Genomic DNA, 72089 nt, shown 5'->3' on the forward strand with positions numbered 1-72089 from the left:
TGCTCTCTTCTGGTACGATTGGTGTAATAACCTCGCTGAAGGTCTTGTCCAGAAAGATCTCGTTCTCTCGGATGAGCCGAAGGTCCTCGAGTTCTTTCATCAGTGCTGCAATATGCTCTGTCAGTAGCTGAACGTGCACACACTTTCCCCCCTTATACGAACCAGACACACCAGAGCCGTTGACCTCCCACATCAAGCACGTAGCACACTGAACCAGCTTGGCAGTCATGTCTTCACCCTCTTCAACTTTGGCGTAATCACTTCACTCAACCTCCTTGTCAAGGACTCCTGAGCTAAAGCCTCACTCTTCAATCCACAGGAATTTGGTGCAACAACTTACCAACCTTCGATGATATCAGTTTTTCAAGTAATTGCTCTTAAATAATTCTAATTTCCTGCACTTCCTCATCTTCATCAGTCACCCTGTTCCCTAATATTTCTGGAAGATTTTCTGTTCCTTCATTGGAATCTCTTTTGGGGTAGAAGTGACGTGTACAAGAAGGACGGATTGCACCTAAATTGGAAGGGGACCAATATACTGGCAGGGAAATTTGCTAGAACTGCTTGGGAGGATTTAAACTGATAAGGTGTGGGGGTGGGACCCAGGGAGATAGTGAGGAAAGAGATCGATCGGAGACGGGTACAGCTGAGAACAGAAGTGAGTCAAACAGTCAGGGCAAGCAGGGACAAGGTAAGACTAACAAATTAAACTGCATTTATTTCAATGCAAGTGGCCTAACAGGGAAGGCAGATGAACTCAGGGCATGGTTCGGAACATGGGACTGGGATATCACAGCAGTTACGGAAACATGGCTCAGGGATGGGCAGGACTGGCAGCTGAATGTTCCAGGATACAAATGCTACAGGAAGGATAGAAAGGGAGGCAAAAGAGGAGGGAGAATGGCATTTTTGATAAGGGATAGCATTACAGCTGTGCTAAGGGAGGATATTCCTGGAAATACATCCAGGGAAGTTATTTGGGTGGAACTGAGAAATAAGAAAGGGATGATCACCTTATTGGGATTGTATTATAGACCCCCCAATAGTCAGAGGGAAATTGAGAAACAAACTTGTAAGGAGATCTCAGCTATCTGTAAGAATAATAGGGTGGTTATGGTAGGGGATTTTAACTTTCCAAACATCAACTGGGACTGCCATAGTGTTAAGGGTTTAGATGGAGAGGAATTTCTTAAGTGTGTACAAGACAATTTTCTGATTCAGTATGTGGATGTACCTACTAGAGAAGGTGCAAAACTTGACCTATTCTTGGGAAAGAGGGCAGGGCAGGTGTCAGTGGGGGAGCACTTTGGGGCCAGCGATCATAATTCTATTCGTTTTAAAATAGTGATGGAAAAGGATAGACTGGATGTAAAGGTTGAAGTTCTAAATTGGAGAAAGGCCAATTTTGACGGTATTAGGCAAGAACTTTCAAAAGCTGATTGGAGGCAGATGTTTGCAGGTTATGGCACAGCTGGAAAATGGGAAGCCTTCAGAAATGAGATAACAAGAATGCAGAGAAAGTATATTCCTGCCAGGGTGAAAGGGAAGGCTGGTAGGTAAAGGGAATGCTGGATGACTAAAGAAATTCAGGGTTTGGTTAAGAAAAAGATGGAAGCTTTTGTCAGATATAGACAGGATAGATTGAGTGAATCCTTAGAAGAGTATAAAGAAAGTAAGAGTATACTTAAGAGGGAAATCAGGAGGGCACAACGGGGACATGAGATAGCTTTGACAAATAGAATTAAGGAGAATCCAAAGGGTTTTTACAAACATAATAAGGACAAAAGGGTAACTAGGGAGAGAATAGGGCCCCTCCAAGATCAGCAAGGTGGCCTTTGTGTGGAGAAAATGGGGCAGATACTAAATGAGTATTTTGCATCAGTATTTACTGTGGAAAAGGATATGGAAGATACAGACTGTAGGGAAAAAGATGGTGACATCTTGCAAAATGTCCATATTACAGAGGAGGAAGTGCTGGATGTCTTGAAACGGTTAAAAGTGGATAAATCCCCAGGACCTGATCAGGTGTACCCGAGAACTCTGTGGGAAGCTAGAGAAGTGATTGCTGGGCCTCTTGCTGAGATATTTGTATCATCGATAGTCACAGGTGAGGTGCCGGAAGACTGGAGGTTGGCAAACGTGTGCCACTGTTTAAGAAGGGCGGTAAAGACAAGCGAGGGAACTATAGACCAGTGAGCCTGACCTCGGTGGTGGGCAAGTTGTTGGAGGGAATCCTGAGGGACAGGATGTACATGTATTTGGAAAGGCAAGGACTGATTAGGGATAGTCAACATGGCTTTGTGCGTGGGAAATCATGTCACACAAACTTGATTGAGTTTTTTGAAGAAGTAACAAAGAAGATTGATGAGGGCAGAGCAGTAGATGTGATCTATGTGGACTTCAGTAAGGCATTCGACAAGGTTCCCCATGGGAGACTAATTAGCAAGGTTAGATCTCATGGAATACAGGGAGAACAACCATTTGGATACATAACTGGCTCAAATGTAGAAGACAGAGGATGGAGGTGGTGGGTTATTTATCAGACTGGAGGCCTCTGACCAGTGGAGTGCCACAAGGATCGGTGCTGGGCCCTCTACTTTTTGTCATTTACATAAATGAATTGGATGCGAGCATAAGAGGTACAGTTAGTAAGTTTGCAGATGACACCAAAATTGGAGGTATAGTGGACAGCGAAGAGGGTTACCTCAGATTACAACAGGATCTGGACCAGATGGGCCAATGGGCTGAGAAGTGGCAGATGGAGTTTAATTCAGATAAATGTGAGGTGCTGTATTTTGCGAAAGCAAATTTTAGCAGGACTTATACACTTAATGGTAAGGTCCTAGGGAGTGTTGCTGAACAAAGAGACCTTGGAGTGCATGTTCATAGCTCCTTGAAAGTGGAGTTGCAGGTAGATAGGATAGTGAAGAAGGTTTCCTTTATTGGTCAGAGTATTAAGTACAGGAGTTGGGAGGTCATGTTGCGGCTGTACAGGACATTGGTTAGGCCACTGTTGGAATATTGCATGCAATTCTGGTCTTCTTCCTATCGGAAAGATGTTGTGTAACTTGAAAGGGTTCAGAAAAGATTTACAAGGATGTTGCCAGGGTTGGAGGGTCTGAGCTACAGGGAGAGGCTGAACAGGCTGGGGCTGTTTTCCCTGGAGCGTCGGAGGCTGAGGGGTGACCTTATAGAGGTTTACAAAATTATGAGAGGCATGGATAGGATAAATAGGCAAAGTCTTCTCCCTGGGATCGGGGAGTCCAGAACTAGAAGGCATAGTTTTAGGTTGAGAGGGGAAATATATAAAAGAGACCAAATGGGCAACTTTTTCACGCAGAGGGTGGTACATGTATGGAATGAGCTGCCAGACGAAGTGGTACAATTGCAACACTTAAAAGGCATCTGGATGGGTATATGAATAGGAAGGGTTTGGAGGAATATGGGCTGGGTGCTGGCAGGTGGGACTAGATTGGATTGGGATATCTGGTCGGCATGGACGGGTTGGACCAAAGGGTCTGTTTCCATGCTGTACATCTCTATGATCTGTGGAGACAGAACCAACATATTCACCTCACGGGACATAGATACCGTATGTCACATCGTGAATACCTCAGAAATGGTACGATGGCACCTGAGGGATATGACACCTATTCTTTTAGAATTAGAGTCCCTACACTGTGGAAACAGGCCCTTCGGCCCAACAAGTCCACACAGACTCTCCAAAGAGTTACCCACCCAGAACCATTCAGCTATCCTATATTTACCCCTCACTAATAACCAATTCAATGGGCAATTTAGCAAGGCCAATTCACCTATGTTGCACATTTTTGGATTGAAACTTCCAGAATCAAACCAACTTCATGGTCAGTATCTGCACAGACCTCTCCCTGGTGTGAGACCACAGGTTCTGCTGAAGCAAGCAACACAGCTCTGTGACCTCCTCATTGTCTAATCAAATTGGCTTCACACATTGCACCTGGAACAGGTACAATATCGGAAAATATTCCTGGAAATCCCAGAGAGGAGATTGTAGTGCCCTGCTCCCCACTGTTTACAGAGCTTCCCTTCTATGCAGTCTCTGCTCCATTTGTTAGCCGTGTTGAAGACCCCAATACACTGTGAATGCCCTGCCCACACCTTGTTCAGAGTGGGGTCACCAGACCCTCAGCTCTCCCTGAATGAATGCAGCTGATACACAAACCTGAGGAAACCATTTACAGAACCTTCACTGATGTTCCAGTGATAGGAGCAGGTCAAATCCATGTATACATGGTACACCCACACTGTGCTGAAAATGCCTTCGTTTTCAGATTTTTGTCAGTTGCTGATGCACTGTTACATCTCTGCTCAATCCCAGTGTCCTTAAATATTAGCAGTTCCACTCTCAGTATAAGTATTTGAGAATTGCTGTCACAATGACAACACCACTATTGCATGGGGAGGTGATTAGAGAAAACGGGGAGGCGAAGGTCCAGCCTGAGGTCTCTTCATTGAGGGATCCAGGTAATAACCGAGACCCTGGATTTGATCCCACCATTTCCAGATGGTGGAATGTGAATTCAATCAAACATCAGGAATTATGAATCAAATGAAACTATGAAACCATCGTTTGTTGTCAGGAAAACCCACCCAGCTCCCGAATGTCCTTCAGGGAAGGAATCTTACTACCTACACCTGGTCTGGCCTACGTGTGACTCCAGACTCTCAGCAATAGGGTTTACTCCCAGCTGCCCTTTGAAATGACCAAGTCAGTCACTCAGCTGGATCAATCACTACAAAGTCTCAGAGAAATGAAACTGAATGGGCCGAGGCACCTGCAGTTGGTCAAGAAGGCAGCTCAGCAGCATCTTCTCAAGGGCAATTGGCAGGGGAAATAAATGCTGGCCCAGTCAGTGATACCCATGTCCCATTAGTGAATATAAGGAGATGAGCACACTCTGGGAAGAGAGGCGGAGGGGACATAACTCAGTTTAAACAGCCACTTGGAATGATTTTCAGGAGTATGGGAAAAGGCGAAAAATAAATCAGATTAATGCCACATTTTATTTCCATCCCAGCCAATCAACAATCCCTTTGTTTGCTTCTTTTTCTCTCCCTCTCCCTTTCTCTTTCTCCTTCTGTTCAACTCACTTCTTCTCCTCTTCATAACAAACAATTCTGTCACTAAAATAATCACAATATTTCCCAGCTGCTTTCAGTTCTCACGTATGGTCAGTGGACTCGAAATGTGAACTCTGTTTTTCTCGCGACAGAGGCGGGCAAACATCTTCATTTTCCCCAACACTTTTTTTTGTTTCAAAACGGCAGCATCTTCCTTTGTTTGTTTTAACCCTTAATGTTTTTGATTCCATGGGAATGTCAGGATCACTGGTAAGGACAGCATTTGATGACCAAGACTGATTGACCTTGACCTGAGAGGCCATTCCACAAGGCAGATTGGAGCCAAGCACATTACATAGCAGCACAGAAGCAGACCCTTCAGTCCAACCAGTCCATGCTGAACATAATCCCAAACTAAACTTTTCCTCCCTCCCTGCTCCTTGCTCAAAACCCTCCAAATCTTCCCTATTCATGTACTTATCCAAATCTCTTTGGAATGTTGTAATTGTACCCACTTCCACCACTTCCTCAGGAAATTCATTCCACATGTGAACCACCTTCCGTTAAAAGCTTTGCTCCTCATGTGTTTAACATCTCTCTCCATTCACCAGAAAATGGTGCCCCCCAGTCTTGAAATCCCCCATCGTAGAGAAAAAACGATCTATACCTCTCATCCTTTTATAAACTCCTGTAAAGTTGCCTCTCCACCTCCTGCACTCCTGTGAAAAAGGTCCCAGTCTATCTTCTACTATTTGGCCTCAGATTATAAGTTTAATGACATGTTTTGGATCTGAAGTCACACTTAACCCAAACCAGATACGAATGTTAGATTTCTTTCCCAAACAACATCAGTGAAACAGCTCGGATTTCAGACAAAATCGTGAGGGTCTTATGGTTGTTATTAGTGAAACTCACTTTTATTTCAATTCTTGTCATTTGAACTTACGGTCTGTTTTCAGTTGTGATAGGATATGAAACAGTGTCTTTAGCATATTAGCTTGTGTCTCTGAATTATCCTTCCAGTGACATTAATACTCTGACACGGTGTTTCTGTCACGGAATTACTTTCGAGCCAAGAACAAGTTTGTAATTGAAGTATTTACAACTGAAAGTGTGACCAGGAGAAAGTTGGAAAAGTCTGAATGTTGTCAAGGTTTAGATAATTGTTTATTCAGCAACAGTACTGAAATGTAGGTGGAATCTGGTGGTATTATGGAGGCGGCAATGGACAGATTTGATGATGGACACAATACCGAGACATAAATCGGTTCAGGGCAAAAAGGGGCCTCAACATTGTGAGCAGTCTGAGTATCAGATGCTTGTGGGGGAGGGGTCTGAAATTTGTGGATAATGAATGGAGTGTTTAATTGAAACTGAAGTAAATAGTTTCTGTCCTTGTCAAATACAGACAACAGAAATAGCAATGGAGTTCAACATGGTTTAGGGAAACAAATGAATGGAGAAAGACATAAAGAGACTTACCAGGAACACCAACAATAGCGAGGATGGGATAGTAACCTGCCTGAATAATCAGCAGTACACCTCGTATCCGATAAGATAATAAAGACCAGGAAAGGAAGTTAAGACCCAAAGATAAACTCCTGTCCATTGTTGGAACATTCCAGTCCATTGTCCTCAGATTCTGATCTCTCCTTTCCCTGTCTCTGCAGCTGCCGTAAGTGGTGGATGTGATACAGTTGCAGAAACAATGGGATGATGCATTGAAATGCACCCTTACTAATAGGAGAGGGAAAGCCTCCAGTGACACAATTAGATTCCATGGAGATCGACGTTAATCACAGTCACTGAATAAACATTTCTAGTTAACCCCTTTTCAATACAACATTTTCAGTACACATTGATAACGGGACTGGACTGGATGTTGATATCACTGACTATTGTTCTTATCTCCCATTGCCAATTGTTCAAGTGAAGTCAGTGGGGAGGGAGAATGATGGATGTTTCTTTTTCGCAGGCTAGATGATCCTGTTGTGTTTTCCATGCACAAAGCTGCATCCAACAGCCCTCCTCAAATAAAACAGTCAAGAGGTTGTTACTGTGCCGTTCACTTGATCAACCACCAACCAACAGATTGTCACCATAATTACTCTGACCATATGCAGGGAGTATGGATATGACTGAAGGTTCCTTTCACTGCTCTAATAAGGCAACTTTGTAACTTCACCACAAAGTGCTCTTCAGCAATTTTTTAAAAAATAGCAAATAGCAAATATCTTATTGCAGTTTATTTGGTTTAAATCAGCAATATTTATATTCTTTGACTTTAGACCAAAGCTAAATGTGACATGTACAATAATTTTGTTTATTAAAACATTCCTTATTAAGGGATCAGGGACAGAATGAATTTGACATTGCCTCGGAGATACAGGGGAATGGGGCCTTTGACTGTGGAGATTGGAGGGGAATACAATGATATCCTCCAGTAACTAGTGTTCAAACATCACTCTTTCTGACAGATGGAATGAAATATAATGCAGAGCAAGGAGACAGATTACCTTTGGGAGATGTAATGTCAATCGATAATCTGAATAGAACAGGAAAATTATAAATGTAATTCAGGCAATGTATTTTACAGACACACTTTTTCATCTCAGGGGAACAGGTTGATTATTCACATCTGCACAGGATATTCAGAATTAAAACAGGCAGAGACAACAAAATGTGCAGGGGTGCAGGGAGATTCCAGGATAATAACAGGAGATATATAACTCAGTCTGTGTCAGTGCAGAGATGGTGGGTTGAAGGACCAATGTGCTTTGCTGTAATTAGTCTCTGATATGTATTAAAATCTTTCGGAGTCTGAGGAGACAAATTTGTTCAATGAAGGCCACAGAGTGTGGCATCATCAATCCTGTTGTTTCATGAAATGCAGCTTCCGCAAAATGCCTTTTCAAATAAAACCGATTTCCTGAGATTTGCATATTTGGATGGATATGAACAAAAAGAGTTTTTTTGGAACATGAAGAAGAAACAAACTCCGATGTCACACAAGTGTCACTGGCACAGCAGCTCAAGTAATGGACCATATTGGGCAAATATAACCAAGTTCAACCTCGAGACCCGTCAGAAAAAGCAATGGAAACCTGAAATACAAACAGAAAACGGTAGAGACATGCAGCAGATGAGATTATATCTGAATAGAGAAACAGAGTAAACATATTGACTCTGACATAAAGGTGTTGTGAGTAAGTTGTATTGGCCTCAAAATGTTAATTCTGTTTCTGTCTTTTCACCTGCTGAGTTTCTCTCCAGCAGTTCAATTTTTGTGTCTTCTTTCTGAACTGTGACAAATTGTCTGATGTGAACAGGAACAGCAAAGCTACCAGGTCAGAGGACTCACGAGTATAAAATGAGAAATTACGAAGTTTCCATAATAAATGTCGCTATATCAATGAGGTGGTGCATTTTTATAACTTGTCATGAAAATGTTGATCTCAATGGCATTGACCTCACACGATCAATCCTCTGACTGTTTGAAAACGAAGGGAATTGTTACCTCAATGTCATGTCGTGCTCCTGACGTTATTGGTGTCGCACTCATACAGCAAGGTCTTCCCTTTCTGAGACTTCAGAACAAACTGTGAAAACATAAAATATCTTGGTATTTTAAAACATCGGTTCATGGGTTTTGGAAGGCACTAGCAAGGACAGAGTTTATTTGTTATTCCCAACAGCTCTGGAGAAGATAACAGGGAGCTGTCTTCCAGAACCTCTTCTATCCAAGTGGTGCAGTCGTACACACAGAGCTGTTTGGAAGGGGATTCCAAAATTTTTAAAAAACGATAGTGAAGGACCAGTAAATTAATCCCTAGTCAGGATTTTAAGTGACTTGGAAGACAACTGACAGAGATTGGATTTCCCGTTTTCAGTCGAGGACATTGCCAGTGCAGAATTTTCTCCAATTCCCTTTGATCACAGTTTTGCTCAAGGTCCTTGATGTCACACTCAGTCAACTCAGATGAGGAGGAGGCATGATGGACACTTGACAGTGCTCAAGGGTGCCCTCATAAGAACAGGATACAATGCTCAACTCATCGACTGCCAGTTCTGTTGTGCCATGGTGAGAAAGTGTAGTGACCTCCTCAGGAGACAGCCACAGTCTACAACAGACAGTGTACACTTCATTGTACAGTCCTTCCTGGGAGCCAAATGACTACGGCACGTTCTTTGCAGCCTGCAACACATTATCGATGAGGATGAGCACCTCGCCAACACCTTTCCTGTGTCTCCACTTGGAAAATAAACCTCCCTTATCAAACATTCCAGAACAGGTATGCACATGTTTAATTACAATGTACATCTCTCTCTACACTAGGCCCTTTCAAATCCCCAGGCTGTGTTCAACATGGAATTAGATATTCATTAAATCACACCACATACTGTCTCCTGTTGAAGGGCTTATGCCCAAAACATTGATTCTCCTGTCCCTTGGATGCTGCCTGACCTGCTGTGCTTTTCCAACAGCACACTCTCGACTCTGATCTCCAGTATCTGCAGTCCTCACTTTCTCCACATACTGTCTTCATCAGACACCTTGGAATAGGTTTGGCACAGGGTAGATAGAAATTAAATCCGACTCTAGTCTTTTACAATGAAAGTTCAGCTGCCTCATCATTGTCATTAAACAGTCCAACGACAGAGACAACAACGGCTTCGACTCAATGTGGGGTTCCCTCTACTGCTTTGAACCGAAAGTAAAATTAAAAGTCTCACCTTATTGGGTCCATCGAAAATATCCCCATGACAGGGACATACAGTCACAGAGTCATAGAGTCCGACAGGCTCTTTGGGCCAAACTGGTCCATGCCCTTCAAAATGTCAACCTCTGCTAACACCGTTTCCCTGCGCTTAACCCATATCCTTCTTAACCTTTCCAATCCATATATTTGTCCAAATGCCTTTTTAATGACGTTAATGTACCTGCCTCAACAATCACTGCCAGCAACTCATTCCATATGCGTACCACTCTTTGTGTAAAAATGTTGCCCCTCAGGTCCCCTATTATTCTTTCCCCTTTCATCTGAAACTGGTGTCCTTGTGTCGTTGAGTCCCCACCCCTGGAAAAACACTGAGTGTCTTCACCCTATCCCTGCCTCTCATCCACTTATACGCTTCCATAAATTCCCCGCTCTGTCTCCTGTGCTGTAAAGGAAACTATCCTAGCTTGTCCTACCCCTCTCCCTATCACTCAGACTGTTGAGTCCTGGCAATATCCTTGTAACTTCTTCTACACTCTTTCTTGTTTAATCAGGAAGGTGATTAGGAAGGTGACCAAAACTGAATACGGCCTCTAAGTGCGGCCTCACCAAAATCCTGTACAACTGCAACATAACTTCCTAACTTCTGTACTCAGTGCCCTGACTGATGACGGCCAGTGAGCCAAATGCCTTCTTCACTGCCCTGTCCACTGTGACTCCACTTTCAGAGAACTGAAATCTCCAATGTCTGTCTATTCCACTGCAATCCTTAAGGTGCTCCCATTCACCATGAACCTCCTAACTTGATTTGACTTTCCAAAATGCAAGACTTCACACTTATCTATATTAAACTCTATTTGCCATTTCTCAGCCCACTTGCCCAGCTGATCAAGGGCCTGCTGTAATTTCTGATAACCTTTCCCACTGTCCAGAATGCCATCTATTTTAGTGTCATCTGAAAACTTACGAATCATGTCTCGTACATTCTCATTCAAATCATTGATATGGATAATAAACAGCAATGGGTCCAGCACCGACTCTTCAGGCCGTCCACGAACCACAGGACTCCCAGCCCTCCAGTTTTTTGTGATTCACGCACAAAGACTCTATCATCATTCCTTTACCATCTTTTCTGCTAATCTGCATTCTCAGTCCACACCAGCCAACTCTTTGTTTATCACTGTCTAGTTAGCCTGATCTAAGTTTAGCACAATTGTTCCTAAAGTAAGTTTCGCATTCTCAAACTGAATCTTAATTCTACCTTCTTATGGGCACTATTTCCTAGGGAATCTTTTATCTGAGATCTTTAAATCAACCAGATCCAAAATATCCTGATTCCTAGTTGGATCCACGTACACACTTCATGGCTACCTCTGCCAGTTTGATTTCTTCAATATACGTGAAGATTAAAATCACTCAGGACTGATGTAATGTCTCATTTACATGCCCTTGTTATCTTCTAAGTTATTCTGTAGTGTACAGAATAGCTACTATTATGGGGCCTGTAGTCTACGCCGACCAATAAATTCTTCCCTTGTTATTTTTTAGTTCCACTCATTTTGGATCTGCTAATTCAGATAATTTCTTATGATTGTATTTAAACAAAGCTACCCCACCTCTTCCAGCTTGTAGTTTTGAAATAAACCTGCATTTTTAGATCCTCGATTTGATTTCCTTGAAACTGTCTTTGTAATTGCAGCAAGAACATACCCATTACTTGATACTTGTGTCGTTAATTCATTTATATATTCTTTAGAATGTAATGCACATTTAAGAGCAATCAATTTTGCTGCCTCACCATATTCCCCCTTGACCCTATTTACTGCTTTCTTAAAAGCTTGTACACTCTATCCCTTCCTGTTGCACTCTGGGTGTTGTTATCTTAGTTATTCTGCAATGCCACCATATCTTTATGCTTTGTAAGCTGGGGATGTCCCTTCTCAAACACACAATACCCCCTCTAATTAGTGTGAACACCTCTACTTTGTCCCTAAAGCATTCCAGTCACCTGTTGTTAACTGTATTCTAAGGTGCCAGACTCCAGGCCAAAATAATAAAAATAACCAGTGATTAAGGAAGTGTGAAAACACAACATTTGTGGCTCATGGAAGAGAGAACTCTTCCAGTAGAGTCACCGGACTCGAAACATTAACTCTGCTTTCTCTCTACAGATACTGCCAGATCTGCTGAGTTTCTCTAGCAGTTTCTGTTTTTTCTTCAGATCTCCAGCATCTACAATTCTCTGTTTTTGTTTCTTTCAAACTTCCTATTTGCTAGTTTGTTAAATGATAAACGTTCCAGTTATAGAGTCACAAAGTTGTACAGCACTGAAATAACGTGTCCATGTTAAATTTTAAATTAATCTAGTCCCATTTGCCAGTATCTGGCCCTTTCTATCCAGGTGCCTACCTAGATGCCCCCCAAACGTTGTAATTGTACAGGCGTCTGTCAGCTCGGTCCACACATGCACCACCCTCCGCATGAGAAAAGTCCCCCCAAATACTTCTCCTGTCTCCCCAAACCCGTGCCCCCACCCCAGGGAAAAAAACACTGTCCACCCATCCCATCCATACCCCTCATGATTCTACAAACCTCTGCAAGGTCACCCCCTAGCCCCCGACATCCCAGGGAAAAAAACCCCAGCCTATTCAGCCTCCCCTATAGCTCAAACCCTCCAACCTGGCAACATCCTGTAAACCCTTTCTGAATCTTTTCAAGTTTAGCAACATCTGTCCAACAGCAGCGAGACCAGAATTGGACGCAGTTTTACAAAAGTAGCCTTACCTAGTTCCCACTTGTTAGATTTTACAAAGGTCATTCAAGCTGGAACAGGTTGGATGATTCAGTAAGCCTGTTCTGCATTCAGTTAGATCATGGCTGATCACAGATTATATATAAACTCCACACTTTCTTATTTTATCCCCAAATTCCTCCATGCTTGTCGTCTCCAATAAAGGATCCTTTAGATACAACCAGCGAAACTAACATCATTTACAAAGTAGCATAACCTCACAGCTCTTTAATTTGATCCCCCGGTGAATGAAAGCCAACACACCATATGCATTCTTAACAACCTATCAGCGTGGGTAGAAACTTTAAGGGATGTATGGACCTGGACACCAGCATCCCTCTGTTCCTCCACACTGTCAAGAGTCCTGCCTTTAACCCTGTGTTCTGCATTCAAATTAGACCTTCTAGGCCAAAAACTCACTCGTGATTCTTTATTAATCGTCCTGAACCCCTCAATTAGATTGCAGTCAGTGCTTCACTCTTGTGTATCTGGTATTCTGTATCTTAAACCACTGCAGTTCGCCTCTGACTCGAGTCTCGAACTCCCTCTGGAATATCTGTAATTCTACTTAAAAGCCACCCCTCATCCTGTAGATTAAATTCTAGTTTGTAACTCACAACCAGTATCTATTATTCCACCTGTCAACCACGCTGAACTGCCTCAATTAGGTTCCAATCTGTAACTCACTCCTGGCTATCTGTGACTCCAGCCATAAATCCCCCAAACCGCTCGATGAGATTCTGTGCATTAACTAACTCTTGATGGTCTGTTCTGAAATCAAGAAATGCTGGAAATCAGGCAGCATCCATAAAGAGATAGAAAGCTAACATTTCGAGTCGAGATGACTCTTGATCAGAGATAATGTGAAGAGTGGATCATGCAGGTTTTATACAGTAGTGTGGGGCTGGGGTGCTGTGGGAGGAAGGGTGTTAAAAATGCAGATTAAGTGATCAGAATCTGAGAATGGTGGAACAATGGTGTGTCTAACTTCCAAACTTGAAAGAACAAATGATCCCGGGGTGGAAGAGAGGGCACAGTGACAGAGAATGTAACAACTAAAGCTAAAAGGAAGGTCAGGAATGGGAGTGGGTTCACACTGAGGGTGTTGAACTCAGTATTAAATCCAGATGGTTGTAAAATGCCTAATCTGTAGGTGAAATGTTGTTCCTCCAGATTGAGCTGTAGTTTGCTGGAGCATTACACCCACTATCACATGTATGCTGCCCCCTCTCTACTTCGCGTTAGCTTGCTCTCTCTCCATGCAGGCTGCCTGACCAACTGTGATCTCCAGCTGCTTTTTGTTTCCTGTTCCTGTGGAACATGAACAGTGTGACCAGGGAAGCTGAACGCAGCGTCAGTGACACTGAGTCTCAGCAGATCCCAGAGTCTGAGTCAGAGCTGTCTGCACCAGGGAGGGAGAGACAAGCAGCTAGAGGCCCCGGGGGGGAGCACGATCAATTATTGAAGACCGTGGGTCAGTGAGCTGGAATTTGCTCTCTCTCTATCTCCAGAGATACTTTTTGTGATGCTGAGAGTTTATAGCATTTTCACTTTCAGATTTCCCAGTGCCACACATTTTTTGTCACTGTTGTTGGGATTGCTCCCAGAACCCAGTCTCGAATTATTGGCGACCATTTGAAAAGCTGCTTTCCATCCAGGTGTTGGATGTGGAAGCCTGTCCCTGGCCTCCTGCACAGGTCAGTTTTTTTTAGATTCGATTCCCTACAGTGCAGAAACAGGCCCTTTGGCCCAACAAGACCAAAACGACCCTCCAAAGAGCAACCCACCCCCTACATTTACCACTGACTAATCCACCTAACACTACGGGCAATTTAGCATGGCCAGTTCACTTAAACTGCACATCTTTGACTGTGGGAGGAAACCGGAGCACCCGGAAGAAACCCACGCAGATACGGGGAGAATGTGCAAACTGCCCACGAACAGTTGCCAGAGGCAGGAATTGAACACGGGTCTCTGGCACTGTGAGGCAGCAGTGCTAACCACTGAGCCCCCATCTTGTTGTTTTTTTTTATCTCCATGGAGTGGAGAGTGAGGGGAAGCTGCTGGGTTTAACCCCCAATACTGCTGAGACTGACTGGCTCCAATAACTTCCAATGGGAGGCTGTCATGAGATGTATTCCCTGGGGTTAGTTGTGAAACTGAAAGGGTCTATTCAAAGTTCAGGAATTTGTTTCAGGAGGAGACTAACATAGACTGTGTTTGCAAGGACTGCATATGTAAAACTCTGGATGGGGAGGGGGAGTGCATGAAGAATTTCCACAAAGTTCCCCTCATCCTGATGGCCACATTTGTGTATGGCTGCATCGAGCTGTGTGTACACCCTCAGTACCCTAACACACCAAGTGTCATGTGGACTGAGGCTCTATCTGGAGGAGAAAGTGAGGACTGCAGATGCTGGAGATCAGAGCTGAAAATGGGTTGCTGGAAAAACACAGCAGGTCAGGCAGCATCCAAGGAACAGGAGAATCGACGTTTCAGGCATCAGCCCTTCTTCAGGAATGAGGCAAGTGTGTCCAGCAGGCTAAGATAAAAGGTAGGGAGGAGGGACTTGGGGGCGGGGCATTGGAAATGCAATAGGTGGAAGGAGGTCAAGGCTGGAGTGGGGTGGGGGCGAAGAGGTCAAGAAGAAGATTGCAGGTTAGGAAAGCGGTGCTGAGTTCGAGGGATTTGACTGAGACAAGGTGGGGTGAGGGGAAATGAGGAAACTGGAGAAATCTGAGTTCATCCCTTGTGGTTGGAGGGTTCCCAGGTGGAAGGTGAGACGCTCTTCCTCCAACCGTCGTGTTGCCATGGTCTGGCAATGGAGGAGTCCAAGGACCTGCATGTCCTTGGTGGAGTGGGAGGGGGAGTTGAAGTGTTGGGCTACGGGGTGGTTGGGTTGGTTGGTCCGGGTGTCCCAGAGGTGTTCTCTGAAACGTTCCGTAAGTAGGCAGCCTGTCTCCCCAATATAGAGGAGGCCACATCGGGTGCAGCGGATGCTATAGAAAATGTGTGTGGAGGTGCAGGTGAATTTGTGGAAAATATGGAAGTGTCCCTTGGGTCCTTGGAGGAAGGTAAGGGGGGAGGTGTGGGCACAAGTTTTGCATTTCTTGCGGTTGCAGGGGAAGGTGCCGGGAGTGGAGGTTGGGTTGGTGGGGGGTGCGGACCTGATGAGGGAGTCACGGAGGGAGTGGTCTTTTCGGAACGCTGATAGGGGAGGGGAGGGAAACATGTCCCTGGTGATGCGATCCGTTTGGAGGTGGCGGAAATGATGGCGGATGATACGTTGGACATGGAGGTTGGTGGGGTGGTAGGTGAGGACCAGTGGGGTTCTGTCCTGGTGGCGGTTGGAGGGGCGGGGCTCAAGGGCGGAGGAGTGGGAAGTGGAAGAGATGCGGTGGAGAGCATCGTCAACTATGTCTGGGGGGAAATTGCGGTCCTTGAAGAAGGAGGCCATCTGGGTGGTACGGTTTTGGAACTGGTCCTCCTGGGAGCAGATGCGGCGGAGACGAAGGAATTGGGAATATAGGATGGCGTTTTTACAGGGGATAGGGTGGGAGGAGGTGTAGTCTAGGTAGCTCTGGGAGTCGGTTGGTTTATAATAAATGTCCATGTCGATTCGGTCACCCGAGATGGAAATGGAAAGGTCTAGGAAGGGGAGGGAGGAGTCTGAGACGGTCCAGGTGAATTTGAGGTCGGGGTGGAAAGTGTTGGTAAAGTGGATGAACTGTTCAACCTCCTCGTGGGAGCACGAGGCAGTGCCGATACAGTCATCGATGTAGCGGAGGGAAAGGTGGTGGTGGGGGGGGGGGGGGGGGGGGTGGTGCCAGTGTAGCTGCGGAAGATGGACTGTTCCACATATCCTACGAAGAGGCAGGCATAGCTGGGGCCCATGCGGGTGCCCATGGCTACTCCTTTGGTTTGGAGGAAGTGGGAGGATTGGAAAGAGAAGTTGTTCAGGGTGTGGATCCTGTCACATGGTTTTTGAGCAGGCTGTCAAAGCAATTTGACAGAATGTCTCATCACCAAACCTTTCTGAAAAGCAGGAGAAAATGAGGACTGCAGATGCTGGAGATCAGAGTCGAGAGTATGGTGCTGGAAAAGCACAGTGGGTCAGGCAGCATCCGAGGGGCAGGAGAGTCAAGATTATGCCTGATCTGCTGTGTTTTTCCAGCACCACACTCTTTTTCTAACAGGCACCAAGCCATCGTTTTGGCTGGTGGTGTGAAGGACACTATCTGTGAGATTCTTTATATCTGCCTGGTCAGTCTGTGTTACCACAAGCTGCTCTTGAAGTGACCTCAGGAGGATGAGACTGTCACACATCTCCCTCTGAGATGTGCTTTCGCAAAGGAAATCTGAAGAGAGATGTCATGGATTTGTCGACATTTGTCCTGAGCAGCTCCGTGACACAGGACTCTGTGCTCTGTGGTGTGTTCCCTCAGATACATGTAAACAGGCCCCAGTACCCAACATTGTTCAGAAATGCAGTTATAGATTCATTGTAACTACCAAGAGGTCAAGCCCCAGTGTCATTTTCTTCTTTGTCTGCAAAACCTGTTGAGATCTGAACTTCTTTCGTAACTTATGTCCGTAAAGATTTGCTTTTTTTGTACAAAGTATATTTTTGCAAAATAGAAATTCTCAACAACAGTTCTAAATCAATTTACATTTAATTTTATTACTGGGACATGAGCAAGGTGAGAGAGAGCAGCATTCACAGCTGTGCTGCTGTGAGAGTTCTCCCACAGCACTGTTCATTGAGGATTGACAGGATTGTCAGACAGCAGCTGTCAAGAAACAGCAACATGTGTCCACAAGAGGGCAGTGTGTGTCTGGGAGGGGATTCTACACGTGATTTCCCCCCAAACTCAGTGATCTTGACCTTCTTGGGAGAGGATCTGTCACTGTTATTCCTGTGATGTGGAGAGAGGAAGCAGTCTCATTGAGTATTCCACTGCTCTCACTGTCTTTTCCCATTGAGGGCCCAGGTTCCCCTGCCCTGACGGACATTCGTGAGCTAGTTGAGTTTTTATGACAGTCCAATCAGTTTTCATGATCACTATTTCTGAGAGTCTTTCACACAAATTACCAAATTCAATTAACTCCATTTCACGACCTCCTTTACCCTTAAATAGTTCTCTTTCTCATACTCACCTTTTCTTTATTTAAATTTGATTTCCAGAGAATGAGAGAGGTATGTTTATCAACAAGGATTCCAAACAGACACCCCATCAAGATCTGAGAGTGAGACAATTCATCAGGATTTCAACGTTTGCCTATTTTGGGGTTGGAAAGGAATTCAAACATCAGTGTGACTGGAAATGCACCGAGACACAGACACCCAATGAGTGTCCCAGTGAACTGACTGTGGACAGGTCTTAGAACATAGAACATAGAAAAATACAGCGCAGTACAGGCCCTTCGGCCCTCGATGTTGCGCCGACCGAAGCCTACCTAACCTACACTAGCCCAATAACCTCCATATGCTTGTCCAATGCCCGCTTAAATGACCATAAAGAGGGAGAGTCCACCACTGCTACTGGCAGGGCATTCCATGAACTCAGAACCCGCTGAGTAAAGAATCTACCCCTAACATCTGTCCTATACCTACCACCCCTTAATTTAAAGCTGTGTCCCCTAGTAACAGCTGACTTCATTAGCGGAAAAAGGTTCTCACTGTCAACCCTATCTAAACCCCTAATCATCTTGTACACCTCTATCAAATCTCCCCTAAACCTTCTTTTCTCCTCTGAGAAAAGCCCCAAGTGCCTCAGCCTTTCCTCATACGATCTTCCTACCATACCAGGCAACATCCTGGTAAACTTCCTCTGTACCCGTTCCAATGCCTCCACATCCTTCCTATAGTATGGCGACCAAAACTGCACACAATATTCCAGATAAGGCCGCACCAGAGTCTTATACAACTGCAGCATGACCTCAGGACTCCGGAACTCAATTCCTCTACCAATAAAGCCCAGTACACCATATGCCTTCTTCACCGCACTATTTACCTGGGTGGCAACTTTCAAAGATCTGTGTACATGGACACCAAGATCCCTCTGCTCATCCACACTACCAAGTAGTCTACCATTAGCCTAGTAATCCATCTTCTTGTTACTCCTACCAAAGTGAATGACTTCACACTTAGCTACATTGAATTCCATTTGCCACCTTACTGCCCAGCTCTGCAACTTATCTATATCTCGCTGTAGCCTGCCACATCCTTCTTCGCTATCCACAACTCCACCGACTTTCGTGTCATCCGCAAACTTGCTCACCCAGCCTTCAAGCCCCTCCTCCAGGTCATTTATAAAAATGACAAACAGCAATGGTCCCAAAACAGATCCTTGTGGAAAACCGCTAGTAACTGCGCTCCAAGATGAACCTATACCATCAACTACTACGCTCTGTCTCCTTCCAGCCAGCCAATTCCTAATCCAAACCTCTAATGCACCCTCAATGCCATACCTCCGTAGTTTTTGCATTAGCCTGCCATGGGGTACCTTATCAAACGCCTTGCTAAAATCCATATACACCACATCTACTGCTTTACCCTCGTCCATTTCCTTGGTCACCTGCTCAAAGAATTCAATAAGGTTTGTGAGGCACGACCTGCCCTTCACAAAACCATGCTGACTATCCTTGATCACATTATTCCTATCCAGATGTTCATAAATCCTATCCCTTACAATTCTCTCTAAGACTTTGCCCACAACAGAAGTGAGACTCACTGGCCTATAGTTACTCGGGCTATCCCTGCTCCCCTTCTTGAACAAGGGGACCACATTCGCTATCCTCCAGTCTTCTGGCACTATTCCCGTAGACAACGACGACATAAAAATCAAGGCCAATGGCTCTGCAATCTCCTCCCTTGCTTCCCAGAGGATCCTAGGATAAATGCCATCAGGCCCAGGGGACTTATCTATTTTCATCCTTTCCAGAATTTCCAACACCGCTTCCCTACATACCTCAAAGCCGTCCATTCTAATTAATTGTGACTCAGTATTCACATCGGCAACAATGTCCTGTTCCTGAGCGAATACTGACGAAAAGTATTGATTTAGTGTCTCACCAATCTCCTCCTCTTGACCCAGTTCCACAGCCTGACTAACATCACAACATTCACGGTGGGCAGAAACTGTATCCTTGTCCTGTGTGTGGCTGAGGAGTCAGCTGGTCCTCCCATATGGAGAGGTATGAGGACCCCTGCTCCATGGAGTAACAATAGAAATGTAGGGACTGCTAAGTCTTTCAAATACCCATACCTACTGGAAATTCATCAACACAGTCACACTGGAGAGAGGATGTACACTGGCTCTGTGTGTGGTAAGGGATTTACTCACTCATCTGACTATCTGAGACATGAACTCACTCACACCGGGGAGAGTGCCCTGATTGTGAAAAAGGATTCAGTGACTCATTCAGTGGCACACCAGCAAGTTCACACTGGGGAGAAACCATTTTGCTGCTCTGAGTGAGGCAGGGCATTCTCCCAGTTTTCCTGCCTCAGGGCACACCAACGAGTTCACACTAATGAGAGAGCTTTCAAATGTTCCCACTCTGTGAACAGCTGCAAAAGCAGATGTGCAGTGCTCATGTGCCAATGCATTCACACTGGGGGAGAGGTCATTCCCCTGCTCTGCTTGTAGGAAACGATTTGTTCCTTTAAAAACCCCGTGAGACACCAGCCAATACGCACTGGGGCGAAAGGATTGGAACAGTGATTGAAACAGATTCTACTTCTGTTCTGAGGTAGCTTTTTAAAAGGTCAGCATTTTTTCCCTGATGTTCTCCCCGATATCTCGACATATGAATTTCAAGGTTCCATCTGTTTTGCTCACTGCTGTCTTATTGTATCCTGCCATCTGTATGGGTCCCTCTGTCTCAGCCAGAAGATCTGGTTTCGAATCCCACCTGCTATGGAGCTGTGCCAGAGGTGTGTGAATTTTTTGTTAGTTCTTAATCGATGATTGAACCATATCCATTGGGGTCTGTTTCCACTGAAGATAATGAACTCCAGCTCAGTTAAAGGGACCATCGAGGGAAAGGGGTGTGTGTTGGGGAATGGAATACTAAACTCATTAATTTATATACTAAGTCTGTACAATCACCATTCGTGTAAAATTGATTGATTCATTTACAGAATTCTCAAACACATAAAAAGTAAGTTTGCTGACTTGTTCGTTTCAGTTCCACGCATACCTTGTGATGATCTTTGTGAAAATCCTGTGGTCTCTCCTGAAATAAATTTGTGTCAATTAGTTGTGAAGCCTGTGTTCCGTTGTCTAAATGAATGTGTGTTATGGCTGCTGCTGGTTTGAAACTGCAGCTCAGTCTCTGTGTGGATATTAAGTCTGGGCCAGTGTGTGAGGTGAGGAAGTGGAGAAGGAGAGAGACAGGCAGAAGCAGGTTAAAGTAGTAAGCTGCTATTTTCTTGCATATCAAATATGCCTCTTGGATTGCTCCATATATGGAGGAACTGTGCTCCAGGTACAGAGCTAGGAGCTGACTGGAAAAGCTGGGATTTGGACAGAAAATGGTCTTGGTGACGGACCTGATTTTTTTTTGAAGTAGGTTCTGGCAGCCACAGTTTGTTCTGCTACTCACCGAGTGCTGCAGACCACTAGGTGAGTAGCAGAGAGCTTATCTCTGTCTCTGTGTGTGAGAAAGAGAGTGGGTACTATTGGAGTCTTTTGTTCTTTTAACCTCCACCCATTGCATCCCCCGCCCAATTCTTGAATCATTCAGACTGACACAAACTCCAGGTACAGAGTCTGTCCCTCATGAGAGCAAAGGAGTGTGAAAAACTATCAAGGAAGTTCGGACCACTGGAATGGTAAGTATCCCCTCCTCAGTCTCTCCATGACTCTCAATAACTTCTGTTTGTCTCTTTCTTCTTTTTCCCTTTCCTCACTCTGTTTCTGCCTGACCCTCTTTCTCCACCCCTCTGTCTCCCTTTCAGGATACGTCTCTCTGTCAACCCCTCTCTTGGACTCTGTGTCTCTCTCTAGATCTCTCTGCTTTTCTGTCTCTCTCTCTCTCTCTCTCTCTTTCTTTCTCTCTAACTGTCCTTCATTCTACCTCTTACATTCTGTCTCTTTCTCTCTGTTTCTTTCCTTTTTTTGTATTTCTGACTTACCTCTTTTTACATTTTTTCTTTTGCTGTCTCTTTTGACTTCCATCTTTTCTGCCCCTCCTCCCCAGTCTCTCTGACTCATTTTTTGCCCCATCTCTATTTTTTGCCTGGTGTCTATTCAGACCCCCCCCCCCCAGGTTTTGCAGCCCCTCCACAACTTACACACCTTGAACATTTTTCTGATCTTCCTCTCAAGTTTTGTGCTCCTACCAAATTTTGCAACATTCCCAACATTGCTCCTTCGCTCAAAATGTGTGCCCCAAATTTTTTCCACAGCTCTAAGTTTGGTGCCTCCCCCAGTTTCTGTGGCCCCTTTCAATTTGCTTGCCCCTCCCAATAATGTAGACTCCCCACATTTTGCATCCCCCATTATCCATCCCAGTAAAATTATGCTCCCCCCTCAGATATTTCATTCCCCAATGTTTTGAAGTGCAGCCCCCAAACTTTCTCCTCCCCAAGTGTTGTGCTCAACCCAGCATGTTTTCAACTGTCCACAACTGAACAACCCCTGATGTTGCAGTGTCCTGAGTCCAATTTTGCATCCCCCAATTTTTCTGTGTCACTCAAATTGAGCACCCTTCCCTAAGTTTTGCACACCCAAAGTTTTGTGCCCCCTACCAAATATTGCACCTCCAAATGTTCCTCCTCCAAGCTCTTTCACTCCCTGATTTGCAGCATCCCCCAAAAATCATACAGCCCTCCACAACATCCTTGCACCAATTTTCTGCCTTCCATTCATGACTCACCCTCGGTTTTGTGGCTCTTCCTCAAATTAACATCGCAAATGTTGCATCTGCCCCAATTTTGCACCCTTCAATAATTTTCTGCCTTATACAATTTGTAGTCCCCTCAAAACTCTGCAAGTCCTGAAGTTCTTCCTATTTTTATGCCTACAAAAGTTGCACCTCCACAAATATTTCTCCCCCACCTCAGACCTTTTTAGCCCAAAATTCTTACAACACCACTCTTAGAAATACGGCACTCACCCTTCCAATTTTTTTTAGAATTCCTACAGTGTGGAAACAAGCCCTTCAGCCCAACAAGTCCACACCAACCCTCTGAAGAGTAACAGACTCATTCTCCCAAACCTATATTTACTCCTCACTAATACATCTAACACACACATCCCTGAACACGATGGGCAATTTAGTGTGGCCAGTGTACCTAACCTGCACATCTTTGGATTGTGGAAGCACCTGGAAGAAACCCACTCAAACACGGGGAGAATGTGCAAACTCCATACAGGCAGTCGCCCGAGGCCTGAGTCAAACCCAGGTCCCTGGCGCACTGAGGCAGTAGTGCTAACCACTGAGTCACTGTGCTGCTCCAATTTTTGAACTCTGTAAATTGTTCCTTCTCCATTTTCATGCCTGTTCCCAATGTACACCCACTCTCCCATTTTGAACAGCCACTCTCCCATTTTGAACAGCCACTCTCCCATTTTGAACAGCCACTCTCCCATTTTGAACAGCCACTCTCCCATTTTGAGCACACACTATTTTTGCCCCCCACCAATTACATGCCCCCAAATTTTGCAATTCTCTACCCCAGAGTCTGGAGTAGTTTTGTCATTGAGTATGTGGAAAGTGGTCATTGAAAAGTTTCTAAATTCCAATGATAGTGATCTGGAGACCATCTGGGAGAAGCCATTACAGTGGAGGAACAGTGATTGTATCAAATGGGACAGCAGGCCCGCTGGGCCGAGTGGCTACTGCCTGAGCTGAATACAATGTTTAAGATTTGATCGGATCATGAGATGGTGATTTCTTTTTAAGCAATATCCCAACTTCAAGTTGGGAATCTCCGTAATGAACATGGATTTCTGCCTGACCTAACTCGTTATGAGGGCATTTTTCTCATTTACTGATGACATACTGTAGAAAACATCTGAAGGCTGTAAAAAAGATCAGAATCGGGAAGCAAATGCGAGAGCTTCCTCTGAGAATAAATGTGGAAACCTTTCTGGCAAAATGTGATAACTACTGAGGCAGTGAAACTGTTGATGGGTTGTCAATACAGATTGTTCATACTAAAATTTGTGAATGGATTTTAAAGATTGTCCTGCTGTCTGCTCAACTGCATCCATCTCATGGATGTGTTCCAGCTTACTCTGGACCTCACACAATTAATTTTCTCTTCTTGTCCTTCTGTGTAAAGCCTATTGATGATGTATTTGTAATCCCCATTTCAGTCTTCTCCAATCCCTGGCCTCCCTCGCCCCCTGCTGTTTCTTCTCTCAAACTATCAGTCATTTCCTGGAGTATGTCACTGGCACTGTCCACTCCTGGCCTCACTCACAAACTTCTTCATCTGGCTTTACCTCGGGATTGATTTTCAAGCCAATGACTTCCACCACTCTGATCCCAGACAACTTACGGGATTTACATCTGCGAGTCACAGACACCCCAAAAACAAAACAGTCAACTCATCCTGTTTAAGAAAGGTGGTAAGGACAAGCCAGGGAACAATAGACCAGTGAGCCTGAGGGACAGGATATACATGTATTTGGAAAGGCAAGGACTGATTAGGTATATCACTCACGCTGTCCCCACGTCATCTCTGCCCCCACGTCCATCTCCGCCCCCATGATCAACTCCGCCCCCATTCCCAGCTTCAGCCCCACACCAGGTACCAGTTCCCAGGTCCTTGCTCCTAGTCCTGCTGTATTTTCACTATCCCTCCAGACCTCCCCCTCTCTGAGGATGAACGATCAGTCCTCAGCAGAGGCCACACCTTCATCCCCCTTCGCTCCCGGATCAATGAGTTCGACACGCGGCTCGATATCGAGCATTTCTTCCGCCGCCTTCACCTTCACGCCTACTTCTTCAACCAGGACTCTCGCCCACCCTCTGACGACCCTTTCTCCCGCCTCCAACACACCCCATCCACCTGGACACCCCGTGCTGGCCTCTTACCCGCCCTCGAACTCTTCGTATCCAACTGCTGCAACGACATTGACCACCTCAACCTGTCCACCCCTCTCACCCACCCAAACCTCTCACCCTCACAACACGTAGCCCTCCACTCCCTCCGCTCCAACCCCAACCTCACCATCAAACCGGGAGAAAGTGAGGACTGCAGATGCTGGAGATCAGAGCTGAAAAAATGTGTTGCTGGAAAAGTGCAGCAGGTCAGGCAAGCCTGAAGAAGGGCTTATGCCCGAAACGTGGATTCTCCTGATACTTCGATGCTGCCTGACCTGCTGCGCTTTTCCAGCAACACATTTTTAAGCTCACCATCAAACCGGCAGACAAGGGAGGCGCAGTGGTAGTTTGGCGCACCAATCTTTACACCGCTGAAGCTAGACACCAACTCGCGGACACCTACTGCCCCCGTGACCATGACCCCATCTCACACCACCAAACCACCATCCCCCAGACCATCCATAACCTCATCACCTCAGGAGATCTCCTATCCACTGCCTCCAACCTCAGTCCCACAACCCCGCACCGCCCGTTTCTACCTCCTGCCCAAAATCCACAAACCTGATTGCCCCGGCCGACCCATTGTCTCAGCCTGGTCCTGCCACACCAAACTCATCTGTGCATACCTCGACACTGTCCTGTTCCCCTTAGTCCAAGAACTCCCCACCGACGTTTGGGACACCACCCACGCCCTCCACCTCCTCCATGATTTTCAGTTCCCCGGCCCCCAACGCCTTATCTTCACCATGGACATCCAGTCCCTGTACTCCTCCATCGCCCATCACGAAGGCCTCAAAGCCCTCTGCTTCTTCCTCTCCTGCCGACCCAACCAGTATCCTCAGTCACCCTCCTTCAACTGACTGAACTGGTCCTCACTCTGAACAACTTTTCTTTCCAATCCTCCCACTTCCTCCAAACCAAAGGAGTAGCCATGGGCACCCACATGGGCCCCAGCTATGCCTGCCTCTTCGTCAGATATGTGGAACAGTCCATCTTCCGCAGCTACACTGGCACCACCACCTACCTTTTCCTCCGCTACATCGATGATTGTATCGGTGCTACCTCATGCTCCCACGAGGAGGTTAAACAGTTCATCCACTTTACTAACACCTTCCACCCCGACCTCAAATTTACCTGGACCGTCTCAGACTCCTCCCTCCCTTTCCTAGACCTCTCCATTTCTACCTCGGGCGACCGACTCAACACAGACATTTACTATAAACCAACCGACTCCCACAGCTCCCTAGATTTCACCTCCTCCCACCCTGCCCCCAGTAAAAATGCCATCCCATATTCCCAATTCCTTCACCTCCGCTGCATCTGCTCCCAGGAGGACCGATTCCAAGACCGAACAACCCAGATGGCCTCCTTCTTCAAAGACCGCAATTTCCCTTCAGACGTGGTTGACGATGCTCTCCACCGCATCTCCTCCTCTTCCCACTCCTCTGCCCTTGAACCCTGCCCCTCCAATCGCCACCAGGACAGAACCCCACTGGTCCTCACCTACCACCCCACCAACCTCCAGATACATCGTACCATCCTTCATCATTTCTGCCACCTCCAAACAGACCCCACCACCAAGGATATATTTCCCTCCCCATCCCTATCAGCGTTCCGGAAAAACCACTTCCTCCGCAACTGGGAGCAGCGGCCGAGTAAAAGCGAACCCGGGAGACTTTTCACCGCAGAGAGCGGCGCGAGCTGGACGGAAGTGAGGTTGGAGCGCAGAGCTGGTCGGGAAGGTAAGTGATTAGTATTTGAGTGGGTGTGTTCTCGACCCCAGGCCCTACTTCGTAGGGCCTCCCTTCCACCCTCCTCCTCTAACCTAACTTTAAAGTCCACAGGTAAGCGACTCAGTGTTATTGACTCAGTGTTCTTGTTTTGGAGACAAAGTGTACAGTCATGGCAGCGCAGGCGGTGGAATGTTCCTCCTGCAGGATGTTTGAGGTAGGGGTGACCACCGATACTCCTGCCGACTTCGTCTGCAGGAAATGCAGTCAGATCCTGCTCCTCACCGAACGAGTTAGGGAACTGGAACTGAAGTTGGATGAACTGAGGATTATTCGAGAGGCTGAGAGGGTGATTGATAGAAGCTACAGGGACATAGTTACGCCGGAGAACAGAGGTAGCTGGGTAACAGTTAGAGGTGGGAAGGGGAAGAAGCAGGCAGTGCAGGGTTCCCCTAAATAATAAGTATACAGCTTTGGAAACTGTTGGGGGCGACAGCCTTGCAGGTGTAAGCTGCAGTGAAGGGGTCTGTGGCGTGAGGTCTGCCTCTGAGACTCAGAAGGGAAAGGGGGAGAGGAGGAGACCGCTAGTTATAGGAGACTCTCTAGTTAGAGGGACGGACAGGCGGTTCTGTGGACATGAGCGAGACTCTCGGATGGTTTGTTGCCTCCCGGGTGCCAGGGTCCGAGACGTCTCGGACCGTGTCTTCAGAATCCTTAAGGGGGAGGGTGTGCAGCCAGAAGTCGTGGTACACATTGGCACCAACGACAGGTAGGAAGAGGGGTGGGGAGGTCATTCAAGAGCTCAGGGAGTTAGGCTGGAAGCTAAAAGCTAGGACAGACAGAGTCGTCATCTCTGGGTTGTTGCCAGTGCCACGTGACAGTGAGGCAAGGAATAGGGAGAGAGTGCAGTTGAACACGTGGCTGCAAGGATGGTGTAGGAGGGAGGGCTTCAAGTATTTGGACAATTGGACTGCATTCTGGGGAAGGTGGGACCTGTACAAACAGGACGGCTTGCACCTGAACCAGAAGGGCACCAATATCCTGGGGGGTAGGTTTGCTAGCACTCTTCGGGGGGGGTTTAAACTAATTTGGCAGGGGGATGGGATACGGACTTGTAGTGTCCAGCAAGGAAGCTAGCTGTGTGTCAGAATGTCCAAGACTGTAGGGAGGCTGTGGAGAGGTAGCACTGACAGGGAATACTTGCGGACACAGAGATGGGCTCAAGTGCATATACTTCAACGCAAGGAGTATCAGAAATAAGGTGGGTGAACTTAAGGCGTGGATCGGTACCTGGGACTACGATGTTGTGGCCATCACGGAAACGTGGATAGATGAGGGACAGAAATGGCTGTTGGAGGTTCCTGGTTACAGATGTTTCAGTAAGATTAGGGAGGGTGGTAAAAAAGGAGGGGGGGTGGCATTGCTCATTAGAAATGGTATAACGGCTGCAGAAAGGCAGTTCGAGGGCGATCTGCCTTTGGGGGTAGTATGGGCTGAAGTCAGAAATAGGAAAGGTGCAGTCACCTTGTTGGATGTTTACTATAGGCCTCCCAATAGCAGCAGAGATGTGGAGAAACAGGTTGGGAAACAGATTTTGGAAAGGTGCAGAAGCGACTTCAACTTCCCAAATATTGATTAGAAGCTCTTTAGATCGAGTAGATTGGATGGGGCGGTGTTTGTGCAGTGTGTCCAGGAAGCTTTTCTAACTCAATATGTAGATTGTCCAACCAGAGGGGAGGCCATGGTACTCGGTAATGAACCGGGACAAGTGATGGGCTTGTTAGTGGGTGAACATTTTGGTGATGGTGACCACAATTCTGTGACTTTCACCTTGGTTATGGAGTGGGATAGGTGCGCACTACAAGGTAGATTTTACAATTGGGGGAAGGGAAATTACGATGCTGTAAGACAGGATTTGAGGAGCATAAGTTGGGAGCATAGGCTGTCAGGGAAGGATGTGGTGGAAATGTGGAACTTTTTCAAGGAGCAGATACGACGTGTCCTTGATATGTATGTACCTATCAGGCAGGAAAGAGATGGTCATGTGAGGAAGCCTTGGTTGACGAGGGAGGTTGAATGTCTAGTAAAGAGGAAGAAGGAGGCTTACATAAGGTTGAGGAAACAGGGTTCAGACAGAGCAGTGGAGGGATACAGGATAGCCAGAAGGGACCTGAAGAAAGGGATTAGGAGAGCTAAGAGAGGGCATGAAAAATCCTTGGCGGGTAGGATCAAGGATAACCCCAAGGCATTTTATGCGTATGTGAGAAACCTGAGAATGACGAGAACGAGGGTAGGTCCGATCAAGGACAGTAGTGGGAGATTGTGTATTGAGTCGGAAGAGATAGGAGAGGTCTTGTACAAGTACTTCTCTTCAGTATTTACGAACGAGAGGGACCGTATTGTTGAAGAGGAGAGTGTGAAACAGACTGGTAAGCTAGAAGAGATACTTGTTAGGAAGGAAGATGTGTTGGGCATTTTGAACAACTTGAGGATAGACAAGTCCCCCGGGCCTGACGGGATATATCCTAGGATTATGTGGGAAGCAAGAGAGGAAATTGCAGTACCGTTGGCAATGATCTTCTCGTCTTCACTGGCAACTGGGGTGGTACCAGGGGACTGGAGAGTAGCGAATGTTGTGCCCCTGTTCAAAAAAGGGAATTGGGATAACCCCGGGAATTACAGACCAGTTAGTCTTACTTCTGTGGTAGGCAAAGTAATGGAAAGGGTACAGAGGAATAGGATTTATGAGTATCTGGAAAGACACTGCTTGATTAGGGACAGCCAGCACGGATTTGTGAAGGGTAGGTCTTGCCTTACAAGTCTTATTGAATTCTTCGAGGAGGTGACCAAGCATGTGGATGAGGGTAGAGCAGTGGATGTAGTGTACATGGATTTTAGTAAGGCATTTGATAAGGTTCCCCATGGTAGGCTTATGTGGAAAGTCAGGAGGCATGGGATAGAGGGAAATTTGGCCAATTGGATAGAAAAGTGGCTAACCGGTCGAAGTCAGAGAGTGGTGGTAGATGGTAAATATTCAGCCTGGAGCCCAGTTACAAGTGGAGGTCCGCAGGGATCAGTTCTGGGTCCTCTGCTGTTTGTAATTTTTATTAATGACCTGGATGAGGGAGTCGAAGGGTGTGTCAGTAAATTCGCAGATGATACGAAGATAGATGGAGTTGTGGACAGTGAGGAGGGCATTTGTCGTTTGCAAAGGGACTTAGATATGATGCAGAGCTGGGCTGAGGAGTGGCAGATGGAGTTCAACCCTGCCAAGTGTGAGGTTGTCCATTTTGGAAGAGCAAATAAGAATGCGGAATATAAGGTTAATGATAGGGTTCTTAGTCAGGTGGAGGAACAGAGGGATCTTGGGGTCTATGTACATAGATCTTTGAAAGTTGCCACTCAGGTGGATAGAGTTTGCAAGAAGGCCTATGGTGTATTATCGTTCATTAGCAGAGGGATTGAATTCAAGAGTTGTGAAGTGATGTTGCAGCTGTACAGGACTTTGGTTAGGCCACATTTGGAGTACTGTGTGCAGTTCTGGTCACCTCACTTTAGGAAAGATGTGGAAGCTTTAGAGAGGGTGCAGAGAAGATTTACCAGGATGTTACCTGGAATGGAGAATAGGTCATACGAGGATAGGTTGAGAGTTCTCGGCCTTTTCTCGTTGGAACGGCGAAGGATGAGGGGTGACTTGATAGAGGTTTATAAGATGATCAGAGGAATAGATAGAGTAGACAGTCAGAAACTTTTTCCCCGGGTACAACAGAGTGTTACAAGGGGACATAAATTTAAGGTGAAAGGTGGAAGGTATAGGGGGTTGTCAGGGGAAGGTTCTTTAGATTAGATTAGATTAGATTAGATTACTTACAGTGTGGAAACAGGCCCTTCGGCCCAACAAGTCCACACCGCCCCGCCGAAGCATAACCCACCCATACCCCGACATCTATATATATATCTACCCCTTACCTAACACTACGGACAATTTAGCATGGCCAATTTACCTGACCTGCACATCTTTGGAGTGTGGGAGGAAACCGGAGCACCCGGAGGAAACCCACACAGACACGGGGAGTACGTGCAAACTCCACACAGTCAGTCGCCTGAGGCGGGAATTGAACCCGGGTCTCTGGCGCTGTGAGGCAGCAGTGCTAACCACTGTGCCACCGTGCCGCCCAGAGAGTGGTGGGGGCATGGAATGCGCTGCCCGTGGGAGTGGTAGAGTCAGAATCATTGGCGACCTTTAAGTGGTATTTCGATAGGTACATGGATGGGTGCTTAATCTAGGATAGAAGTTTGGCACAACATCGTGGGCCGAAGGGCCTGTTCTGTGCTGTATTGTTCTATGTTCTATGTTCTATGTTTAACTCCCACGTCAGATCCACACCCCCCACCAACCCAACCTCCACTCCCAGCACCTTCCCCTGCAAATGCAAGAAATGCAAAACTTGCGCCCACCTCCCCCCTCACTTCCTTCCAAGGCCCCAAGGGATCCTTCCATATTCATCACAAATTCACCTGCACCTCCACGTACATCATTTACTGCATCCGCTGCACCCGATGTGGCCTCCTATACATCGGAACGTTTCAGAGAACACCTCTGGGACACCCGCAACAACCAACCCAACTGCCCCATGGCTGAACACTTTAATTCCCCCTCCCACTCCACCAAGGACATTCAGGTCCTTGGCCTCCTCCATCACCAGACCATGGCAACACGATGCCTGGAGGAAGAGCGCCTCATCTTCTGCCTAGGAACCCTCCAACCACAAGGGATGAATGCAGATTTCTCCAGCTTTCTGATTTCCCCTCACCCCCACCTTATCCCAATCCCAACCCTCGGACTCAGCACCGCCTTTTTGACCTGCAATCTTCTTCCCGACCTCTCCGCCCCCACCCCTTCTCCGGCCTATCACCCTCACCTTAACCTCCTTCCACCTATTGCATTCCCAACGCCCCTCCCCCAAGTCCCTCCTCCCTACCTTTTATCTTAGCCTGCTTGGCACACCCTCCTCATTCCTGAAGAAGGGCTTATGCCCGAAACGTCGATTCTTCTGCTCCTTGGATGCTGCCTGACCTGCTGCACTTTTCCAGCAACACATTTTTCAGCTCTGATCTCCAGTATCTGCAGTCCTCACATTCTCCATATCTCACTTTATATAAACATAGATAATAGGAGCCTGAGGCGACTGTTTGATCCCTTGAGCCATGATTCAATATGATCATGGCTGATCATTGAGCTCAATACATTAAATCCACCCTTCCCCAATGTCCCTTGAACCACATGATCTATATCTATTTCCTTCTTTAAAACACACTGTTTGGCCTCAACTGCTTTCTGTGGTGTGAATTCCACAGGCTCACCACTCTCTGGGTGAAGACACTTCTCCTCATCTCAGCTCTAAAAGATTTACCCCTAAACCTTAAACTGTGTCCCATGGCTCTCGACACGCCCCCATCAGGAATATCCTTCTTACATTTAACCTGGCTGGCCCCAGCAGAATTTTATAGGTTTCTATGTGATCCCTCATTCTAAATTCCGATGAATACAATCCTTACCTCAATCTCTCCTCATGTGTCAATCCTGTCATCTCAGGATTCAATCTGGTAAATCTTCACTGCACTCCCTCGATCGCAAGAACATTCTTTCCCAAACAAGGATACCAAAACTGCACCCGGTATTTCAGATGTGGCCTCACCAATGCCCTGTTTAATCACAGTGAGACATGTTATTCCTTTCCTCTTGCTATGAATGCCAACATGTAGTTAGCCTTCTTCACTGCCTACTGCACCAACACACTTCCTTTCAGTGACTCATACACAAAAACACCCTTCTCCCAATTTACAGCCATTAAAATAACCTGCCTTTCTGGTTTTGTTACCAAAGTGGAAAACTTCACATTTATCCACACAAAATTGTATCTATCACGCAAATTGCCCACTAACGCAGCCAATCCAATTAGCTTTACATCCTCCTCAAAGCTGACCATTTAACATACCTTTGTGTTATCTGCAAATTTTGATACATTACATTTTGATCTGTTATCTGCATTGTTGGTATATCTTGTGAATAGCTGGGGTCCCAGTCCCAATCTCTGCAGTACTCCAGTCATTAGTCATCACAAAACATTGATCTAATCCTCCCTCACTCACATACAGAATGGCAGATGTTAGTCTGATTTTCAAAACTGACTGTATGGAGATTCAATTAGCAATTGTGATTCACCAAATTATAAAAGCACAGAAACAGGCCAGTTGGCCCATTGTGTCCAAGCTTTCTGACCATGTGCCATTCTTTTACATTGTTTATCATCAATTAATCATCTAGTGCCCTTGATTGACTCTGCCAAAACCACTGTTCCATGCAATGTCTTCCAGATCTAATTACTCGCTGAGTGAAGTTTCTTTCTCACATCCATTTCCTTCTCTTGCAATGTATTTGCAATCGACCCTCTTATTCTCAATGCTTCTACTACTGGGAGGGATTTGGTTGAGCCCAGTTGTCTGGGTCAATGGTTTGCAGAGCAGTGTGATGTCAACAGTGGGTTTAATACCCATTGCCAGTTTCAGGTTCCCATGAAGGGCTTTCCTTCTCAACCTCTTCCCTTGCCTGAGGTTTGCTGACCCTCAGATTAAACCATCACCACTTGATTCTCTCTTGAATGAGGAAGCAGCCCCTTATGGTCTGGTAAGACTATGGCACCATGACATACTAGTCAGCATGGCGTCACATTATCTACTCTGGGTAGGCTGTGCATGATTTTGAAAACTTCTTTCAAATCTTCCGCCAGCCTTCTCCAATCTAACTTTCTGACTGAAATTTCTTACTGCTGGAGCCATTCATGTGAAGGTGGTTTCTCCAAACCCCCCAGTTTCTGCTCCTTCTCTTCAGCTGAAAGTAAATTAACCCAAGAACAGTCTCATGGTCCATTCTGGTGCCTGGGTCTCTTCACTCTGATAAACTAACTCCAGTTAAACACCAAGAAGAATGAAGCCGCTGTTACCAGTCCCTGCTCCAATTTTCATTCCTGATCTACTGCCTCGATCCCTCTCTCCTGTAACTCATTGTGATTCACAACTTGGTGCTGCATTTGATTCTGAGAGGAGTTGCTGATCTCAGACCAAAGAGAAAAGAACGTAGAAAAATACAGCACAGGAACAGGCCCTTCAGCCCTCCAAGCCTGCACCGATCTAGATCTTCTACCTAAACTTGTCACCTATTTTTTAAGGATCTGTATCCTCCTGCCCCTTGCCCATTCATGTATCTGTCTGGATACATCTTAAATGACGCTATCGTGCCTGACTCTACCAGCTCTGCTGGCAATTTGGTTCCAGGAACCCACCACCTTCTGTGTAAAGAACTTTCCACTGGTATTTCCCTTAAATGTTTCCACTCTTACCTTGAACTTGTGACCTCTATTAATTGAAACCCCCACTCTGGGAAAAAGCTTCTTGCTATCTACCATGTCCATACCTCTCATGATTTTGTAGATCTCAATCAGGTGCCCCCTCAACATTCATCTTTCCAATGGAAATAATCCTAATCTACTCAACCTGTCTTCACAGCTAGCGTCCTCCATACTAGGCAGCATCCCAGTCAATCTCCTCTGCACCCTCTCCAAAGCATCCACATCCTTTCAGTAATGTGGCAAACAGAACTGTATGCTGTACTCTAAATGTGGCCAAACCAAAGTCTAATACAACTCTAACACGACCTGCCAACTCTTGTACTCAATACCCTGTCTGATGAAGGAAAGCATGCCGTGTGCCTTCTCGACCACTCTACTGATCTACGTTGCCACCTTCAGGATACAATGGACCTGAACTCCCAGATCTCTCTGTATATCAATTTTCCCCTGGACTTTTCCATTTATCGCTCTTGAACTGTATCTTCCAAAATGCATCACCTCACATTTTCCCAGATTGAACTCCATCTGCCATTTTTCTGCTCAATTCTCCAATCTATCTACATTCTGCTGCAATCTCTGACCGTCCCCTTCAGTATTTGCTACTCCACCAATCTTAGTGTCATCTGCAAACTTGCTAATCAGACCATCTACACTTTCTTCCAGATCATTTATGTTCACCATTAACAGCAGTAGTCCCAGCACAGAGCCTTGTGGAACACCACTGGTCACTGTTCTCCATTTTGAGAAACATGTTTCCACTACTACTCTTTGTCTCCTGTTGCCCAGCCAGTTCTCTATTCATCAGGTTAGTATACCCTGGACCCCATGTGACTTCACTTTCTCCATCAGCCTACCGTGGGTAGCCTTATCAAATACCTTACTGAAGTCAATGTCTTTGACATCTGCAGCCACTTAAATCAAATTTGTCACTTTCTCAATGAACTCTATTATACTGGTAAGACATGACCTTCTTTGCACAAAACCATGTTGCCTATCATTCATCAACCCATTTTCTTTCAAATGCATCCTATCCCTCAGTACCTTCTCCAGCAGCTTACTTATCACTGACGTCAGGCTCACCAGTCAATAATTATCTGGATTATTCTTGCTACCCTTCTTAAAAAAGGGGACAACATTAGCAATTATCCAGTCCTCCAGTACCTAACACATGTTCAAGGATGCTGCATAGATATCTGTTAATGCTCAGCTATTTCCTCTTTCCTCTTTCCTATTTCCTCTTTCACTTCAGTAACCTGGGATAGACCCCATCCAGACCTGGGGACTTTTCCGCCTTAATGCCTTTTAGAATACCCAACATTTCCTCTCTCCTTATGCTGACTTGACCTCGAGTAATCAAACATCTATGCCAAACCTAAACATCCATCATGTCCCTCTCCTCGGTGAATACTGATGCAAAGTACTCATTAAGAATCTTACTCATTTTCTCTCACTCCACACATATCTTTCCTGCTTTGCCCTTGAGTAGGCCAACCCTTTCTCTTGTTACTCTCTTGATTGTTATATATGAATAAAATGCTTTGGGATTTTCCTTAACCTTGTTTGCTAAAGCTATTTCATGAGTTCTTTTAGCCCTCTTAATTCCGTGTTTCAGATTGGTCCTCCTTTCCCAATATTCTTCCAAAGCTTTGTCTGTCTTCAGTCGTCTAGACCTTATGTATGTTTCCTTTTTTCTCTTAGCTAGACTCACAATTTCCCCTGTCATCCATAGTTCCCTAATCATGCCGTTTTTAATCCCTTGTTTTCACAGGGATATGTCTGCCATGCACTCCAATCAATCTTTCTTTAAAATCCTGCCGCATATCAAATGTGGATTTACCCTCAAACAGCTGTTCCCAAGCTACATTCCCCAGCTCCTGTCGAATTTTGGTACAGTTGGCCTTCCCCAAATTTAGTTTTCTTCACTCTTGTCTTTGTCCATGAGTATTTTAAAACTCACAGAACTGTGATCAGTATTCCCTAAGTAATCCCCTATTGGAATTTCAACCACCTGGTTGAGCTTATTCCCCAACACCAGGTCCAGTATGGCCTCTTCCCAAGGTGGACTATTTACATACAGCTCTAAAAAAGCCCTGCTGGATGTTTGTACCGACACAGGGGAAACCTTTCTGTTAATTTAAACCAGACGCATAGAGAATCTCACCTCATGCCGTAATCTGTTACATTTCTGCTGCCCGAATTTCTGATGGACAGGTACCTTTCAAAGAGCTATGCTGCAGGCAGTTGTTGGTGCTTGGCTGCTGTTTGCAATACTCGATTTTATATACCCTAAGGCATCTGACCAGCTCATTGCTTTGATGTCATCCAAAACTGTAAAATACAAACTCAATTGGATTTTGGTATCTGGGGCAGAATTTGAACTGAATTTGAATTTGTTGTGTACAATGGCAATGCAGCTCCAGCTATTTCTTGCACAACCAAATGTTACATTTTTGAATTTTTCAGCACACTTTGTGCCAGCCAGAAGTTTCAGCTCCCTGAAAGGTACAGTACACGTCTCCAACTTCATAACAATGCTCTTTACAAACTCTGCTACATCTAAACCTCGAACACTAATTAAATGCCAGTCAATATTGGGAAAAGTTAAAATCTCCTATCACCACCACCATATTGCTCCTACATCTTTCTATAATCTGTTTCCATATTTGTAACTCTATCTCACCCTCGCTGTTGGGAGGCCTATCGTACAGCCCCAACATTGTTACCCCACCATTCCTGTTTCTGAGCTCTGCCCAATTGCCTCACTGCACGGGTTCTGCATACTGCTCTCCTTCAACACAGCTGTGACATTTTCTCTGATGTTTCATGCAACTCTTTCTTTTACTCCCCTCTCTGTCCTGCCTGAATATCCTGGGATAGTTGCCAATCTTGCCCTTTCCTCAACCAAGTCTCAGTAATAGCAATAACATCATATCCCCAGGAACTAATCCAAGCCCGAAGTTCATCTGTGCATTCTTTCATTTCTACTCTGTCTAGTACATGGCACTGGTAGCAATCCTGAGATTACTACCTCTTAGGTTCTACTTTTTAACTTGGCTCCTAACTCCCAAAATTCTGCTGGCGGGACCTCATTTGATTTTTTTATCTATATCATTGATGCCTATATGCACCACTAAGGATCTGAAACCTGAATACAGGCTGAAGTAACTGGTTGTTGTCAGGGGAAACCACGTAACAGAGGCTCTTAATGACTTCAGCTTCAAGAGGGCTTCTCGATGCAAACATGGCAAAATGTCTCTGAGGCTGCAAACTGACAATTCTACTAAAGCTGCATAAAAAGACTTTTCAGTTACTAATTGCTAATTCTGCAAGAGCTGCATAACCGACTAACCACAGTCTAGTCAATAGAGATAAGCAGACAATGCACCCTTTAAAACACAGAAATAACTTGACAAGATAAGACATTACTGGCCATTCTGAGAGACTTTCAGATGCAGGTGCAATGGCTCGATTAGTGAGATAAGGGTGGCCTGAGAGTTGGAAAATAAAGTTAGTTCCCAGGAAATATCATTGGACTAAATAGCTGTCAAATAAAGCAGTATCGTGTATTAATTGGTAATTGTTTGAATGTACTATACAATGTTGGCCTGTACCCTTCCTTAAGAAAGGCATAAAAATGTCTTTGGTTTAAGAATGTGTGCAGGCCCTCCGAGGAACGTGGAACTGCATAATCTCTGTATTTCTGGATACTCTGTGCCTGGCCATATGAAAAATAAAGAGTGAAGTCTAAACAGCCAGACTGATTGTGAATGTTTATTGACAGATCATGGAACCGAGAGGCTCAGCTGGGGGTCCAGATCTTCATCTGGTGCTGTGACTCGGACTCGGTATGGATGGATTGTGAGAAGCGTTGTAAGAGCCTTGAGTCCTCTAGTATTGAGTGCAGAGGAATCGGCCGGCCAGACGTGAGTATTCTCTCCGTTTGGTTTTTCTAACATTCAAATCGCGGTTGACTCAACCCCTCACTGTCTATCGTATAAGTCCAGCACGAAAAGGATCGGTCTGGTAAGAATTTATTGTGAAAAAAAGGACTCCATTAACAGGTCAGGGACCTGCTGATCGGGCATCCAAAATAAAGTTGGGACTCTTAAAAAAGGAGTCAGAGACTCCCAGTAACAAGTTGGGGACCTGCAAATGGGGATCCGAAGTAGAGTCAGGGACTCTGATAAAAAGGAGTCAGGGAGTATTTCAATGAGGAAGTATTTCAAATGAGTTGGGGACTCAGATTGGGTCGAATTGATGTTATCTGAATTGAGTTCCAAACTGTTCTGTGAAAGACGAGATAAGCAAGTATTGTGATACATTGTAACAAGACTGCTGGTGGTTTTGGAAAGGTGAGAAGAGTTTGTGAAAGTCATTAGTTTTGTTGTTTGTTGTCGGGTTGTTGAATAGTGAAGGCCTTAAATTGGGACTATAAAAGGAAGGTTGTTTTAATATGGGTAATAATATAGATAAGACAGAAGATCTGTCTTCGTCATTGGTGAAACTATGTGAAAAGTATCCAGATAAGTCTGAAAGCCTGCAAACACTTTCAGGCCCTTAAATAAGACATTGGGTGATGAGCAGTGGCCACTGAACAGCCCTAAAGGTCCTCAATTGGTTAAATCAACCCAACAACTGATTTGTCGCTGAAACCTAGGCTCAGAAATGAAAGAATTGATTGGATTGTGGCAGCTACTGGATACTGCCACCAAATTTGGAATTGAATTGAATAATAATCATATCATGAAATCAACCGACATCCTCAAAAATGAACGTTCTCGTGTCAAACGTCAACAGAAACAAAAATAAAAGTCACCGTTGACTGATAAACAAAAAGAACTGTGCAGTTTGATGGTTGGCCTTGATTTGGGTGAGGGAGACAACAAAAATTCAGATTTCAATGATTGGTGTTCCTAAATGCATCTTGCACCACCACCTCCCTATCCCCACCTAACCCACAAGCGAATCTTAAATCAACCCCAGCTATTCCAGCCCCTGCCGCATCAACAAGTCAAGCACCCCCTGCCCGAACCCCTTTCGCACAGATTATTCAACCTCCTGTTTACCAAACTGTTATTGCATCTAATTCACAAATCCCTGTTGTTCCCCTGCCACTGGCCCCTGTCATTCTCCCACCTGGACTCACCCTTGCTATCGCCGCATCTTCTCATGCTCCTCAGATTCCCATTAGTTCGGCAGCTGCAGCTCATCCTCGGACATATGCTGCTGCTGTAGCTATGCCTCTCCCTCTGGCCCCTTCTCAGTTTATCGACTCTGTTGCTTGGAATACTTGCAGTCAACTAAAGTCGAGATCTCACCAGTCTTCTGAAAAGTCTTACCATGTCTTGCCACAACTCGTCCAGTGATCAGAAACCTCGCTGAGTTCCTTTTCTGAGGATTTGGGAGATGACATGCTTGCTCTGGGCTTGTTCCCCAGGAGACAACTGCCAAATCCACAGGCTAGCATTGCTGGTCAAAACTCCACTATCCCTGAATGGAATTAGGTCCATTCTCTCTGTAATGCTCCGGACCGCCACAAGGCTCCCAACAGTTCGTTGATTTCCCTAGCACGACAATTAAAGTTTATGACAGCACTGCACAAGAGCTGGGCAGAGAAGTGGCAGATGGAGTTTAATTCAGATAAATGCGAGGTGCTGCATTTTGGGAAAGCAAATCTTAACAGGACTTATACACTTAATGGTAAGGTCCTAGGGAGTGTTGCTGAACAAAGAGACCTTGGAGTGTAGGTTCATAGCTTCTTGAAAGTGGAGTCGCAGGTAGATCGGATAGTGAAGAATGCGTTTGGTATGCTTTTCTTTATTGGTCAGAGTATTGAGTACAGGAGTTGGGAGGTCATGTTGCGGCTGTACAGGATATTGGTTAGGACACTTGGAATATTGTGTGCAATTCTGGTCTGCTGCCTATTGGAAAGTTGTTGTGAAACTTTTCTGAGGACTTGGGAGATGGACTTGGGAAAAGTCTTTTCCCTGAGGTGGGGGAGTCCAGAACTAGAGGGCGAGAGGGGAAAGATATAAAAGAGACCTAAGGGGCAACGTTTTCACGCAGAGGGTGGTACATGTATGGAATGAGCTGCCAGAGGACGTGGTGGAGGCTGGTACAATTGCAACATTTAAGAGGCATTTGGATGGGCATATGAATAGGAAGGGTTTGGAGGGTTATGGGCCGGTAGCTAGCAGGTGGGACTAGATTAGGTTGGGATATCTGGTCGGCATGGACAGGTTGGACCGAAGGGTCTGTTTCCATGCTGCACATCTCTATGACTCTATGACCTTTGGGCCCTTATTCAACAGATCCTTATCTGCAATGAATATGCCTGTTCCACTGAACGCATTGGTTAAAATGATTTTGCTGCCCTCGCCAACGTCATGGTTCAGGGTCAGCAGCGACAGGATGATATCCTTGCTGCTGCATCCACCATACTGATGAAACCTATTGACCTACTCATATCCTCGAACCTCACTCTAAACGTTAGGAGTCTGCTGAATACTTTGCTGAATGCTTCAGAGAATGTTATGAATCCTATTCTGGGGATCGAGTTTTGAATTTCCATGTTGTCAATGCTAAATATAACTCTATGTTATTGAACTGTCGGCCACCCTCTGTCACCTTTGCAGTCAAGGCAAATAACCTGGACTGGGTCGACACTAATCCCAATCAACTCCACTGTTCCATTAATGCTTTGTGGCAACATCAGAGTAAAGACAAGGCATCGACTCACGTGAAGTCGAAATTTGTTGTCCACGAAGAGACTTCTCAATAACTACCTATGCGTTGTAGTATTAGTCCTTCACCCTTTCGAGGCCATGGACGTGGCTGGGGGTCCCTCCCAGACAACTCCCTCAGAGCCGTTTTAATCATGGTGACCCATATCACTGTGCTTGTGCCTGCCGACATGTGGCTGTTTCAATTGTGGCCAACCTTTTCATTGGGTTTCTAATTGTTCCAAAGGGGCAACAAGGGGGAGCCAAGGAGGTAGATATGGAAATTACCCCCAGGACCCTTACGATGAGGGAAGCTCCCGAGCAATAATCACCCTTTGATGCAAGCGAGAGGCAGAGGATGACTCACTAATTTTTCACAAAAAACCCCTTTTCCCAATGACTAAGTGACTTTCCTTTGAAGTCTGTGTCTTGCAAGCAGGAACCTACAGTCTTACTTAAAGTTGAAAATAGAAGGTATCCCTTTCTGATTGACACAGGAGCCCCAATGTCCTCAGTGAAATCTGACAAGAACTCTCCAATCTCTAAGAAGACCCAAATATTATCTAGCTTTCGTGGAGAAACCCATCGTTATCCAGTTTCTGATCCAGTTCCTGTCTATTTCCAAGGCTATTCCCTGGATCACCGCCTTGTGATTACTGCCACATTATCCTGAAATCTAATGGGATGAGATCTCCTGTGTGCCTTTCAAGTCAAATTTGCCTGTTCCCCTGCTGGTGTCCAATTTGATTCTGACTCAGGTGAATGCCAACTGGACATGTCCACTAAACCCCAATGGTGGTCACTTGACCCCCAAAGCTCTGGAAGTCATGTCACCCTTGCTTACAATCGGACAGTCCAAGACCAATCCCTTGAAGATTTTTTTCAGGGATTTCATTGGTACTGAATGGACTATACCAATTCTGGCCAGATGGTGAAGCAAATTATGTTCAAATACCCACTCACCTATGGAAACAGTCCCTCACATCACCCGGAAGGTCAATCCGCCTCATCACACTAAAGACCTGGGCTCTTTGATCCACCGTGCAATCACCAGGGCTGATCCACACTGCTATCATCTGCAAACACTCCAAGGAGGGATAACTATCCTCTACTATCCAAATCCTACCTCTTACCGGACCACACTCCTGCACCATGAAAGTCGGGATGTCCTTGATTGTGTCCACCCTGATGTATGGGCTGAAACATCATCTCATGTTAGACGGACGGACCGCTCTAAAACCAAATGTTACTCTACCATCCATCTGCCAATGCCCGCTGAAACAACAGGCAATACCGAGCCTCACTGCTGTAACTGATGACTTTCTCCACCAAGGCATCCTGGTCCCTTGCCAATCACCCTGTAACATTCCAATTACGGCTGTCCCAAAACCTGGCAAGCCAGACCAGTATAGACTGGTTCAAGACTTAAGAGCTCCCAACACTTCATGCCCTGGTTCCAAATCTAGCCTCGGTACCATCAGACACTACATTTTTCACTGCTGTTGACCTGCAACATGCTTTTTTCTCTCTGCCTCCTCACGAAGACAGTCAGTACCTATTTGCCTTTACTTTTAATGGCCAGCAGTTGATGTGGACTTGACTACCTCTAGCTTCATACATTCTCCAACCCTTTTCTCTCAGGCCTTATGGAAACAATTTCGGTCTGTCACCCTAACAGGTGGGTTGCACTGATCCAATATGTCAATGACCTCCTTGTTGCCAGTCTGAATGAAGAATCTAACCGCTCTGATGTCATCCTCCTCCTCAACTATCTGAAATGTCTGGGACATGTTGTCTCTCCCAAAAAGGTCTCAATTGCACAACGCCAAGTAAAGTTTCTAGGTTTCATCTTGTCAGCTGACTCACGCTCTCTTGAACAGAGCCGCATCACTACTATTGTCAACTTCCCGGTCCCGACAACTGCGAAACAGGTACGCCAGTGGCTGGGCATGATCAACTTCTGCTGACAATGGATCCGTAACACTGCCCTCCTTGTTAAGATGTTGACGCCTTTTACTTCCTATGAAGATACCTTCGAGCTCTCCTCAGAGGCAAAGCAAGATTTCGACGCTCCAGCTTTGGGAAAGCCCCTCTATGACACACCTTTCCAACTTCACTGCACTATTCTGGATGACTGCACTTCCTCAGTTCTCACTCAGCTACATGGAGATCGACACCACCCGGTTGCCTATTTCTCCACTAAACTTGACTCTGTTGCCTTAGGACATCCCCATTGTACTCAGATCCTTACCGCTATTTATCTTTGTTTGCAGTCCGCAGAAAACCTCACACTTCAGCAGGACATTGTCGTCTTCAGTTCTTATGCAGCGATCAATCTGTTGGGACAATTGTAACTCAATATTTGACTGCTGCTCGCCAAAACCGTGATGAGGTTTACCTCCTCAACCCCCAGCTGACCTTTAAGTACTGTACCATCATTAATCCTGCCGATTTCCTTGCGCATCCCCCATCACTTTTATCCACTCCAGATCATGACTGTTTTCTCCTCATCAATGAGGAAATCCAAATTCATCCAGATCTTTCCAACAGCCCTATTCCAGACCCTGACATCAATATGTTCACTGATGGTCGTTCTTCTGCTGACCATGCAGGTACTCACCTCTCAGGCTATGTGATAGTTGATTACCATGGTTCTGTCCTGGAATCAGCTTCTTTTGAGACTCCCTTTTCTGCCCAACAAGCTGAACTTTTTGCCCTGATTCATGCCTGTGTCCTCGGGACAGGCCTTCGTGTTAACATTTATACTGTCTCCCACTATACCTTCAGGGTTGTGCATGATTTTGGTCAGCTCTGGAAGAATCGTGGGCTTTTGATATCTTCAGTTCCTCCCATTTCTCACCACCAGCTCTTCTCAGAGCTTTTAACCACACTTCTGCTCCCAAAGTAGGCTTCTGTTATCAAATGTGCTGCCTATACCACTGGCCAATCCCCTGTCGACACTGGGAATTGTGCTGCTGATGAAGTCGCAAAAGGTGCCTCTTGTGGCTATCTTAGGATTGTGCTTAAAATGATGAGCCAGACTGAAAGCTCTGACAAGGGTGAGTCGAACTCTGACAAACTGATGCCAATCATTTAAAATGATGTTAGCTTACAGGGGGATGCCTCTGTCTCTGAAAAGCTGTTGTGGTCCAAGGCTGTTATTGTAATCTTGTTACTAAACTCTGGACCACTCCGGCTGGTCATATTCGTATATCTGATGCTGTTGCCTTATGGGTCATTAACTGTCTCCACAATGCTACTCATTGTGGTGCTCACTCGACATCTGACCTCCTCTTGACCATCTGGTGGCACTCTCGTCTCCAGCAGATGGCCCAAAGTGTCAGTGCTCGATGCCTCCTCTGCCAAGAACACAACCTGGGTAAGGGTGTGCCTTGCCCACTGGGCAGATACCCCTCCCTGAAGGACCCTTCCAAACTCTTCAACTTGACTTTATTGAGTTGCAAAGGTGTCAGCACCATAACTACGTTTTGGTTATTGTTGATGCTTTTTTTCTAGATGGGTTGAACCTTACCTCACCTCCCACACTGCTGCCAAAACCTTTGTAAATATTTTGCTCAAAGAGATTATTCCTCACTTTGGTATTCCTTTTTGCCAGTCCTCTGACAATGGCCCCCATTTTATTGGTAATATTAATGAGGAATTATGCCCTCATTTTGGGATCCACCTCCAACTTCATTGTGCTGATTGCCCACAGGCTGCAGGGCGATAAAAATTGACTTCTGAGACAGGTCTTTTCTGGGTGAGGTTATTGTCTCTGGTACCGTTCCACCAAGGATGCACTCCTGTGGGTAAAATCCGCTTGTCCCCAGCCAAAACCATCTACAGTCAAGCTTTCTGCACACCTTGGAATGATGCCTCCTCCCCTATTAACTTCCATCACATGACTGAGGACATGTCCTCATTTGTTCCTTCCTTGACTAAACTTTTGTGAGGTCTTCACTCCCAAGTCTGTGCTGCCCATGAAAAGCTCCCCTCCCTCAGCAGTGTTCCGACCTGTTGAACCAGGCTCCTTTGTTCTCATCAAGAGTTGGACACTTGGAGGCTGCGGTGGGAGGGGCCCTTCCAGGTTCCTCCTCACCACCCCGATTGCTGTTAAGGTCACCGGACGCTCCGCCTAGGTTCATCTCCATCATTGCAAGGTCATCGCACGAGCCCCTTCCAAGGGGGGAGATGATGGAGATGGACACAATGGGGAACTGAGAGAGGAACCAGAGTCAAACCAGACCAAAGGAGATGTATGACAGTCTCGTCCCCTCCGCAGCTGCTTTGAGGGCAGCGTGCGGTGTGGCAGAGAGTCCAGGCGTGCACAAAGGATCTCACAGGCAGAGCCCTTCTCACCACCAGCCAAGCCATGTCTTGGTGCTTGTTGGAAAGTTCTGATGATGAGGCATTCTACCAAATGATTTTGACAGTCTGCCCAGAGAACCTCTCAAAAGGATCTGTCCTCTCCTTTTCCTGAAGGGTCTCAAGGTCACTATATGCTGACCACTTCCTGATGGACTTTTGGTCAAAGGTGTTTTTCTTCATTAATTCCTCTATGAAGGATAGGTGACAGGGAATGGTCCAACTACTCGGAGCGTTCCGCGGCAGCGAGGTCAGGCCCATCCTTTGCAATACCGGGGACAGGTAGAACCTCAGTATGTAGTGACAATTTGTGCTTGCGTACCGGGGATCCACACACAGTCTGATGCAGCGACGCACAAATGTGGCCATCAAGGTGACGGTGGCATTTGGTGTATTGTTTTCCCACCGTTGCCCAGAGCTTTGTACATCGAGTCCCTTCGGACCCTGGCCATCTTTGATCTCCATATAAAATGAAAGATGGCGCGAGTGATTGCGACTGCACAGGGAATAGGCCAGATCTGCGCCACATATAACAACACTGACAGTGCCTCACACCTGATGGTTTTTCCCCGCGATGGAGAGTGACCATAGCTTCCATCTGCCCGGTTTCTCCCTCACTTTCTTGATATGCTCCCCCCAAGACTTGGCACATGCTCCAGCCCCTCCGAACCAAATACCCAGCACCTTCAGGTGGTCAGTCCTGACAGTGAAGGGGATGAAGGATTGGTTGGCCCAGTTCCTGAAGAGCATGGCTTCACAATTGCCTCGGTTGACCTTGGCCCCCGAGGCATATTTGAACTGGTCACATATGCACAAGGGTCTGTGCATGGACAGAAAACAGCAACTTCATCCATGTACAGGGTGGCCTTAACTTGCAGACCCCCGCTGACAGGAATAGTCACCCCTCTCAGGCTCGCATCCTTCCTGATGGACTCGGCAAATGGCTCTATACAGCACACAAACAAGGCAGGAGGGAGAGGGCAGCCCTGCCTGACTCCGGATCTGACTGGGAAGCTATCTGATTCCCACCCATTGATGGAGACTGCACTGACAATGTTGGTGTAGAGCAGTCTGATCCAATTACAGGTTCCCTCCCCAAAGCTCATTTTGGAGAGAACATCTCTCATATACGTATGTGATATCCTGTCAAAGGCTTTCTCCTGGTCCAGGCTGATGAGGCAGGGATCCAACCCTCTGCCCTGCACATAGGCGATCGTATCCCTGAGGAGTGTGAGACTCCCAGATATCTTCCTGGCCGGTACAGCACAGGTTTGGTCAAGGTGGATCACCAGTCCCAGAGCAGACCTGACCCGGTTGGCGATGACCTTTGCCAAGATTTTGTAGTCTGCATTCAATCGTGAGATTAGTCTCCAATTTCTGATTTCCTCCCTCTCCCCCTTTCGCTTGTTGATGAGGGTGATGATGCCTTTCCTCATGGATTCACTCATGGTACCTGCCCGAAGCATACTGACATACACCTCCAGCATGTCCTGGCCAATCAAGTCCCACAGAGCGGAATAGAGCTTGACCGGTAAGCCGTCGCTTCCGGGAGTTTTATTCTTTTCGAAGGACTCGAGGGCCTTGGTCAGCTCGTCCAGAGATAATGGCTGGTACAGCCTCTCCCGTGTTTTGTCGTCTAAGACCTCCACGATAAAGGACAGGAACGACTGGGAGGCTGCACTTCGAGTCATACAGACTGGTATAGAAGGATTTGCTGATCCTTATGACGTCAGCCTGAGATGACGTTATCGAGCCATTTTCTTCCTTCAGGCTGCTGAGCACGGAGCTCTCTTTGTGCACCTTCTGGAAGAAGAAACGTGAGCACATCTCGTCCTGCTCCACCGAGCGGACCCTGGACCGGAAGATTATCTTGGAGGCCTCTGAGGCAAAGAGCGAGGCTTGCTGGCCCTTCACTTCCTGGACATCAACCCCGTTGACCATTGCAGAAATCATTTTTGGTAACATTCCATGCATCGAAGGAATCCGTCTCTTGGCACACAAGGACATCATTGTGGCGTAAATGGTACACAATCTCTGGCTGCTCTGAATCTCACAGATAAACAGTCCCTTTTTGAGCACGAATGCCGGCGATGATGAGTCCACATAACAGGGTAAGCTTGATCTTCATCATATTGGTCATTTCTGGATCAAGGATTAGGATATCTAAAACAGAAGAAGAATTCCCAATCAAAACATGCAGGTCTGCCAGCGCCTCAGCTAAATATATGCATTGTAAATGTACAGACCTGTATATATGAATGATTACTCGATCTCTGTATACAAAGAAATGGAATGTTTATGTATGCATGACCAGTTGTACAGATCATCAAAATAGTTTGTATGAATAAAGTATATTTTTGAAATAAAAAAACTCAAGAAGATCAGACAGTTCATTTACAGAACAAGTCTCAATGGTCTTTACCCTGTCGAGGTGCTTTGTGCCAGTTTGATTTCAGTTGTGCTATTGCTGGTCCTGGTAAGCCTTGCCTTTATTCAAACGGGTCTAAATCAGCACATCGCAAAAGACAAAAGGGGGAAATGACATCCCCCTCAGCTTGACTACAACCAGCTCAGGAACTAAACAGCAAAATAAGACATTATCTAAACAGCTTCCAGACTGAAGGAATACACTCCTCAGATGATCTGAGGATCATCACAATAGCATCATCGCTCCTGCAGCCCCGAGGGCATCCACAGTGCCCTCAGGTACTGAAGCCCCACAAAGCCTCCCTAGACTGAGTGACACCCAGATACCTGACAAGAATACGCACCACCCTGCAGGCCATTGGAACCAGGATACTGGACATTAGCACCTGCTCTCACAGAGGAACGGAACCTCCTGTTACAGTTATTACCTGATTGCTCCGACCGACCAGCCGATTGTATTCCATTAAATGTAATTTAATTCATCTTGTCTTGTAATTAACACTGCACTACTGTAACACTTCTGTAACACTATAAAAACTGTATCTGCAGCTTGGGGAAGAGAATCCTTGACTGGGCAAAGTGTCTGTTTCATATCAGTCTGGTCAATTTCTCTTTCCCACAATATCGAGAAATAAACTAGTGTTCGTCAATTTCACAAGATCGGTGTGTGGCCTCTATTTGTAATTGGACGATTCTCCGACAATGTCCTATATTGCAGCAAGTGGCTCAGAGTCAAAATGTCATTTGCAGAGGCTGTGATTTTACATTTTCTTCCTCATTCTCTGTCCCGCTGTGTCCATTTCCTTCTGTCTGACCTCCCTCAGTCTTGGGTCTTCCTCCCCTTCTCTCTCAGCAAAGTGAGGACTGCAGATGATGGAGATTAGAGTCCAGATTAGAGTGATGCTGTGAATGCACAGCCAGTTCGGCAGCATCCGAGGAGCAGGCAAATCAATGCTTCCGGCAGGAGCCCTTCATCCTGATTTCCCTCTTCCTCGGATGCTCCCTTTCTCTCTGTCCATCGTCTGGCCGTTTCTTTCTCTCTTCATTTCTCTCTATCTCTCTCTCTTCCTTTCTGCCTCTCCATCACAATTCCTCTGTCTGGCATCTTCACCTCCCCCCCACCCTCACCTCCCCCATCAAACTCTCCAGACCGTCCGATCATTATAAACCGTCAATGCTGTCATGTTTCAGGTCAGGTTTACAAAATGTCAGGAGCTCCAACATTTCAGAGACAGAGGTTTAAATCGGAGACAGTTTGATTTTCATTTGTGGGACTTGGGCGGTCACTGGCTGGCTAACATTGATTGCCCATCCCTATTTGCCCTTGAGAAAGTGGTGGTGAGATGCCATCTTGGATCACTGCAGTCCCCATGCTATGAGTTGACCCACCATGCCTGGAGGGAGGGAATTCCAAGATTGTTACCCAACAATTGTGAAGGACTGGCGGTATATTTCCAAGTCAGGGTGTGAGTGGCTTGGAGGGGAACTTGAAGGTGGTGATGTTCCCAAGTACCTGCTGCCCTTGTCCTTCTAGATGGATGTGGTCGTGGATTTGGAAGGTGCTGTCGAAGGATCTTTGGTGAATTTCTGCAGTGCATCTTGTAGATAGCACACACTGCTGCCACTGGGCGCTGGTGTTGGAGGGATTGAATGTTTGTAGATGTGGTGCCAAATCAAGTGGGTTGCTTTGTCCTGGATGGTGTCAAGCTTCTTGAGTATTGTTGGACCTTTGACCACTCACTTAATCCATCTTGTCCCTTTGGAAACTTTCAAAGTGCTTGCACAGTTAGCTCTGCCACTCACCTTCATGTCATCCGCAAACATTGACGCTAAATGTCGTCCCCAACTCCAAATCATCTCTGTAAATTGTGAATAATTGTGGTCCTAATGGTAATCGCTGAGGCAAACACTCGTCTCTGATGAACAACTGGAAATGCACTCATTTATCCCCACTCTTTGCTTCCTGTCAGTTAACCTCTCCTGTATCCATGCTAATACATGGCCTGGATGTTTAGTTTGAAAAAAAAATTTTCATTTCTCTCTCAATCCTTCCACCTCCTGTTCCCGGGGAGATTTGATTTGGGAACTGAAATACGGGATAATGCAGAGACAGAGAGAGAGAGACAATTATTATAAACTGTCCCATCTCCTGTCATTCATTTACACACAAGCACACACTCCCGAGGGAGAACAATTGTGGGGTTCAGGCAGTCTCTGGGGTTTGTACCACAAGGGGGTGAGCTCTGGGGGGTAGAGGGTGTGGGAAGACAGAGGGGCAAAAAGGGAGCTGCTGCACAATCTGATCCCACAGATTTCACTACCTCCCTCTCTCTCTGCCTCCATATTCCCAGCTGCCTGTCCCTCACACAGCTTTCGATAAATTCTCCTCTCTGCTATATCCTTCACATCTACCCCTGCCCACTCTCTCACCCTGTCCACAGGTTTTTCAGGAACTGATCTTCCATTCAGTATTTCCGATCTTTGGCCTTTCCCACCAACCTCTCTCTGCCCTCTATGATCTTGCTATTGCTCCCTGAGGGTCATTTGAGCCACATCCCCCTCATTCTCTGTCCCTCTCTATCGCTCATGCTCAATGGTATCTCTGTTTACCTTTCTCCCCACCGACTTCTTTCTCTCTTTGGGTTTCCATAGATTCCCCACAGGATGGAAGCGGCCATTCAGCCCATTGATTCCACAGACTCCCCAAACCTTTCCCAGCTCTGTAACCCTACACTTCTCATGGCATGTCCACTTAATCTGCTCATCTTTTGACTGTGGGACGAAACCAAAGCACCCAGAGGAAACCCATGCAGACACAAGGAGAATGTACAAACTCCACACACACAGTCATTCAAGGCTGGATTCGAAACTGGGTCCCTGGCACTGAGGCAGCAGTGTTTACCACTGAGCCACCATGCATCTCTGTCTCTCTCTCTCTCTGTCTCTCTGGCCATTCGGTTTTTCTAGAACCTTCTTTTTTGGTGATGGCCATCATACTCAGCTCTGCCCCGAGACTCTCTTGAATTTATTTGATATTATTCGTACTTTCCACCATGAAGTCAGACACAAAATAATTATTCAATTCCTCAGCCATTTCCTTTTCCCCACAACTATGTTTCCAGCGTCATTTTCCAGCGATCCAATATCCACTTTTGCCTCTCTTTTGCCCTTTATGTATCTGAAGAAACTCTTACAGTATTAGAACATAGAACATAGAACAGTACAGCACAGAACAGGCCCTTCAGCCCACGATGTTGTGCTGACCACTGATCCTCATGTATGCACCCTCAAATTTCTGTGACCATATGCATGTCCAGGAGTCTCTTAAATGTCCCCAATGACCCTGCCTCCACAACTGCTGCTGGAAACGCATTCCATGCTCTCACAACTCTCTATGTAAAGAACTCGCCTCTGACATCCCTTCTATATTTTCCTCCAACCAGCTTAAAACTATGACCCCTCGTGTTTGCCATTTCTGCCCTGTGAAATAGTCTCTGGCTATCGACTCTATCTATGCCTCTCATTATCTTGTCCACCTCAATTAGGTCCCCTCTCCACCTCCTTTTCTCCAATGAAAGAAGTCCGAGCTCAGTCAATCTCTCTTCATAAGATAAGCCCTCCAGTCCAGGCATTATCCAAGTAAACCTCCTCTGAACCTTCTCCAAAGCATCCACATCTTTCCTATAATAGGGCGACCAGAACTGGACGCAGTATTCCAAGTGCGATCTAACCAAAGTTTTATTCATTGATATGTGTGGCTAGCTTACCCTCATATTTCATCGTGACCCTCCTTATATCTTTTGTTGTTGCCCTCTATTGGTCTTTGCAAGTTCCCAATCCTTTGGTCTCCCACTGCCCTTCCCCAAATGATCTGTTTTCTCTTTTACTTTTATGCTATCCCTGCCTTCCGTAGTCAGCCATGGTTGCCTCATCCTCCCTGTGCCATGCTTCTTTTCCCTTGGGATGAATCTCTGCTGTGTCTCCTGAGTTACTCCCAGAACCTCCTGCCATTGCTGTTCCACTGTCTTTCCTGATACACTCCTCTCCCAGTCAATTCTACCCACCTCCTCTCTCATGCCTCTGTAGTTGCCTTTATTCAGCTAAAATACTGTTACCTTTGATTCTATTATCTCTCTCTCAAATTGCAGAGTAACTTCAGTCATATTATGATCATTGACTGCTGAGGATTCCTTCACCTTAAGCTCCCTGACCAAGTCTGCCTCTTGCCTGTAAGAATCTGTCTTCCAGTTTATATTATAGAACATAGAACATTACAGCGCAGTCCAGGCCCTTCGGCCCTCAATGTTGCTCCAACCTGTGAAGCCCATCTGAAGCCCATCTAACCTACACTATTCCATATGTCTATCCAAAGACCATTTAAAAGTCCTTAAGGTGACTCTACAATTGTTGTAGGTAGTGCATTCCATGTCCCTACTACCCTCTGAGTGAAAAAAACCTACCTCTGACATCTGTCCTATATCCATCACCCCTCAATTTAAAGTATGTCCCCTTGTGCGAGCCATCACCATCCGAGGAAAATGTTCGCACTGTCCACCCTATCTAAACCCTTAAATTATTTTATATGTCTCAATTAAGTCACCTCTCAACCTTCTTCTCTCTAATGAAAACAGCCTTTCCTGGTAAGACCTTCCCTCCATACCAGGCAACATCTTAGTGAATCTCCTTTGAACTCTTTCCAAAGCTTCCACATCCTTCCTATAATGCGGTGACCTGAACTGTATACAATACTCCAACTGCGGCCGCACCAAGATCTCTCTGCTCATCCACACTACCAAGAATCTTACCATGAGCCCAGTGCTCTGTATTTCTGTTGCTCCTTCCAAAGTGAATCACCTCACACTTTTCTGCATTAACTCCATTTGCCACCTCTCAGCCCAGCTCTGCAGCTTACCTGTATCACTTTGTAACCTACAACATCCTTCGGCACTACCCACAACTCTACCGACCTTAGTGTCATCCACAAATTTACTAACCCATCCTTTGATGACCTCATCCAGATCATTTATAAAAATGACAAACAGCAGTGGACCCAAAACAGATCCCTGCGGTGCACCACTAGTAACTGAACTCCAAGATGAACATTTCCCATCAAACACTGTCTTCTTTCAGCTAGCCAATGTCTGATCAAAACTGCTAAATCACCCTCAATCTCATGCCTCCGTAGTTTGTGCAATAACCTATCATGGGGAACCTTATCAAACATCTTACTGAAATCCATATATACCACATCAACTGCTTAACCCTTATCTACCGCTTTGGTCACCTTCTCAAAGAACTCAATAATGCTGTGAGGCACAACCTATCCTTCACAAAACCATGTTGACTATCTCTAATCCAATTATTCATTTGGAGATGATCATAAGTCCTATCTCTTATAACATTTTTCAATACTTTATCCACAACTGAAATAAGGCTCACAGGTCTATAATTGCCTTCTTTAACAAGGGGACAATATTTGTTGTTATCTCTGGTTTGTTACCTGTGCCACGTGACAGTGAAGCATGGAATAGGGAAAGACTTCAGCTGATCTTGTAGCTACAAGGATGGTGCAGGAGGGATGGTTTAAGGTATTTCGATAATTGGGGCTCATTCTGGGGAAGGTGGGACCTATACAAACAGGACAGACTTCACTTGAACCAGAGGGGTACTAATCTCCTGGGTGGGAAATTTGCTGGTGCAATTCGGGTGGGTTTAAACTAGCTCAGCAGGGGGATGGGAACCTGAGGTGTAATTGCAGAGCACAGGAGGATGAGAGTAGGGAGGACAGGATTTCAGGGTCACAGAAATGTGCTGGCAGACAGCAAGCTGATTTGAAGTGTGTCTACGTCAAGGCCAGAAGTAGTCAACATAAGGTAGGTGAGCTTGCAGATGGATAAGTATCTGGGACTTGGATGTTGTGGCCATTTTGGAGACATGGATAGAATAGGGTGAGGAATATCTTCCAGCGGTTTAGATCTTTCATTAAGAACAGGCAAAGTGGTAAAAGAGGGGAAGGTGTGGCCATGTTAATCAAGGATAGTATAATGGGAGCTGAAGGAACTTTTGATGAGGACTCGTCTACTGAAGTAGTGTGGGCTGAGGTTAGAAACGGGAGAGGAGAGGTCACACTGCTTGGAGTTTTTTATCGCCTCCGCAGAGTTCCAGGGAGGTGGAAGAGAGGATTGGCAAAATTATTCTGGGTAGGAGTGAAAGGAACAGGGTGGTCAGTATGGTGTCTTTAACTTCCCCAACATTGACTGGAACTGCGATATCTCTAGTACCTCGGATGGATCAGTGTTTGCCCAATGTGTACAGGAGGGTTTCCTGACCCAGTATGTCGAAGGGCTGACAAGAGGGGAGACCACACTGGATCTGGTGCTTGGTAATGAACCAGGCCAGGTATTTGATTTAGTTGTAGGTGAGTACCTTGGGGAGAGTGACCATAATTCAGTTATGTTTAGTTTAGCGATGGAACTGGATAGGTACATGCCACAGGTCAAGAGTCATTGATGGGGTAAGGGCAGTAATAATGCGATTAGGCAAGAATTAGGATGCAAAGAATGTGGTAACAAAATGCAGGGGATGCAGACAATGGAAATGTGGAGCTGGTTTAAGGAACAGATATTGTGTGTCCTTGATAGGTATGTCCCTGTCAGGCAGGGAGGAAGTGAGAAGGGAACGGAACCGTGGTTTATTACAGAAATTGCATCTCTTGTTAAGCAGAAGAAGGAGGTTTATGTGTTGATGAGGCAAAATGGTTCAGATGAGGCGATGGAGAGATACGGATCAGTTGGGAAGGATTTAAGAAGAGCAAAGAGAGGACACGAGCAGTCTTTAGCAAATAGAATAAAGGAGAACCCTAAAGCTTTCTATAGGTATGTGAGGAATAAAAGGATGATTAGGGTAGAAATAGGGCCAATCAAAGACAGAAATGGGAAGTTGAGTGTGGACCCTGTGGAGAGCGGAGAGATCCTAAATGAACATTTCTCATTGGTTGTCACTCAGGAAATGGAAAATATTGGAGAGGAGAAGAATGAGGTATGAGATATTAGACTAGAAATGATCGAGGATAGTTACGAAAAGGTGTTATCAGTACTAAAAGGATGGGATTTATCTGAAGATTCTCTGGGAGCTGTGGAGGAGATTGCAGAGCCTTTGGCTTTGATATTTGAGTCATCATTGTCTACAGGTTTAGTACCTGAGGACTGGAGGATTGCAAATGTTGTGCCCTTGTTCAAGAAGGGCAGTAGAGATGACCCAGGTAATTATAGACCAGTGAGCCTTACTTCTGTTGTAGGAAAGGTTTTGGAAAGGATTATGAGAGATAAGATTTATAATCATCTCGCAAGCAACAATTTGAGATCAGATAATCAACGTGGTTTTGTCAAGGGCAGGTCGTGGCTCTCAAACCTCATTGAGTTTTTTTGAGAAGGTGACCAAGTATGTAGATGAGGGCAGGGCAGTTGACGTGGTGTACATGGAGTTCAGTAAAGCCTTTGATAAGGTTCCACACGGTAGGCTGATGGAGAAAGTGCAGAGGCATGGGGTTGGGGGTGATTTAAGAGTTTGGATTAGAAACTGGCTTTCTGAAAGAAGGCAGTGAGTGGTGGTTGATGGAAAATATTCAGCCTCAGTCTGGTTACTCGTAGTGTGCCAGAAGGATCTGGTTTGGGATCACTGCTGTTTGTCATTTTTATAAATAAGTTAGACGCAGGCATAGATAAATTTGCAGATGACACTAATGTTGGTGGAGTAGTGGACAGTTTGGAAGAATGTTACAGGTTGCAGGGGGCCTTGGATAAACTGCAGAATTGGGCTGAGAGGTGGCAAATGGAGTTCAATGCAGCTAAATGTGAGGAGCTCCACTTTGGGAAGAATAACAGGAAGGCAGAGTACTGGATCAATGGATAGATTCTTGGTAGTGTGGATGTGTAGAGGGATCTTGGAGTGCATGTGCATAGATCCCTGAAAATTGCCACCCAGGCTGTTAGTGCTTTTAAGAAGGCATATGGTGTGTTAGGTTCTATTGGTAGAGGGATTGAGGTCTGGAGCTGCAATATTATGCTGCAACTGTACAAAATGCTGGTGTGTCCACATCTGTGTACAGTTCTGGTCGCCATATTTCAGGAAGGATGTGGAAGCATTGGAAAAGATGCAGGGAGATTTACCAGGATGTTGCCTGGTTGGGAGAGAAGGTCTTATGAGGAAAGGATGAGAGGCTTGGGTCTGGTCTCATTGGAAAGAAGGCTAAGGGGGGATTTGATAGAGACATACAAGGTGATAGAGGATTAGATAGGGTAGGCAGTGAGAGTCTTTTTCCGAGGACAATGATGTCAGCTTGTACGAGGGGGCATAACTACAAATTGAGGGGTGATAGATTTAAGTCAGATGTCAGAGGCAGGTTCTTTACTCAGAGAGTGGGAAGGGTGTGGAATGCCCTCCCTGCCAATGTAGTTCAATCAGCCACATTAGGGAGATTTAAGCAATCATTGGATAAACACATGAATGATGATGGGATAGTGTCGGGGGTCGAGCTGAGAATAGTTCAACATCGAGGGCCGAAGAGCCTGTTCTGCGCTGTATTGTTCTATGTTCTATGTTCCATTTGCTATCCTCCAGCCTTCTGGCACTATTCCTCTAGACAATGGTGACATCAAGATCAAAGCCAAAGGCTCGGCAATCTCCTCCCTGACTTCCCAGAGAATTCGAAGATAAGTCCCATCTAGTCCAGGGGACTTATCTATTCTCCCACTTTCAGGAATTGCTAACACCTCCTCCTTGTGAACCTCAATCACCTCGAGTCTTGAAGCCTTATCTCAGTACTCTCCTCGACAACATTGTCTTGTTCCAGCGTAAATACTGACAAATATTCATTTCAAGCTTCCCTATTTCCTCGGACACCATGCACAACTTCCCACCACTATCCTTGATTGGCCCTAATCTTACTCTAGTCATTCTTTTATTCCTGATATACCTATTGGATGCGTTATGGGATGTTACTGCATTGGAATAGTGCCTGAATGAAGTTGCTGTATCTGGTCAGTTATGTTTTCCAATTGTTACGTTATTCTAAATTCCGTTTTGATTTGTTAAACTCTCATGTTTAAGTAAACTCTGTTTTGCTAAAAGTTGAGTAGCCTGACCAGCTGCATTACACCTGGAATAGAGATATAGAATCAAAGAGATGTACAGCATGGAAACAGACCCTTCAGTCCAACCCGTCAATGCTGACCAGATATCCCAAACCCAATCTAGTCCCACCTGCCAGCACCCATCCCATATCCCTCCAAATCCTTCCTATTTGTATACCCATCCACATGCATTTTAAATATTGCAATTGTACCAGCCTCCACCACATTCTCTGGCAGCTCGTTCCATACATGTACCACCCTCTGCATGAAAAAGTTGCCCCTTAGGTCTCTTTTATATCTTTCCCCTCTCACCCTAAATCTATGCCCCCTAGTTCTGGACTCCCCAACCCCAGGGAAAAGACTTTGTCTGATTATCCTATCCATGCCCCTCATAATTTTGTAAACCTCCATAAGGTCACCCCTCAGCCTCCGACGCTCCAGGGAAAACAGCCCCAGCCTGTTAAGCCTCTCCGTGTAGCTCAAATCCTCCAACCCTGGCAACATCCTTGTAAATCATTTCTGAACCCTTTCAAGTTTCACAACTTTCCGATAGGAAGGAGACCAGAACTGCACGCAATATTCCAACAGTGGCCTAACCAACATGACCTCCCAATTCCTGTACTCAATACTCTGACCAATAAAGGAAAGCATACCAAACACCACCTTCACTATCCTATCTACCTGCGACTCCACTTTCAAGGAGCGATGAACCTGCACTCCAAGGTCTCTGTTCAGGAACAATCCCGGGGACCTTACCCTTAATTGTATAAGAATATCGATTTCACATCTGTCTTTAAAAGAATAAAATGCTAGGGTCTAAGCTACTGCCTTCAAATATTTGGAGGTGGTCTGGCCTGGCCCATAACAACATGTTTCTGTGTGTTTAGCTGTGTCTGTGTCAAGGCCTGTTGCACCTCAGTCTGTGTCTGTTTCTGTCTTTGTATGTGTATGAATCTATGTCGGTCTGTATGTTTGTGTGTATAAATGTGCCTGTATGTGTCTGTATGGGATTCTCTCTCGAACTGTGTGTGTCTATCTCAGTCGAACTATCTCTGAGTGCTTGTAGTTATAAGTGTGTGAGGTAGTGTATATGGATGTGTGTATTATGTGTGTCTCCGTATCTGTGTGTGTGTGTGTCTATGTCAACCAAACTGTGTAATGTATCTGTGTGCACATACAATGGTCCTGTTGATGTTTATCTCCAAAAATGTGTCTGCATGTGTTTTTGCCTGTGAGTCTATCTCTGGCTGCAATGGGACTGGAGGAGACTTTGAACGAATGAATGAATTAAAAAGTGATAAATTAAAGGCTGAGTCTCTCTTGCTCCCTTCCTGTGTTTAATGTGATACAATGCCACCCTCTGGTGGCCTTGACATGCCACTACAAAAGTGGCCGATCTTTTTCTTTGAAGCTTGTGAATCTCTCAGGTTGCTGGTGTCTCGTTCCTCAAACAATGTCTTTGGCGACACAGAGCAGTTTTGTCCGACTGATGTTGCATCATTGATGTGAGCAAAAGGAGACAACAATGAGTGGAGGAGAGAGAGAGAGAGGGAGACATTGTGAGAGTGAGAGTTGTAAATGGAGGCTGAGGGAACAAGGGAGAGAGATGAATCCTGCTGAGGCCAGGTCAGAGAGAGTGATCCTGAGGTGAAAGTAAAGGACAGAGTGACTGAACCCCAACTCCTGAGCTCGGCCCCGGTTCCCTCCCCTTCCCTAAGGACCAGGACTTGGGGCCGAGTCTGTCTCTCACCAGCTCAGCTTATTCAACACAAAGATAAACAATAAAATAGTTTGTTCTACTGTTTGGCACTTCTTAATGAACATTTTCATTATTTACAAATTGAAGTTATAGATACAGTCAGGAAATGGTGCCTTTTCTCACAGGCCCCCAAGTTGTGAGAAACAATGAAATTTGTGGGTGGCACGGTGGCACAGTGGTTAGCACTGCTGCCTCACAGCGCCAGAGACCCGGGTTCAATTCCCGCCTCAGGCGACTGACTGTGTGGAGTTTGCACATTCTCCCTGTGTCTGCGTGGGTTTCCTCCGGGTGCTCCGGTTTCCTCCCACAGTCCAAAGATGTGCAGGTCAGGTGAATTGGCCATCCTAAATTACCTGTAGTGTTAGGGGTATGGGTGGGTTGCGCTTCGGCGGGACTTGTTGGGCCGAAGGGCCTGTTTCCACACTGTAATGTAATCTAAATCTAAATCTAAGAAAGTGTCCCTGTAACCTCCTGTGGGATAAGATTGCACAAACCAGCACTACAATAGCGACATGCTGCTTCATTGCTGAAACAATGAACTGTAATGAGAAAATCCTTGATGGATTGATTGATTAATAAGTGAATTTGATTGTTTGATGAATTTGGGTAAAGGGATATTTCAGCACATTCTTCAGCTGCTGTCTGAACTTAGTCTGGGTCACAGCGTAAATCGCGGTGTTTGTGCAGCAACCGAGGAGCTGCAGCATGAAGCCCAATTCCTGCACATAGGTATGTAGATACACAGAGTCAAATGCCAATTTCGACATTCGGTTCCATATCGAATACAGCATTAACATTGACCATAACAGGATGAAATTGGCCGAGATCACAAACAATAAAACAATAGATTTTTTTCGGTTTCTCATTTCTGTATCATGGTGAGAGTCCCCATTGGTGTGAGTCTGGAGTCTCCTGCGGGCTCTGCTGGTCACTAAAATGTGTCTGATGGTGAAAACATTGAGCAATAGAATCAGGAGAAATGGGACACACGGGGTTAGAAAGTGGTGGAGGAACTCGATTGTGATCCAGACACGAGAAGATAGAACACCGTTCCTTATGTAACAAAACCAGGGGGAGTTCGCCAACCGATAATCATCTGTGAGCATGAAATACCAGAAAATGTTCTTTAAACAACTCAGCACAGTCACTGTTCCCAGAACCACAGCCGCCGTTTTCTCACTGCAATATTTATTTTTAAGCTTCTGGCAACAAATGGCCACAAACCGATCAAAGGTGAAAGTGACAGTGAACCAGACAGAACAGTCAGTGGCTGCATAAAGCAGGACGGCGTGGATATTACACACGGGAATGTCCCACAGGAAATAAAACTGCTCCCAATAAACAATGGGAATGTGTCTCAATATCAGATCGAGGATAATGATCAGGAGATCCGCCACTGCCATTGCCCCCAGGTAACGCCTGACACATGGAGACAATCCACAATCTTTATAAAGCAGGACGAAGATCGTCATGCAGTTAACTGTGAGGAAGAAAAACCAACAATTTATACATCAGCCTGATGGACATTTTCCAAATGATTGAGATCAGAGTGAGATTTTCAAAATGAACTGTTCAGACATATACTGATGCAATTTGTGCTGGAATAATACATGGTAAATTCCAAATTACTAACAGAAATGTGATGTAATACAGAAGAAACCCTCCCTCCCTAAACACACAGACATGTATCCATAAGAATAGATGTTTTCTAGAACATTCCCAAAGACTTGGTCACTGCTTAACCATTCCTAATACAGAGGGTAAACATTGCCGTCCTGAAGGATTCTCTCCCAGTTTGCTGGAAATTTCTGTCTTTTAGTTTAAATTGTGTTCAATTCTCCGATGTGAAGAAATGTAAACACAGGGGAAAGCCCTTTAACTGCCTGAGGAGACTTCAAAACAGTGATTCCTTCTCCATGGGACAGGGTCATTTCCCTTGGGATCTTATGGTCTTTCAAGTAAATGTCATCTGGCTGTTGCTCATAGAATATTCTGGAGAATGTCAGTTGTAGATTATTCAATGAAATGTCCTGGAGAATCCCAGTTATGAATTTTCCACGGAATGTAAGTGATAGAATTTTCCAAGAAATGTCAGTTATAGATTGTTCCGGTGAAGATCGCTTGTAGAATGTTCGAAAAATGTTGGTTACGGAATGTTCCATGGAATGTTGGTTATAGAATGTTCCAGAGAATGTCAGGAAGAGAATGTTCCTGGAATGTTAGTTAGAGAATGTTCTGGACAATATTGGTTGGAGAAGGTGACAGGGTCATATAAAGCCACATCACTGTCCATTAAGTTTGGTGAAATCCACTCGGCCTCACAGTGAAAATCTCTCTCCAAACCTGACTCAACTGGCACTTTGTGCACAGAAACAATAAGATTAAGCTAAAAACTTGATCATTTGATGTAAGATTATCTGTTTACAATCATACAGATGTCATCCTTTATTTGGAGATCCACTCCACCTCCTTTTATATTTTGTAGAACTCTCCCAAATATAAACGGTCCTGGCTGTTCAGTTCCAAATAACAGTCACCCTGTAGTGAGGTCTCTCTCATGTCATTAAATTGTATCTATTTACCTCAATGTACGGATTGAATTCCTCAATCATTTTTGAGAACGCAAAATATATTCAGATAGAGTGCCTTTCATTCAGGTTTTTAAACCATTATTCCCTGCTCCATTGTCACCTTTATTCCTCAGTTTGACTGTTCAGGAAACAGTCTGACATTGTCATTACACACAGAATCAAACTTGATGGGCAATGTTTGTGTGTGTACATTTGTGTAAATGTGTGCGTTTGTGCGGATGTTCATGTGTGTATGTGGTGGAGGGCAAATGGGAAAGTCATTCAGAAATAATATGCTCGGTGGAAATCAGTTTAAATATGAACATCTGGCAGGTATTTGGGTAATTGGCAGAGGGAGATTGAGAGGTGTTTAATGGACAAATGTGGTGAAGATTTTGAGAATGTTAAAATAAAGATATTTTAAGACCCAGTAACAATACAGATCAATCCACACAGGGGTGATGGTTGGTTGGGATTTTGGTGTAAGATTGAATAAGGACCATGGTGTGTAACTCAGATTTGCAGGTTTGAAGTTGGGAATGTCAGCAGGACATTATTAACATAATTAAAACTGTATTTCATAGCTCAAGGTTCTAGTAGCAGATGGAATGAGCCAGTAACATCTATTCTAGAGATATGAGTAGTTAAAATTAGAAATGGTCAAGGTATGGGGTCAGGAATCAGCTCATGGCTGAAGGGATCAAGACAGTTGTGATTCATTTGTTTCAGCCTCAGATATTGGCCAGGGATGGGATGGAGTCAGAGGAAGGAAATGGAGTTTGTAACCAGAGGAGAAGGCAGTGATCTCATGTTCCCAATATTTAGATAACAATAGCAGTGATACAATGAATTATGGCTCAAACTGAAACAGAGTAGGTCAACATAGAGACCCATGAGGGACACTGCCAGGAGCAAAGAGGGACCGAGTGAATGAAAAAGACTTGCAGAGTGAATATCTGGAGTTAGAGTCTCAGCGGGACACAATAACAGCAGCAAGGATAAACCTCTCTCCAGAGATGCAACATCCCAGTCTAATGTTCTCAGACTCTCCATTGTTATAACATTCCAGTCTGTTGTTTTCAGATTCTGATCGCTCATCCCCCTCTCTCGGGAGCTGTGGATCCATGTTAGTGCTGTTGGTGATGATCTGCCCAAACCATGGGATAGCACATTGAACGGAGCCAATTTCTCAGAAAAGGATGGAAACCCTCCACTGGGATAATTAGCATCGATGGCTATTGACGTTAATCACAGTCACTGAACAAACAGATTCAGCTAGCCCACTCCTTACATCACTTTTCATATCACAATAAAAAGGGAATATTTACTTGGTTGAGGTGGAATGGATAAAGATTTCTGAGGGATGGAATATAAATCTTTCAATCTTTTTAATCTTTCTTCCTTGTATGTGGAGTAGTGTCTGTTACAGAGGAACAACAGGAGGGTAATCAGACCCTCTAAAGAGTCATAGAGTCATCGAGATGTACAGCATGAAAACAGACCCTTCCATTGTATAGGTCCATGCTGAACAGATATCCTAAATTAATCTAGTCCTACTTTCCTGCACATGGTCCATAACACTCCCAATCTCCTTATTCATATCCCCATCCAGAAACATTTTCAATGTTCTAATTGTAACTGCCTCCACCACTTCCTTTGGCAGCTCATTCCATTCATGCACCCCTCTCTGTTTGAAACAGCTGCCCCCTGAGGTACCTTCTAAAACTTACCTCTCTCACCCTAAACCTATGCCCTCTAGTTCTGGACTCACCCACCCCATGGAAAAGATCTTGTCTATTTATCCGATCAATCCCCCTCATGATTTTATAAACCTCTATAAGGTCACCCCTCAGCCTCTGATGCTCCAGGGAAAACAGCCCCAGCCTATTCAGTCTCTCTCTCTGTAGCTCAAACCCTCCAAACCTGGAAATCTCCTTCTAAATATTTTCTGAACTCTTTCAAGTTTCACAACATCCTTCCAATAGGAGGGAGAACAGAATTACTCACAATATTCCAAAAGTGGCTGAACTAATGTCCTGTTCAGCCGCAATATGGCCCCCTAACTCCTACCGTTAATACTCTGACCAATAAAGGGAAGCATACAAAATGACTTCTTCACTATCCTATCTATATGTGACTCCATTTACAAGGAACTATGAACCCTGAACATTCCCCATGACCATACCATTAAGTGTATAAGTCCTGCCCTGATTTGTCTTTCCTAACTGTGGTACCTCATTTTTATATCAATTAACCTCCATCTTCCACTCCTTGGCCCATTGGCCCAGCAGATCAGGATCCCATTGTACTCTGAAGTAACCTTCTTCGCTAACTACTACACCTCCAATTTTGATATCATCTGCAAACTTATTTACTCTTCCTTCTATGTTTGCATCCAAATTATTTATATAAATGATGAATATCAGTGGACCCAGCACTGATCCTGTGGCACACCACGGGTCATAGGTCTCCATCTGAATGACAACCCTCTATCACTGCCCTCTGACTTCTACCTTCAAGCCAGTTCAGGATCCAAATAGTTAGTTCTCCCTCTAGTCATGAGATCTAACCTTGTTCAAAAGTGAACCATCAGGAATCTTGTCGAAAATCTTCCTGAAGTCCATACAGATCATATCCACCAATCCTCTTCATAACTTCTTCAAAAAAACTCAATCAAATTAGTGAAACATGATTTCCCAGGCACAAAGACAAGTTGACTATCCTTAATCAGGTTGGTAAAAACAATGACTGCAGATGCTGAAAATCAAATACTGGATTAGTGGTGCTGGAAGAGCACAGCAGTTCAGGCAGCATCCAACGAGCAGCGAAATCAACGTTTCGGGCAAAAGCCCTTCATCAGGAATAAAGGCAGATCAGTCCTTGCCTTTCCAAACACAGACGAATCCTATTCATCAGGATTTGATAGATAGTGCTTTCTAAGAGATTTCTTTGAGAGCAGTGCTAGCCCTTTTAGATGACGTGCTCTCATGTTCAATGGGATTTGCTCTGACTACTTTTTAAAATGTCCTTCCTTTTAAAACACCAAGACTCACATTGGTCCAATGTTGTCAATACAATTAAATACAAATTCAATTGGTTTTTGGTCTTGGGCATAAATTAAATTAATTGGTTAAATTTAAATCCAGTTTCATTAACACAAAAGCACAACACGAAGCCTTTGGTTACATTTTCTCAATCCTCAGCACTCTCTGCACCTGTCACCTAGTCACAGGCACAAGGGCTATGAAACTCTCTCAGCTCAGAAACGCACCCTCTTTCGTAGTGACCAAACACTCTTTCAAAGGCTAAGCATCAATCCTTGCAGTTTATTCCCCTCTTACTCCTGGGCTCTAACCTTCTTCACTTACCTGTGAGCAAACATCACAAATTCTTCTGAAAATTGAAATATTCCAGTTCCACTGTTCTCATTTGTCAATGTCAGAAACAACATTCTCCACAAACCCCAGCAGATTTATCAAAGATAATTTCCCTTTTGTGAATCTGGGCCGACTCTGCTAAGTTATACCATTATTCGCCAATTATCCAGTTATCACATACCTTACAAAACATGCTAATACTTTCCTCACAACTGACGTCAAGTTATCCACAATTTTGTTTTCTGTTTTCCCTCTGCACCATGTTTGAAATATTTACAGCCACAGCAGCTACTCACTACTGTGCAGGATCTTTCCCAGAATCGGAAAAACTTTGAAGAACTTTGACTTCCCTCAATACTCAGGGAAGTGCCTCATAGAACCAAGGAATTTATAGGACCAAAAGAGGCCATTGACCCATCATCTCTATACTGGCTCTCAGCATGCTCTTGTCTGCAGCCCCATCTCTGCAGTCCTCATAATTCATTACTCATTTGACAATAGACAATAGGTGCAGGAGTAGGCCATTCTGCCCTTTGAGCCTGCACCACCATTCAATATGATCGTGGCTGATCATCCTTAATCAGTATCCTATTCCTGCCTTATCTCCATAACCCTTGATTCCACAATCCTTGAGAGCTCTATCCAACTCTTTCTTAAATGAATCCAGAGACTGGGCCTCCACTGCCGTCTGGGGCAGAGCATTCCACACAGTCACCACTCTCTGGGTGAAGAAGTTTCTCCTCATCTCTGTCCTAAATGGTCTACCCAATATTTTTAAGCTGTGTCGTCTGGTTCGGCACTCACCCATCAGCGGAAACATGTTTCCTGCCTCCAGAGTGTCCAATCCTTTAATAATCTTATATGTCTCAATCATATCCCATCACAGTCTTCTAAACTCAAGGGTATACAAGCCCAGTCGCTCCAGTCTTTCAGTGTAAGGTAATCCCACCATTCCAGGAATTGTCCTCGTGAATCTATGCGACACTCCCTCAATAGCCAGAATGTCTTTCCTCAAATTGGAGACCAGAACTGCACACAGTTCTCCAGGTGTGGTCTCACCAGGGCCCTGTACAGCTGCAGAAGAACCTCTTTGCTTCTATACTCAATCCCTCTTGTTATGAAGGCCAGCATGCTATTAGCCTTCTTCACTACCTGCTGTACCTGCATGCTTACCTTCATTGACTGGTGTACAAGAACACCCAGATCTCTCTGTACTGCCCCTTTACCGAAAGTGATTCCATTTAGGTAGTAATCTGCCTTCCTGTTCTTGCTACTAAAGTGGATAACCATACATTTATCCACATTAAACTGCATCTGCCATGCATCTGACCACTCACCTAACTTATCCAGGTCACCCTGTCATCTCCTAACATCCTCCTCACATTTCACCCTGCCACCCAGCTTAGTATCATCAGCAAATTTGCTAATGGTATTACTAATACCATCTTCTATATCATTAACATATATTGTAAAAAGCTGCGGTACCAGTACTGATCTCTGCGGTACCGCACTGGTCACTGCCTGCCATTCCAAAATGGAGCCGTTTATCACTACTCTTTGTCTCCTATCAGCCAACCAACTTTCAATCCAAGTTAGTACTTTTGCCCCCAATACCATGCACCCTAATTTTGCTCACTAACCTCCTATGTGAAACTTTATCAAACGCATTCTGAAAGTCCAGGTACACTACATCTACTGGATCTCCCTGGTCTATCTTCAGAGTTACATCCTCAAACAATTCCAGAAGATTAGTCAAGCATGATTTCCCCTTCATAAATCCATGCTGACTCTGACCTATCCTGTTACTACTATCCAGATGTGTCGTAATTTCATCCATTATAATAGACTCCAGCATCTTTCCCACCACGGAGGTCAGACTAACTGGTCTATAATTTCCTGCTTTCTCTCTCCCACCTTTCTTAAAAAGTGACATAACATTAGCCACCCTCCAATCTGCAGGAACTGATCCTGAATCTATTGAACTCTGGAAAATAATCACCAACGCATCCACGATTTCTCGAGCCATCTCCTTCAGTACACTGGGATGTAGACCATCAGGCCCCGGGGACTTATCAACCTTCAGACCTAACAGTCTCTCCAACATCAATTCCTGGCTAATATAAATTCCCTTCAGTTCAGGTCCTACGGCCACTGTTACCTCAGGGAGATTGCTTGTGTCTTCCCTAGTGAACACAGATCTGAAGTACCAATTCAATTCTTCTGCCATTTCTTTGTTCCCCGTAATATATTCCCCTGTTCCTGTCTTCAAGGGCCCAATTTTAGTCTTAACCATTTTTTTGCCTTTCACATACCTAAAAGAACGTTTACTTTCCTCCTTTATATTATTGGCCAGTTTACCTTCGTGTCTCATTTTTTCTCTGCGTATTTCCTTCTTAGTAATCCTCTGTTGCTCTTTAAAAGCTTCCCAGTCCTCCATTTTCCCTATCTTTGCTATGTTATACTTTTTCTCTTTTAACTTTATATGTTTCTTAACTTCCCGCGTCAGCCACAGCCACCCAAGCCTCCTCCTAGTATCTTTCTTCCTTTTTGGAATGACCTGATCCTGCAACTTCTGCATTATACACAGAAATATCTGCCATTGTTCCTCCATTGTCATCCCTGCTAAGGTATTGCTCCATTGAACTTTGGCCAGCTCCTCCCTCATAGCTCCATAGTTCCCTTTATTCAACAGAAATATTGTCACTTCAGATTGTACCCTCTCCCTCTCAAATTGCAGATTGAAGCTTATTGTATTATGGTCACTACTTCCCAATGGCTCCTTCACTTTGAGGTCCCTGACCAATTCTGGTTCGTTGCACAATACCAGATCCAGAATTGCCTTCTCCCTGGTCGGCTCCAGCACCAGCTGTTCTAAGAATCCACCTCTGAGGCACTCCACAAAGTCACTTTCTTGAGGTCCAATACCATCCTGATTCTCCCAGTCTACCTGCATGTTGAAATCCCCCATAACAACTGTAGTAACATCTTTGCGACAGGCCAATTTCAGCTCCTGATTTAACTTACATCCGACATCCAGGCTACTGTTTGGGGGCCTGTAGATAACTTCCAAGAGGGTCTTTTTACCCTTAGTATTTCTCAACTCTATCCACACTGACTCTACATCCCCTGATTCTAGGTCCCCCTGCGCAATGGACTGAATATCATCCCTTACCAACATGGCCACCCCACCCCCTCTGCCTGTCAGTCTGTCCTTACGGTAGCACGTGTAGCCTTGAATATTCATTTCCCAGGCCCTGTCCACTTGAAGCCACGTCTCAGTTATCCCCACAATATCATTTCTCCAATTTCCAAAAGAGCCTCAAGCTCATCCATCTTATTTCTAACACTTCGTGCATTCATGTACAGTATTTTTAATTTGTTACTGCCCTCACCCTTCCCATCAACTCCTATTTCACTCAACCTTACAGCATGATCCCTTACTGAGTTTTCTGCCTCATTTGTACAGTTGTCTTTCTTGACTTCCCTTGTTCTAACTTTCCCTCCAATTTCCTTCTTAAACATCCAGTTTGTCCCCCCCGCTACTTAGTTTAAACGTAGCTGTGTTGCAGTAGCAAACCAGCCTGCCAGAATGCTGGTCCCTAACCTATTAAGGTGCAAACCGTCTCTCTTGTAGAATTTATGCTTACCACAAAACATACCCCAGTGATCCAAGAATTTAAATCCTAGCTTCCTGCACCAGTTCCCTAGCCACACGTTCAAATCCATTATCTCCCTGTTTCTGGCCTCACCAGCCCGAGGAACTGGAAGCAAACCGGAGATAACCACCTTGGACGTCCTGCTTTTCAGCCTTCTTCCTAGTTCTCTGAAGTCCCGCTGTAGTATGTTCCTCCTCTTCTTCCTGACATCATTTGTGCCGACATGTACAACTAGCTCTGGCTCTTCACCTTCAGCCTTGAGGATTTCCTGCACTCTGTCTGTGATGTCTTTAACCCTGGCACCAGGAAGGCAACACACCATCCTTAAGTCCCGTCTGCTGCCACAAAAATACCGGTCAGTTCCTCTCACTATGGTGTCCCCTATTACCACGGCTCTGTGCGATGTCCAACTCTTCCGCTCTGTCTCCACTCCAACTTTTGATTGACAGACCTGGACGCCTCGCGGACTGGCAGTGTCATCTGTCTCTACTGTTTCCAAAAGATTCAACTTGTTCCTGACAGGTACTTCGCTCGGCGTCTCTTGTACCTGTCTCCTCTCTGCCTTCCTCATCGTCTGCTCTCTTCTGCTCTCTTCTGGTACGATTGGTGTAATAACCTCGCTGAAGGTCTTGTCCAGAAAGATCTCGTTCTCTCGGATGAGTCTAAGGTCCTCGAGTTCTTTCATCAGTGCTGCAATATGCTCTGTCAGTAGCTGAACGTGCACACACTTTCCCAGCTTATACGAACCAGACACACCAGAGCCGTTGACCTCCCACATCAAGCACGTAGCACACTGAACCAGCTTGGCAGTCATGTCTTCACCCTCTTCAACTGTGGCGTAATCATTTCACTCAACCTCCTTGTCAAAGACTCCTGAGCTAAAGCCTCACTCTTCAATCCACAGGAATTTGGTGCAACAACTTACCAACCTTCGATGATATCAGTTTTTCAAGTAATTGCTCTTAAATAATTCTAATTTCCTGCACTTCCTCATCTTCATCAGTCACCCTGTTCCCTAATATTTCTGGAAGATTTTCTGTTCCTTCATTGGAATCTCTTTTGGGGTAGAAGTGACGTGTACAAGAAGGACGGATTGCACCTAAATTGGAAGGGGACCAATATACTGGCAGGGAAATTTGCTCGAACTGCTTGGGAGGATTTAAACTGATAAGGTGTGGGGGTGGGACCCAGGGAGATAGTGAGGAAAGAGATCGATCTGAGATGGGTACAGCTGAGAACAGAAGTGAGTCAAACAGTCAGGGCAAGCAGGGACAAGGTAAGACTAACAAATTAAACTGCATTTATTTCAATGCAAGTGGCCTAACAGGGAAGGCAGATGAACTCAGGGCATGGTTAGGAACATGGGACTGGGATATCATAGCAGTTACGGAAACATGGCTCAGGGATGGGCAGGACTAGCAGCTGAATGTTCCAGGATACAACTGCTACAGGAAGGATAGAAAGGGAGGCAAAAGAGGAGGGAGAATGGCATTTTTGATAAGGAATAGCATTACAGCTGTGCTAAGGGAGGATATTCTTGGAAATACATCCAGGGAAGTTATTTGGGTGGAATTGAGAAATAAGAAAGGGATGATCACCTTATTGGGATTGTATTATAGACCCCCCAGTAGTCAGAGGGAAATTGAGAAACAAACTTGTAAGGAGATCTCAGCTATCTGTAAGAATAATAGGGTGGTTATGGTAGGGGATTTTAACTTTCCAAACATCAACTGGGACTGCCATAGTGTTAAGGGTTTAGATGGAGAGGAATTTCTTAAGTGTGTACAAGACAATTTTCTGATTCAATATGTGGATGTACCGACTAGAGAAGGTGCAAAACTTAACCGATTATTGGGAAATAAGGCAGGGCAGGTGTCAGTGGGGGAGCGCTTTGGGGCCAGCGACCATAATTCTATTCATTTTAAAATAGTGATGGAAAAGGATAGACTGGATGTAAAAGTTGAAGTTCTAAATTGGAGAAAGGCCAATTTTGACGGTATTAGGCAAGAACTTTCAAAAGCTAATTGGAGGCAGATGTTCGCAGGTTAAGGCACAGCTGGAAAATGGAAAGCCTTCAGAAATGAGATAACAAGAATCCAGAGAAAGTATATTCCTGCCAGGGTGAAAGGGAAGGCTGGTAGGTAAAGGGAACGCTGGATGACGAAAGAAATTGAGGGTTTGGTTAAGAAAAAGATGGAAGCTTTTGTCAGATATAGACAGGATAGATTGAGTGAATCCTTAGAAGAGTATAAAGAAAGTAAGAGTATACTTAAGAGGGAAATCAGGAGGGCAAAACGGGGACATGAGATAGCTTGGGCAAATAGAATTAAGGAGAATCCAAAGGGTTTTTACAAATATATTAAGGACAAAAGGGTAACTAGGGAGAGAATAGGGCCCCTCCAAGATCAGCAAGGTGGCCTTTGTGTGGAGAAAATGGGGCAGATACTAAATGAGTATTTTGCATCAGTATTTACTGTGGAAAAGGAAATGGAAGACACAGACTGTAGGGAAATAGATGGTGGCATGTTGCAAAATGTCCATATTACAGAGGAGGAAGTGCTGGATGTCTTGAAACGGTTAAAAGTGGATAAATCCCCAGGACCTGATCAGGTGTACCTGAGAACTCTGTGGGAAGCTAGAGAAGTGATTGCTGGGCCTCTTGCTGAGATATTTGTATCATCGATAGTCACAGGTGAGGTGCCGGAAGACTGGAGGTTGGCAAACGTGTGCCACTGTTTAAGAAGGGCGGTAAAGACAAGCGAGGGAACTATAGACCAGTGAGCCTGACCTCGGTGGTGGGCAAGTTGTTAGAGGGAATCCTGAGGGACAGGATGTACATGGATTTGGAAAGGCAAGAACTGATTCGGGATAGTCAACATGGCTTTGTGCGTGGGAAATCATGTCAGACAAACTTGATTGAGTTTTTTGGAGAAGTAACAAAGAAGATTGATGAGGGCAGAGCAGTAGATGTGATCTACATGGACTTCAGTAAGGCGTTCGACAAGGTTCCCCATGGGAGACTGATTAGCAAGGTTAGATCTCATGGAATACAGGGAGAACAACCATTTGGATACAGAACTGGCTCAAAGGTTGAAGACAGAGGATGGAGGTGGTGGGTTGTTTATCAGACTGGAGGCCTCTGACCAGTGGAGTGCCACAAGGATCGGTGCTGGTCCTCTACTTTTTGTCATTTACATAAATGAATTGGATGCGAGCATAAGAGGTACAGTTAGTAAGTTTGCAGATGACACCAAAATTGGAGGTATAGTGGACAGCGAAGAAGGTTAGCTCAGATTACAACAGGATCTGTACCAGATGGGCCAATGGGCTGAGAAGTGGCAGATGGAGTTTAATTCAGATAAATGTGAGGTGCTGTATTTTGCGAAAGCAAATTTTAGCAGGACTTATACACTTAATGGTAAGGTCCTAGGGAGTGGTGCTGAACAAAGAGACCTTGGAGTGCAGGTTCATAGCTCCTTGGAAGTGGAGTTGCAGGGAGATAGGATAGTGAAGAAGGTTTCCTTTATTGGTCAGAGTATTGAGTACAGGAGTTGGGAGGTCATGTTGCAGCTTTACAGGACATTGATTAGGCCACTGTTGGAATATTGCGTGCAATTCCAGTCTTCTTCCTATGGGAAAGATGTTGTGTAACTTGAAAGGGTTCAGAAAAGATTTACAAGGATGTTGCCAGGGTTGGAGGGTCTGAGCTACAGGGAGAGGCTGAACAGGCTGGGGCTGTTTTCCCTGGAGCGTCGGAGGCTGAGGGGTGACCTTATAGAGGTTTACAAAATTATGAGGGGCATGGATAGGATAAATAGGCAAAGTCTTTTCCCTGGGATCGGGGAGTCCCGAACTAGAAGGCATAGTTTTAGGTTGAGAGGGGAAAGATATAAAAGAGACCAAATGGGCAACTTTTTCACGCAGAGGGTGGTACATGTATGGAATGAGCTGCCAGACGAAGTGGTACAATTGCAACATTTAAAAGGCATCTGGATGGGTATATGAATAGGAAGGGTTTGGAGGGATATGGGCTGGGTGCTGGCAGGTGGGACTAGATTGGATTGGGATATCTGGTCGGCATGGACGGGTTGGACCGAAGGGTCTGTTTCCATGCTGTACATCTCTATGATCTGTGGAGACAGAACCAACATATTCACCTCACGGGACATAGATACCGTATGTCACATCGTGAATACCTCAGAAATGGTACTATGGCTCCTGAGGGATATGACACCAATTCTTTTAGAATTAGAGTCCCCTACACTGTG

General features: G+C 45.3%; 1 long non-coding RNA gene across 1 annotated transcript; it reads left to right on the top strand.

Moving 5' to 3' along the window:
• The first annotated feature begins 26313 nt into the window (after positions 1-26313).
• On the top strand, positions 26314-47142 carry LOC140494376 (uncharacterized). The gene is made up of 3 exons (XR_011963940.1): positions 26314-26417; positions 37596-37737; positions 46672-47142. It is a non-coding gene; the product is annotated as an uncharacterized lncRNA (long non-coding RNA).
• Positions 47143-72089: the final 24947 nt, after the last annotated feature.

This window comes from Chiloscyllium punctatum, chromosome 24 (genome assembly GCF_047496795.1).
Source record: "Chiloscyllium punctatum isolate Juve2018m chromosome 24, sChiPun1.3, whole genome shotgun sequence".
Lineage (NCBI taxonomy): Eukaryota > Metazoa > Chordata > Chondrichthyes > Orectolobiformes > Hemiscylliidae > Chiloscyllium > Chiloscyllium punctatum.